Raw genomic sequence first — 66,812 nt, 5'->3', positions numbered from 1 at the left:
AGGGTGGGGTGGGGAGAGAACCTTGCTCTCTTTCTTTTTCTCTTCCTCCACTTCTGAACTCTTTCTCAATTCCATCGTGACAGTACAGACCCACAAAGTTCCAGAGCAAGACAAAAGGTGCTAAGAAGTCATTTGCTCATCTGCAGATTGGAATCATTTTCCAGAAAGGAAAGACAGTTGGTCAGAAGAAACCACCAAATGAAACAGGGAGATTCCCCCACCCCCCGCCTTGGAAAATGGACAGCTCTTAAAAAGTTCGAGTCCAGCCTTTAGGTTCATGATTAGTCAACAATTTGTCTGGCTCTATGTGTTAACTCTTTTTTCAGCCACCAGGTTCCAGATGCTACCATGATGCCAACCGGACTTCCCTGGGCAGATGACCCCACCAATGTGTCCTGGAGCCCCACTTCCCCAGAGCCCTGCCCCACTAGGGAAAGAGAGAGACAGGCTGGGAGTATGGGTCCACCTGCCAACACCCATGTTCAGCGGGGAAGCAATGACAGAAGCCAGACCTTCCACCTTCTGCATCCCACAATGACCCTGGGTCCATGCTCCCGGAGGGATAAAGAATAGGAAAGCTATCAGGGGAGGGGATGGAATACCGAGTTCTGGTGGTGAGAATTGTATGGAGTTGCACCCCTCTTATCCTATGGTTTTGTCAGTGTTTCCTTTTTATAAAAAATTATTATAATAATAATAAATAAAAATAATAAAAAGCCATCATAACAAAAAAAAAAGTTCCACCTAGTACTGGCAGACGCCGTGGGAAAAAGAAACACTGAACAAGCTGCTGAGAGTTCGTGGATTCTCTCCAGTAGATAAATACATCCTTTTGTAAAGTGTAGGTTAGCTGTTTCCCAGTTCTGTATTTGTCAATTTTTTTAATATGAAAGTCTGGTAAATATTATAGAAATTAGATGAAATCATTGTGTCATGTAGATAGCATATAGATCTTTGGGGCCGGGTGGTGGCGCACCTGGTTGAGCGCACATGTCACAATGTGCAAGGACCCTGAGGTTCAAGCCCTTGGTTCTCTACCTGCAGAGGGAAAGTCTTGCAAGTGGTGAAGCAGGGCTGCACGTGTCTCTCTGTCTCTCTCTCTCTTCCTCTTCCTCTCAATTTCTGGCTGTCTCTATCCAATAAATAAATAATAATAATAATAATAATAGTAGTAAATTTTAAAATATATAGATTGCAGTGTATATTTAAAGAGATTCTGGGGGCCAGGCGGTGGTGCACCAGGTTAAGTGCACATAGTGCAAAGCATAAGGATCCCAGTTCGAGCCCCTGGCTCCCCACCAGAGGAGTTGCAGGAGGGTTGCTTCACAAGCAGTGAAACAAGCCATGCAGGTGTCTTTCTCTCCCCCCTCTCTGTCTTCCCCTCCTCTCTCAATATCTCTCTGTCCTAGCCAACAACAACAGTGGCAATAACAACAATAACAGTAACAACAACAATGGAAAAAGATGGCCGCCAGGAGCAGTGGATTCATAGTGCAGGCACCGAGTCCCCGCAATAACCCCGGAGGCAAATAAAATAAAATAAAATAAAATAAAATAAAATAAAATAAAATAAAGAGGTTTGGCCCAGGGCAGGATACAGGTGTGCTTTTTATGGGTAAAGGAGTGGGAGTCGGAGGGTTATATAGGGCTGCTGTCTCTGCTGGGAGCAGGAACAAAGCTCTGTGGTGCATGTGCGTACGGTGAACGGTTGAGGGTGGGTCGAGGGTGCAGCAGAAAATGTAACTACTGGGTCTCCGGACAGGGGGTTCAGCCAGCTCTCGACCAGCAGCGGGAAAGCAGCTTGGTTATTCAGGAGGACTTCATCTTGGATGGTCAACCTCATCAGTAAGATACCACTCCAGCCCCATCGGGATGTTTCCATCAGAAAATAGACAACTCGAGTGTCGGCAAGGATGTGTAGAAATCAGCACTCCTTTGTACTGTTGGCGAGGGAAATAAAGTGTTGTGGTCTCTGTGGGAAGCACCAGAGCACTTAGGCAGAGAGGTGGCACACCTGGTTAAGTGCATGTGCCACCATGTGTGAGGAGGTTCGAGCCCCTGGTCCTCACCTGCAGAGCAGAAGCTTCATTATCAGTGAAGCAGTGCTGCAGATATCTCTGTCTCTCTCTGTCTTCCTCTCTCTCTATTTCTCTCTAGCTCTATGAGAGGGAGAGATGGAGAGAAGAAAAGATAATAAAAGGGAGGGGGAGAGGCTGCTTGGGAGCCAGGAGGTGGTGCACCTGGTTGAATGCACACACCACTATCTGCAAAAGTCTGGGTTCAATCCCCCAGCCCCCATCTGTAGGGGGGAAGCTTCATGAATGGTGAAGGGCTCCAGGTGTCTCTTATTTCCCCCTTTTATTTATTTATTTATTTATTTATTTATTTATTTATTTATTTTTTCTACCAGGGTTACTGCTGGGGCTCAGTGCCTGCACCACGAATCCACTGCTCCTGGAGGTCATTTTTTCCCATTTGTTGCCCTTGTTGTTTATCATCGTTATTATTACTGTTGTTGCTGTCATTATTGTTGGATAGGACAGAGAGAAATCAAGAGAGGAAGGAAAGACAGAGAAGGGGAGAGAAAGACAGATACCTGCAGACCTGCTTCACTGCCTGTGATGCAACCCCTCTGCAGGTGGGGAGACTGGGGCTCGAACCAGGATCCCTGACGCCTTCACTTCGTGCCATGTGTGCTGAAAGAACTGTGCTACCGCCCAAGCCCCTCCCCCTTCTTTTTTTTAATAATTTATTTTGTTCAACAATTTGTTTGGCTTTGTATGTTAACTCTCTTTTCAGCCACCAGGTTCCAGATGCTGGCATGATGCCGACCAGACCTCCCTGGACAGACAACCCAACCAATGTGTCCTGGAGTTCCACTTCCCCAGAGCCCTTCCCCACTAGGGAAAGAGAGGGAGAGGCTGGGAGTATGAATCAACCAGTCAATACCCATGTAGCAGGGAACTAATTACAGAAGCCAGACCTTCCACCTTCTGCAACCCACAATGACCCTGGGTCCATGCTCCCAGAGGGATAGAGAATAGGAAAGCTATCAGGGGAGGGGATGGTATATGGAGTTCTGGTGGTGGGCATTGTGTGGAGTTGTACCCCCTCTTTTTTTTTTTTTTTTTTGGTACAACTCCACACAATTCCCACCGCCCAATCTCCATATCCCACCCCCTCCCATGGTAGCTTTCCCATTCTCTATCCCTCTGGGAGCATGGACCCAGGATCATTGAGGGTTGCAGAAGGTAGAAGGTCTGGCTTCTGTAATTGCTTCCCCGCTGAACATGGGCGTTGACTGGTCGGTCCATACTCCCAGTCTGCCTCTCTCTTTCCCTAGTAGGGCGGGTCTCTGGGGAAGCTGAGCTCCAGGACACATTGGTGGGGTCTTCAGTCCAGGGAAGTCTGGCCGGCATCCTGATGACACCTGGAACCTGGTGACTGAAAAGAGAGTTAACATACAAAGCCAAACAAATTGTTGAGCAATCATGGACCCAAAGCTTGGAAAAGTGGAGAGGAAGTGTTAGGGAGGGTTGTACCCCCTCTTATCCTATGGTTTTGTTAATGTCTCCTTTTTCAAATAAATAAAAAATTAAAGAAAAACAAAAAATTATTTATTTATGCATAAGAAAGAAAGGAGAGAAAGAACCAGACATCACTCTGGTACATGTGCTGCCAGAGATTGAACTCAGGACCTCATGGTTGAGAATCCAATGGTTTATCCACTGCACCACCTCCCGGACCACTTACTTCCCCTTCTCTATCTCCTCGAGAAGATCAGTACTCTAGCTCCCTCCTGGGCATTCGCAGGGACTAACCGGCTCACAGGACATCTGTTGAATGCGTGATTCGGCAAGTTCTTGCGTATATCCTTCTTCCTCTTTTTTTTTTTTTTTTTTTTGCTTTCAGGGTAATTGCTGGTGCTTGGTGCCAGCACTACAAATCCTCTGCTCCTGGTAGCTATTTGTTCCATTTTATTGGACAAGACAGAGAGAAACTGGGGGTGGGGGGGGAGAGACCTGCTTCTCGGCTTGTGAAATGTCCCCCCTGCAGGTGGAGAGCGGGGGCTCGAACCTGAATTGTCAGAGGCAGCAGGTCCTTGAGAGGCAAAGCCCCCTGGGCCTGTGAGCAGAAGGCTGGCAAAGCAGGCTTTCTGTGCACCCCTGACTTTTCTCTTAGGATGATTGGAGAAAGCTGAGAAAATGATAAAGACTTTGGGAAAATGATAAGTGTCTAAGCACATGAACTTTTGCCTCAACTGTATCTTGCTCATGTTTTGAGAAACTGTGCTTTGCTTATGCACCTGGATTATGTTTTGAGAAACCTTATGCAGAGCCAGCCTAATTAACCTTCTTGCTGTGTGTGTTATAAAAGGACTGTGAGAAAATAAATCTGGGTCCTCCCAATCCCATTGCACTGTCTTCTTTCTCTTCTCAATCCTAGCACACTCTCCAGATACTACTGTTCCTGGTCTGCAGGCTCCGACCAAACCGAATCCTTGTACACATCCTTGCACTTAGTAGTATTTGAGCTTAACCAAGTGCACCATTCCTTGGCTCCCTCTTTTTTTCCTTCTATCCATATCTATGATCCAGTTTACAGTCCAGTATCCTTCAAGGACACCGCAGTCAATGACTGATCGCATGCCCAGCCTAAGCCAAGAGACTCTGCCTATAGCCCGAGGTGCTCATGGTTACACTCTGTAATGTTCACACAATGAAACCATCTAGAAGCACATTTTCTCAGGACTAAACCCCATTGTTAGACCGTGCACGGCCATGCCAAAAAGCAGGGCCTGGTGAAACATTAACAACTCAGGACAATGAATGATAAAAGCAGAGCACAATGAAAGTCGGTGGGTGCATTTTTTTGCTCACTCACTCATATTTTTTTATTTATGTATTTATTGTTGGGTAGAGACAGAAATTGAGAGGAGATGGGGAGGCAAAGAGGAAAAGAGACAGACAGACACCTGCAGCCTTGCTTCACTACTCATGAAACATCTCCCCTGCAGATGGGGAGCAGGGGGCTTGAACCTGGGTCCTTACTCACTATAATGCACGCACCTGACCAGGTGTGCCACCGCCTGCCCCTCTCCATCTCTCTCAATGCCAGTTGAGCCATAACTCTGTGGGCTCCCCATAGCAGCTGGAGAACTGTTCCATGGGCTAGAGTCCCTGTTGTGCACAGTGAGAGTGTCACAGGGTTGGGTGACTACACAACTCCCTATGTCAGGTGTTTCATTTTTTTTTTTTTGCCAGACCCCCGATCAACTCTGGCTGACAGTGAAGCTGGGGATTGAACCTGGGATGTCAGAAACTCCATCTTTCTGCATCCTCACTAGGTTATCCCCCAGCCCCTCTATTCTGACATTCTGAATGCATCTACAACCGCTAAAGTACGCACTGAAAAATGGTGCTGATGGTCACTTCCTCTCTCTTCTCTCTCCACAGAGCAAACAGGGAGGGTGCGCAGCGGGTTAAGTGCAGGTGGCACAAAGCACAAGGACCAGTGTAAGGACCTTGTTCGAGCCCCTGACTCCCCACCTGCAGTCACTTCACAGGCGGTGAAGCAGGTCTGCAGGTATCTATCTTTCTCTCCCCCTCTCTGTCTTCCCCTCCTCTCTCCATTTCTCTCTGTCCTATCCAACAATGACGATATCAATAACAACAATAGTGACTACAACAACAATAAAAAGGGGGCAACAAAGGGGAAAAGAAATAAATATAAAAAAATTTAAAACAAGTGAGCCCCAGACCTATGGACATCTAATCTTTGACAAAGGGGCCCAGACTATTACATGGGGAAAGCAGAGTCTCTTCAACAAATGGTGTTGGAAACAATGGGTTGAAACATGCAGAAGAATGAAACTGAATCACTGTATTTCACCAAATACAAAAGTAAATTCCAAGTGGATCAAGGACTTGGATGTTAGACCACAAACTATCAGACACTTAGAGGAAAATATTGGCAGAACTCTTTTCTGCATAAATTTCAAAGACATCTTCAATGAAACGAATCCAATTACAAAGAAGACTAAGGCAAGTATAAGCCTATGGGACTACATCAAATTAAAAAGCTTCTTCACAGCAAAAGAAACCACTACCCAAACCAAGAGACCCCTCACAGAATGGGAGAAGATCTGTACATGCCATACATCAGACAAGAGTTTAATAACCAACATATATAAAGAGCTTGCCAAACTCAACAACAAGACAACAAATAACCCCATCCAAAAAGGGGGAGGACATGGACAGAATATTCACCACAGAAGAGATCCAAAAGGCTGAGAAACACATGAAAAAATGCTCCAAGTCTCTGATTGTCAGAGAAATGCAAATCAAGACAACAATGAGATATCACTTCACTCCTGTGAGACCGTCATACATCAGAAAAGGTAACAGCAGCAAATGCTGGAGAGGGTGTGGGGTCAAAGGAACCCTCCTACACTGCTGGTGGGAATGGCAATTGGTCCACCCTCTGTGGAGAACAGTCTGGAGAACTCTCAGAAGGCTAGAAATGGACCTAACCTATGATCCTGCAATTCCCCTCCTGGGGATATAGCCTAAGGAACTCAACACATCCATCCAAAAAGATCTGTGTACACATATGTTCTTGGCAGCACAATTTGTAATAGCCAAAACCTGGAAGCAACCCAGGTGTCCAACAACAGATGAGTGGCTGAGCAAGTTGTGGTCTATATACACAATGGAATACTACTCAGCTGTTTAAAATGGTTACTTCACCTTTTTCAGCCGATCTTGGATGGACCTTGAAAAAAATCATGTTGAGTGAAATAAGTCAGAAACAGAAGGATGAATATGGGATGATCTCACTCTCAGGCAGAAGTTGAAAAACAAGATCAGAAAAGAAAACACAAGTAGATCCTGAAATGGAATTGGTGTATCTCACCACAGTAAAAGACTCTGGGGGGTGGGGGGCGGAGAATACAGGTCCAAGAAGGATGACAGAGGACCTAGTAGGGGTTGTATTGTTATATGGGAAACTGGGAAATGTTATGCATGTACAATCTATTGTATTTACTGTTGAATGTAAAACATTAATTCCCCAATAAAGAAATTTAAAAAAAATTAAAACAATTACAGAAGCCAGACCTTCCACCTTCTGCATCCCCCAATGACCTTGGGTCCATACTCCCAGAGGGTTAAAGAACAGGGAAGCTGGGAGTCAGGCGGTAGAGCAGCAGGTTAAGCACACGAGATGCAATGCACAAGAACCGGCATAAGGATCCCAGTTCTAGCCCCCAACTCCCCACCTGCAGGGGAGTTGCTTCACAGACGGTGAAGCAGGTTTGCAGGTGTCTATCTTTCTCTCACCCTCTTTGTCTTCCCCATTTCTGTCTGTCCTATCTAACAACGATGACATCAATAACACCAACAATAACTACAACAACAATAAAAAAAATCAAGGGCAACAAAAGGGAAAATAAATATTGTTTTAAATTTTTTTAAAAGAATAAGAAAGCTGGGAGTCGGGCTGTAGCGCAGCGGGTTAAGCGAAGGTGGCGCAAAGCACAAGGACCTGCAGAAGGATCCCGGTTCGAGCCCCGACTCCCCACCTGCAAGGGAGTCGCTTCACAAGCAGTAAAGCAGGTCTGCAGGTGTCTATCTTTCTCTCCCCCTCTCTGTCTTCCCCTCCTCTCTCCATTTCTCTCTGTCCTCTCCAACAATGACAACATCAACAACAACAATAACTACAACAATAAAACAACAAGGGTAACAAAAGGGAATAAGTAAATAAATTTTTTTTAAAGGAGGCTGGGTGGTACCGAAGCAGGTTTAGCGAACGTGTCATGAAGTGCAAGGAACTGCATAAGGATCCCAGTTTGAGCCCCCAGCTCCTCACCTGGAGGGGGCGGGGCGGGGAGGTCACTTCATCGTTGGTCTGTAGGTATCTATCTTTCTCTCCCCCTCTCTGTCTTCCCCTCCTCTCTCCATTTCTCTCTGTCCTATCCAACAATGACAACAACAACAATAATAACAACAACAACAACAATGATAAACAACAAGGGCAACAAAAGGGAGAAAAATGGCCTCCGGGAGCAGTGGATTTGTAGTGCAGGCACTGAGCCCAGCAATAACCCTGGAGGCAAAAAATGGGGGGGGAGGTGGTGTTGCACCTGGTTGATCGCATGTATTACAATACTCAAGGACCAGGGTTCGAGCCCTCAGTCCCCACCTACAGGGGGAAAGCTTTGCAAGTGGTGAAGCAGGGCTGCAGATGTCTTTGTCTCTCTCCCTCTCTATCACCCTCTTGATTTCTGGCTGTCTCTATCCAATAAATAAAGATAATTTTTTTAAAAAGGAAAAAAAGCTTTCCTAATAAAAAAAAAATCAAAAATCAAAAGTCCAAACCACAGGTGTGAATGTCTGCTAGACCAACCCTGGGGCCTCGGGGAGGGAGTAGGGATGCCTTCTAGCATCTTGGCTTGGAGGGTGGCCAGAGCCATAACACAGGCTGTGGGTGAGGTCAGGGGTGGGGCTAGCAAGGAACAGGCCGCCTGTTGGGGTCCTCCACTGTCAAGTCTTCACACAGTAGACCGGGTGTTTATTTTATTTTATTTTGCCATTGCTACTAGGACTTCAGCACTGTGAATCTACTGTTCCTGGTGGTCTTTTTTTTATTCTTCTTATTATTTGATTTTTTTTTTTTTGCCTCCAACGTTATTGATGGGGCTCGGTGCCTGCACTATGAATCCAATGCTCCTAAAGGCTATTTTTTCCCATTTTGTTGCCCTTCTTGTTTATCATCATTCTTGTTATTATTGTTGTCGTTATTGATGTCACTGTTGTTGGACAGGACAGAGAGAAATGGAGAGAGGAGGGGAAGACAGAGAGGGGGAGAGAAAGATAGACACCTGCAGACCTGCCTCACCGCCTGCGAAGCGACTCCCCCTGCAGGTGGGGAGCCGGGGGCTCGAACCGGGATCCTTACACCAGTCCTTGCACTTTGCGTCACGTGCACTTAACCCGTTGTGCTACCGCCCGGCCCCCTATTCTTATTATTTGATAAGACAAAGATAAATTGAGAAAGGAGAAAAAGGAGATATGGAGGGAGAGAAAGGAGCCAGGCAGTGGCACACCCTGTTAAGAGCACACATTACAGTGTGCAAAGACCTGGGTTCAAACCCCTGGTCCTCACCTGCAAGGGGAAAGCTTCATGAGTGGTGAAACTGGGTGGCAAGTGTCTCTCTGTCTCTTTCCCTCTCTAACTCCCCCACCCCTCTCAATTTCTGAGAGGTGTTCTCCATCTCTCTCCTTCTTTAATAAATAAACATACATCCTGGGAGGTTGTACAGTGGATAAAGCCTCAGACCTGTGGGCATGAAGTATTCAGTTCAATCCCCAGCACGGCATGTGCCAGAGTGATGCTCTGCTTCTCCCTCTCCGTCTCCCTCTTCCCTCCGCCCATGAAATCAATAACGAGCCAATAGAAATGTTCCCTGTGGAGGCCAGGCGGTGGTGCACCTGGTTAAGCGCACACATTACAGTGCCCAAGGACCCGGGTTCAAGCCCCTGGTTCAAGCACCTGCAGGGAAGAAGCTTCGAGAGTGATGAAGCAGGGCTGCAGGTGTCTCGCTGTCTCCTGCTCCCTGTCTCAACTTGTCTCTGTCTCTATCAAATAGTCAATTAATTAAAAAGAAAGGAAGAAATGTTCCCTGTGTATCAAAGTTACCAAACCTGCTGTCATCAAGTTGTTCCTGCTAATTTTTTTTTTAATTTCCGGAAGCATTTTATGGTGCAGACTATGATCCATTCTGGCAAACATCCTTCAGGCTCTGGAAAAGAATGTTTGACCAGTTGTTCTGGGTGGTGCTCTGTATAGTCACTGAGTAGGACAGCTGTGGGCGAGGCCTTGGCCGGATCCCAGCATCGAGCTGGCTATGCTGGCTGCCTCCCTGTGGGGAGAGAGCCACTGAGGTCGCTGTGACCGTGGACTTGCCTGTCTTCCCTCCCCTGTGCTTCTGTTTTACTCCGTGTGTTTTGAAACTCTGTGATGAGGAGACCTGAGCATTTAGAATGAAGAAAACCTCTTGACTAACTTTATCCTTATAAAATGAACTTCTTTCTCCCTGGTAACTTAACTGTCTTTGCCCCAAAATCTTATTTTTTTAAAGTAGCTTGAATCTTCTTTTATTATTATTATCTTATTTATATACTTTTTATTTATTTAAAAGATAGAAATGGGGGGCGGGCAGTAGTGCAGCAGGTTAAGTGCACGTGGTACAAAGTTCAAAGACCAGAGTAAGGATCTCAGTTTGAGCCCCCGGCTCCCCACCTACAGGGAAGTCACTCCACAGGCGGTGAAGCAGGTCTGCAGGTATCTATCTTTCTCTCCCCTCTCTATCTTTCCCTCTTCTCTCAATTTCTCTCTTTCCTATCCAACAACAACAACAGCAATAGCAACAACAATAATAATGACAACAACAATAAATAACAAGGGCAACAAAAGGGAAAAAACAGCCTCCAGGAGCAGTGGATTCGTAGTGCAGGCACCAAGCCCCAGCAATAACCCTGGAGGCAAAAAAAAGAAAGAAAGAAAGAAACAGAGAAAAATCAAAAGGGAAGGAGGGGTGAGGCAGGGTCCACCTACTAAGTGCATGCATTGGTGTGGCACACCTGGCTGAGCGCACACATTACAGTGCCCAAGGACCCGGGTTCAAGCCCCTGGTTCAAGCACCTGCAGGGAGGACATTACGTGAGTGGTGAAGCAGGACTGCAGGCATTTCTCTGTCTCTCTCCCTCTCTGCCCCCTCTCCCCTCTCAATTTCTGTCTGTCTGTATCCAATAATAAATAAATAAATAATTTTAAATAATAAAATTAAATTAAAAGGGCCAGGGGTGGCACACCCAGCTTAACACACCCCAGGTCCCCACCTGTAGGGGGAGCATCATGAGCGGAGAAGCAGGGATGTGGGTTTCTCTTTCTCTCTCTCTTTCTCCCTCTCTCTCTCTCTTCCCTCTCAACCTCTCTCTTCCTTCTCAAATTAAAAGAAAGGGGGGAGAGAGAAAAAATGGCTGCTGGGAGCGGTAGAGTCATCATGCAGTCACTTAGCCCCAGCAATGACTGCAATGACAATAAAAACAACAGCAGCAGCAATAATAATATAAAATCAGTGGGATACTTGTTTTCCGCCCATCACAGTGGTGTGTTTATGTGTGTGGAGCTGGGGGGTACATGACCTCACTGCTTTGAGCTGCTTTTCTCATTCAAATAAAGAGACAGAGAGGAGGCGACACCACTGGTGGGAGCTTCCTCCAGTGCCACAGCACCTCCCATAGGGTGCCTGGGCTCTGACCTGGGTTGTGTCCAGGGCAAGTCAATCACACCACCCAGTCACTCACCCGACTCCATCCCCTGACACATATTTTTAAATCTAGAAATAGCAAGTTTGGGGAGTCAGGCAGTAGCACAGCAGGTTAAGCATACGTGATGTGAAGCACAAGGACCGGAGTAAGGATCCCAGTTCAAGCCCCCAGCTTCCCACCTGCATGGGAGTTGCTTCACAAGCAGTGAAGCAGGTCTGCAGGTGTCTGCCTTTCTCTCCTCCTCTGTCTTCCCCTCCTCTCTTCATTTCTCTCTGTCCTATCCAACCACAATGACATCAATAACAACAACAATAATAACTACAACAATAAAACAACAAGGGCAACAAAAGGGAAAATAAATATAAAGGGAATGAATAAATATAAAAAAAGAAATAGCAGGTTTGAAGGGACCAGGTGGCGGCGCACCTGGTTAAACACACACATTACAGCATGCAAGGACACCTGCAGGGGGAAAGCTTCAAAAGTGGTAAAGCAGTGACTGCAAGTGTCTCTCTGTCTCTCTCTCCCTCCCTTCTCAACTTCTCTCTGTATCTATCCAATAATAAACAAACAAACAAACAAACAGCAGGAGAATTCAGAGAACAAGAAGCTCTTGGCCACTGCTGATGGAAGTGCACTTTGTAGCTTCACTGACTAGTGAAGCTGGAGGTTCTGAGGCTGGGGAGACAGCACACTGGTGAAGCAAAAGACCCCCATACCTGAGGCTCTAATGCCCCAGGTTCAATCCCCAGCACTGCCATCCGCCAGGGCTGAGCAGGATTCTGGTTTAAAAAAAAAAAAAAAAAGGAAAAAAGCAGGTGTTTCACAACCTGAGAGTGAACTGAAGTCTGCAGCAGGAGCCCTGCTCCCCTGGGGACGATTCCCTGGAACCAGATTGGCCTTCCTACCAGGTGGACAGATGAGCAGCCGTAGTAGCTCCGGGCCGTGACTCTGTGACTCAGAGACCCCCCCCCCCCCGACTGCGGCTTTCTGCATGGACACACGCCCCTGGCCACGCAGGGGTCATCCCCACTGCCTTTGACTGCTGACGTAGCCTGTCCTCAAGGCCAGAAGGCAAGAAAGGGCAGCCTTCCCCAGAGACAAGGTGAGAACAGGGTCAGGCAGTGGAGCACCTGGTTGAGCACACAATTTGCAAGGACCCAGGTTCAAGTCCCTGGTTCCCACCTGCAGGGGAAAATCTTCACAAATGGTGAAGCAGAGCTGCAGTTGTCTCTCTGCCTCTCTCCCTCCTTATCACCTCCTTCCCTCTGGATTTCTGACTGTCTCTATCCTATAAATAAATAAAGATCATCGAGAGAGAGAGAGAACAGAGAAACCAGCCTGGGAGACAGCACTTCTAGCGTTCTGGACTAGCCAGCATGAGGTCCTGGGTTCAATCCTTGTCACTGCCATGCCAAGGTGACACACTCTCTTCTTCTTTTTTAATTTTACTAGTGATTTAATAATGATTAACACAATTGTAGGATGATTCCCACCACAAAATTCCAGGTCTCATCCCCTCCATTGGAAGCTTCCATATTCTTTATCCCACTGGGATAAAGACCAAAGTTCTTTCGAACCCCGGCTCCCCACCTGCAGGGGAGTCGCTTCACAGGCGGTGAAGCAGGTCTGCAGGTGTCTATCTTTCTCTCCTCCTCTCTGTCTTCCCCTCCTCTCTCCATTTCTCTCTGTCCTATCCAACAATGACAACAATAATAATAACTACAATAATAAAACAACAAGGGCAACAAAAAGGAATAAATAAATAAAATAAATATTAAAAAAAAAATACCAAAGTTCTTCTTGGGGTGCAGAAAGTGGGAGTTCTAGCTTCTGTAATTCTCTCCACTGGACATGGGTGTTGGTGGGAGGATCCAACCCCCCAGCCTGTTTCTATCTTTCCCTAGTGGAACCTCACCTCCAGGACATATTGGTGAAGTTATCTGCCCAGGGAAGTCAGGATGGTGTCAAGGTAGCGTCTGCAACTTGGTGGCTGAAAGGCAGTAAGATATAAAGCAGGACATATTGTTTAGGAACCTAAAGGCAAGAAAGGGCAGCCTACTGGAATTGGCGTATTGCACTAAAGTAAAAGAAAAGACTCTGGGACTTGTGGGGGTGGGGGGGGAGAGTACAGGTCCAAAAAGGATGATAAAGGACCTAGTGGGAGTTGTATTGTTATGTGGAAAACAGAAATGTTATTCAAGTAGAAACTATTGTATTTACTGTCAAATGTAAAACATTAATTCCCCAATAAAGAAATTTTTTTTAAAAAGGCAGCCTAAAGTTAAAAATAGAGCCGATGAAACTAGGGGTCTTCGTGTGGGAAGAAACTAGGAAATCTTTTTTAGGTATATTCCAAGGGGCCCATGACTTTGGTAATTTTTGCCTGAGCCCCACAGCTAACATACACAAGTTTGTTCTCTCTCTCTCTCTCCCCCTCTCCCTCCCTCCCTCCCTCCCTCCCTCCACTCCTCCCCTCTCCTAATCTTCTTTCCCCTCTCTCTCTCTCTCTCCTTAATAGAAGAATTTATATATTTTTTCAAAGAAGCAGGAGGTTAGTCACCTTCTGTAGCTCCATCCTGTGGAAACTCAGGCACCAGAAGACACTAAGACATGGTCACTGGGATCTGTGTATTGTCACCTAACACGGGAGTCACCCAAACATCCATCAGCAAAAGCCCCCAACTCCTCTGGGGCCCAGGGCATGGGAGCGGCCTCCCGAGTCCATTTAACGATCTGTGTTTGTTATGAGAGAGAGGGGAGAAGGAGAGGCAGCACAGCACAGCTCCACCATGGAGCTTCCCACAGTGCCGTCCATGGTGCTCCCATGTGGTGCCAGGGCTCAAACTCAGAGCCTTGTCTGTGGTACAGCATGCACTCTACCGGGTGACCTGGTTCCTGGTATGATTATTAACTCAGTTCATTTACTCCAGAGACACCTCCAGAACTGGGGGCAGGCTGAAAACCCCAGGCTTCTCTGCTTGGTCCTTCTGGCACCCATGACCTCTCACCACCCCTAGGAGCTCACCCTGGAGCTCACCCAAGAGGTGCAGAGGTGCAGCTCTCACAAAGGACGTGTGGGGAATCGGGAAGCCCTGCGGCAGGAACTTAGGTCAATGACCCAATGCAATTATGTCAAACCAGGCTTCTCACTTAGGAATTTATAAGGCCCGAACTCCAGGCACCTGTACCCTTGACCCACACAAAGTCCAGGTGAGCACTGACATGAACCTGGGCACCCCAGGAAGAAAGTGAAAGTCGTGGGGTGCCATCAGCCCTCTCCCTGGCACTCCTCCAGACACACATGCTAGAGGGCAGGAGGGGCCAGGGGACCCCATCTAGTCAGAATGGCATCCCAAACAGTCACGAGGGAGCTTCTCAACCCAGAGGGAAGCCCAGGGGAGGTGGCACGCATATCCCCATTTTAGACACCTGTTACATTAGCCTCTCCTGGTCCCAGAGATTAAGGAGTAAAATTTCAGGAATTTCCATTTGTGGTGGCATGCCTGGTTGAACACACACATTACAGTGCGAAGGACCCAGGTTCAAGCCCCTGGTCCCCACTTGCAGGGGGAAAGCTTCATGAGTGGTGGAGCAGGGCTGCAGGTGTCTCTCTCCCTCTCTAACTCCCTCTCCCCTCTCAATTTCTCTCTGTCTCTACCTAATGATAAATAAATAAATATTTTTTAAATAAAAAGAAAGTTCTACTTGTTTCTCCAACGCATGAAGGCTGCTTACTCAGATCCAGGTTAACCCTGCTGACCTCAAAAACCCAGGAGGACCCAGAGGGCCACACCTTTTCCTGGCAGGCAGGCCCATGGCCACCCCATTCCCAGCTAAGAGGCATGGCGTCACCTCTGCCTCAGCGAAGGGCCTGGCCACACAGTTCTGATGCTCGTGGACATCACACATTGGGCTATGCTGCTGTTCCATGAAGGAACTAAGTACCATGTGTGATTTATGGGATCAATTTAAGATATGTATGTGTTTATATACTAGGTTAGCTGTCATATAAATTGTGTTCTGTGGGTACAGCCAAATAGGCCAGGGAGATGGCATGACGGCAGCCTAGCAGATTGTCCTGCCTGAGGCTCTGAGGCCCCACCATTAGCCAGAGATGAACAGTGCTCTGGTGTGTGTGTGTGTGTGTGTGTGTGTGTGTGTCTTTCTCACTGTATTTCTCTTTCATTTAAAATAAATAAATAAATGGGAGGGGGCAGTGGCTCACCGGGTTAAGCACACATAGTATGAAGCAAAGACCAGTGCAAGGATCCCAGTTCGATCCCCCAGCTCCCCTCCTGCAGGGGGTCGCTTCACAAGCAGTAAAGTAGATCTTCAGGTGTCTCTCTCCATCTCTATCTCCCCTACCCTCTCAATTTCTCTCTGTCCTATCAAGAAAAAAAAAAAAATGACGGTCAGGAGCAGTGGATTCGAAGTGCAGACACCAAGCTCCAGAGATAACCCTGGAGGCAAAAAAAAAAAAAAAAAGAACAAGAACAAGAATAAATAAATAAATAGAAATAAATAGAGAAGGAAGGAGAAACAGCATAAAGGTTCTGCAAAGAGACTCTCATGCCTGAAGCTCTGAGGTCACAGGTTCAATCCCCAGCACCACCATCAATCAGAGCTGAGTAGTGTTCCAATCTCTCTTCCTCTTTCTATGTGTATCTTTCTCTCTGTATTTCTCTTTCATTTAAATATATATATATATATATATATATATATATATATATATATATATATATATATATATGACAGAGGAGACAGCACAGTGGTTATGCAAACAGATTCTCCTACCTGAAGCTCCCTGCACCACCAATCAGTCTGAGCTGAGCAAGGCTCTGATCTCTATCTCATTAAAATAAATGAATTACACAAAATAAATGGAAGGAACTAAGTCACCAGCTAGCCTAGACTTCTCCAGTGTGAGTCACAGGCCTACTTTATAGTTTCTCTCCATTCTCCTATCTATGACATTTAGATTGGCCTCCCCCACCCGTAGCACCTCCCCTCAAAAAGATGGGTAGCACCTGACCCACCACCATGCTGTTTAGCTGTCAGTCACAGGTGGCTCTCAAGGGCAGCCCTGCCCCTCCCACTGCCCCTCCCACTGCGTCCCACTCTGGGTCTCCCTGAGGTCACAGCCAGGTTTATCTCCTGACCGGCCAACGGTCCTCCCCATCTGACCCCGCCAGGAGTGGTTTCAGAAGCTGCTGGGGGCTGGGGAGACAGCATAATGGTTCTGCAGAAAGACTTTTCTGCCAGAGGCACCAAAGGTTCCAAGTTCAGGTTCAATCCTCCATATGATAAGCCAGAGCTGGGACTGCTCTAGAAAAACAATAATAATAGTAGTAAAACAAAAGTAAATAGGAGCTTGGGAGACAGCTCTGCAAAATGTCTCTCATAACTGAGGCATCAAAGGTCTAAGTTTGGATGCTCACCAGCACCACTGTAAGCCAGAGCTGAGCAGCGCTCTGGGGATAAATAAATACCGATTTTAATATGTATTTTATTTATTCATTTTCTGGATAGAGACAGAGGGAAGCTGAGAGGGAAGGGGAAAGATAGAGAGGGAGAAAGAGAGACTTGCAGCCCTGCTTCCGCACCCCTGAGCTTTCTCCCTGCAGGTGGGGATCAGGGGGCTTCAACCCGGATTCTTGTGCATAGTAACGTGTGTACTCTACCAAGTGTGCCACCACCCAGCCTCCTAAACAAATCTTTAATAAAAAAATTTTTAAGTCTTATTTTTCAGGGCCAAGGAGATAGTACAGTGGTTATGCAATCGATTTCATCCCATGCTCTGGTTCTCTCTCCTTTTTCTTTCTCATCAATTAATAAATAACTCTTTTTGTTGTCGTTGCCCTTGTTATTATTAATATTTTTATTGCTGTTGTTGTTAAATAGGACAGAGATAAATCAAGAGCGGAGGGGAAGACACAGAGCACAGAGGAGAGGAGAAAGATAGACACCTGCAGACCTGCTTCACTGCTTGTGAAGCGACCCCCCTGCAAGTGGGGAGCCGGGGGCTCTAACCCGGATCCTTCTGCCAGTCCTTGCACTTCGCGCCATGTGCACTTAACCTGCTGCACTACCGCCCGGCCCCCATAAATAACTCTTTAATAATAATAGTAATAATAATAATAATAAGGTGATGGGTGGCAGGTGGCTTACCCAACCAAGCACACATATTACCATGAGCAAGGACCTAGGTTCAAGCCACTGCCCCCCCCCGCAGGGGGAAGCTTCACAAGTGGTGGAGCAGTGCTGCAAGTTGGCCTGCCTCTCTCTCTCTCTCTCTCCCTCTCTACTTCCCTCTTCCCTCTGTTTCTCTCTGTATCAATAAATAATTTAATTAAAATAAATTTTAAAAGAAAGTGTTTTAATGTCACCAGCACCTTTTAAAAAAGAAAAGAAGGGAGTCGAGCAGTAGCACAACAGTTAAGCGCACGTGGCATGAAGCGCAAGGACCGGCATAAGGATCCTGGTTCGAGCCCCCGGCTCCCCACCTGCAGGGGAGTCGCTTCACAGGCGGTGAAGCAGGTCTGCAGGTGTCTGTCTTTCTCTCCCCCTCTCTGTCTTCCCCTCCTCTCTCCATTTCTCTCTATCCTATCCAACAACAATGGCATCAATAACAACAACAATAATTACAACAACAATAAAAAAGGGCAACAAAAGCGAAAATAAATAAAATACAAAAAAAGAAAGAAAGAAAAGAAAAAAGACATTTTGAAGTGCTCAAAAGTAGCCCAAGAACAAAGGAATCACAGAGCTAGGCCCCTCAGGAGTCAGGACCTGTCCACTTGGAAACTTCCAGAAAAGGACCCATCTGTGTGGCTTCATCCATCTTCACAAGCCAGGGAACAGTAGCAGGTCATGACCACACACACACACACACACACACACAGCCTAGGACCCCACGAAGACTCAAAGAGTCATCTGAAAGGACAGGTGACCCACCACCAACCCCTCCCTGACCAGGGGGTGGGGAGCATGTGGGGGACCCCCAGAAAGATGCTCCCCCTGCCCCCTGTCAGATTCCAACCTAGGCCTCTCCCAGGCCTCCTGCAGAGCCAGACAGCTCCCAGGTTGTGACTCTGAAATTAACCTGCAAACTGGTCCCCCAGGCCACCCCAACAACCCCAGACCACCAGAAGAAGCTCACTCCTGTCCTGGGATGGTGGCCCCAGTCATCACCCCAGGGATCCAAGCAGAATTGGGGGGTTATAAACACAGCTGCAGCCCCCACCCCATGTTGGAGACTGGCTGAAAGATCAGGCTGCTTTGTTCCCACCTCTGACTCTGGCCTCCCATTCAGGGGAGCCCTCTGCCTGTGGGAACTGAGCCCCCAAACCTTCCTCCCCTCTCCCCTGTGCCTCCCTGCCCATCCCACCCCCAAATCTGGAAATTGGCGTAGGACACACGCATAAACCACAGCACCCTCTTCCTCTGCCCCACACGCTCAAACTGCATCAGAAGTCTTACTTCCTCCCTCTCTGCGGGCAGGTCTCCCACCACACCCCCCTGCCACACACCAGTCCGAGAAAAGAAGAAATCAGCAGAGCAGTTACTGGAGGGATCCTCTCTGTCTCTCTCATTCATAAATGAAACAATACATCTCAAAAAGAACAGATTCCAAAACCCAATATCACCATAATCCAGAGTTGACTGATGTTCTGGTCTCTCTGTCACTCATTAAAAAAAAAGGAATTATGGCTAGGGCCCAGAGATGGTGCATCTGATTGAGCGCACCTGTTACAATGCTCAAGGACCCGGGGTCAGTCCCCCTGTCCCCACCTGCAGGGGGGAACTTCACAAGTGGTGAAGCAGGTCTGCAGCTGTCTCTCTGTCTCTCTATCTCCCCCTTCCTCTCAATTTCTGGCTGTCTCTAACCAATCAATAAATAAAGATAATAAAAACTTTTTAAAAGAAGGGTGGGGAGATAGCATAATGGTTAAGCAAAAGAGATTCTCATGCCTGAGGCTCCAAAGTCCCAGGTTCAATCCTCTGCACCACCATAAGCCAGGGCTGAGCAGTGCTCTAGTAAATAAATAAATAAAGTTTTTAAAAGAAAATGAATAGGGAGAGTCAGGCAGTAGTGCAGTGGGTTAAGCGCAGGTGGTGTGAAGTGCAAGGGCTGGCTTAAGGATCCTGGTTCGAGCTCCCGGCTCCCCACCTGCAGGGAAGTAGCTTCACAGGCGGTGAAGCAGGTCTGCAGGTGTCTATCTTTCTCTCCCCCTCTCTCTCTGTCTTTCCCTCCTCTGTCAATTTCTCTCTGTCCTATCCAACAATGACATCAATAACAACAATAACTACAACAATAATAAAAAGGGGGACAACAAAAGAGAAAATTAATTAATTAATTAATTAAAGAAAATGAATAGGGTTGAGGATATAGCATAATGGTTCTGCAAAAGATTTTACACCTAAGGCTTCAAAGTCCCAGGTTCAATCCCCTGCACCACTGTCAGCTAGAGCTGAGCAGTGCTCTGGTGTGTGTGTGTGTGTGTGTGTGTGTGTGTGTGTGTGTGTGTGTGTCTTTCTCTCATTAAAATAAAGCAAATAAAATATATTTAAGTGAATAAATAAAATATTAAAAAATAAAAGAAAGAACAAATTCCTGGATGACTCCCATACCTTCACAGCCTGCCTGCTCCACCTCCCCACAGCCCACCCCCCCACCCCCGTCTGATCCCAAGCAAGCAGGAACAGTCCTTGAACCCGAGTCCTGCTGAAACACCCGACACCTTCTCCCCTGCTTAGACTTAGACCCACTTACTCTATTCCAGTAGAATCCAGGACCTACCTCCTTGGGGGAGCCCACCCCAGTGGGGGCCCTGAGTGAGCCAGCCTGAGGATTCCTGAGAATTGCTCAAGGTGGGCAGAAAGGCCAGGCGCCACCTGGTTAGAGGTCAGACGCCAGGTTAGAAGTCAGATGCCCCCTTGGCACGGCCCATTACAGAGAGTGAGAAGAGCAGGCCTGAGTGACCACCAGGGCTGAGATGCAGCAGGGTGTTTGTGGCAGGGGCCAGGCAGTGGCATCTGGCTGAGCACACATGTGAGAGTGCACAAGGACCTGGGTTCAAGCCCCTGATCCCCAGCTGTAGGAGGGAAGCTTCATGAGTGGTGAAGCAGTGCTGCAGGTGTCCGTCTCTCTCCCCCTTCCCTCTAGATTTTTAATTTTTTTTCATTATCGATTTACTGGCTAGAGACAGCCAGAAATCGAGACGGAAGAAGGTGATAAAGAGGGAGAGAGATAGAGAGACTCCTGTAGCTCTGCTTCACCACTCACAAAGCTTTTCCCATGCTTGAACCTGGGTCCTTGTGCATTGTAACATGTGCGCTCAACCAGGTGCACCACCACCTGGCCCTCATCTAGACTTTTTTCTACATATATATACATATATATATATATATATATCTCATATATATATATATATATATATATGTGAGAGCCCAGGAAGAGTGGAACAGTGAACCCCTCCATCCTGCAGTGAAACACCATCTCCCCATCTCAGGGAACTTGTGGATTTCCTTTAAAACTATCTACTGACCAGAACTGACTGCTAGCTATGTGGCCTCAGAAGAGAACTGAACAGAAATGTCTTGCTCCTTTTTCTTTTTTAAGAAGCTTGTTTATTTATTGGCTATAGACACAGAGAAAACAATAAGGGAAGGGGAGACAGAAAGGGAGAGAAAGACACCTGCAGCCCTCCATCACCACTCTTGAAGCGTTCCCCCTGTAGGTGGGGGGCAGGGTCTAGAAGCACACGGGGACATGGGTCCTCAGCCAGGTGCGTCACTGCCCCGTTCTCAGATGTCTCTTCTTTCTGGCCTCCTCTCCCTGGCACCCGAAGCCAGTTTACTAAAAGCCAGTGTGTGGTAAGAAACACCATCTGGGGCTCAGGGAGACAGCCCGCCTGGACAGTGTGCAATGACCAGGTTGGAGACCTACCTTCACCTCACGGAGGGAAGTCTCAGTGCTGTGGTGTCTTTGTGTGTGTTTGAAAATAAAAACAGCCTGGGGTAGGGTAGATAGCATAATTGTTATATAGAGACTCTCATGACTGAGGCTCCGAAGTCCCAGGTTCAGTCCCCACCCCACCCCCACCGCGCCACCATAAACCAGCGTTGAGCAGTGCTCCGGTTTAAAAAAAAAAAAAAAAAAAAAACAGCCTGGAGAGGTGAAGCCTCAGAGAAAGAAAGAGAGAAAGGAGGGAGAGAGGGAGGGTGAGCCAGGTGGTGGTGCACCTGGTTAAGTGCATACATTACAGTGTGCAAGGACATAGGGTCAAGCCCCTGGTCCCCACCTGCAGGGGGGGGAGCTCCACAAGTGGTGAAGCAGAGCTGCAGGTGTCTCTCTGTCTGTCTCTCTATCTATCTCCCCTTCCCAATTTCTCTCTGTCTCTGTCCAATAAAAAAATGAAAATTGAGAGCCCCCACACCTATGGACATCTAATCTTTGACAAAGGGGCCCAGACTATTACATGGGGAAAGCAGAGTCTCTTCAACAAATGGTGTTGGAAACAATGGGTTGAAACATGCAGAAGAATAAAACTGAACCACTGTATTTCACCAAATACAAAAGTAAATTCCAATTGGATCAAGGACTTGGATGTTAGACCACAAACTATCAGACACTTAGAGGAAAATATTGGCAGAACTCTTTTCTGCATAAATTTCAAAGACATCTTCAATGAAACGAATCCAATTACAAAGAAGACTAAGGCAAGTATAAGCCTATGGGACTACATCAAATTAAAAAGCTTCTTCACAGCAAAAGAAACCACTACCCAAACCAAGAGACCCCTCACAGAATGGGAGAAGATCTGTACATGCCATACATCAGACAAGAGTTTAATAACCAACATATATAAAGAGCTTGCCAAACTCAACAACAAGACAACAAATAACCCCATCCAAAAATGGGGGGGAGGACTTGGACAGAATATTCACCACAGAAGAGATCCAAAAGGCTGAGAAACACATGAAAAAATGCTCCAAGTCTCTGATTGTCAGAGAAATGCAAATCAAGACAACAAGGAGATACCACTTCACTCCTGTGAGAATGTCATACATCAGAAAAGGTAACCGCAGCATATGATGCAGAGGGTGTGGGGTCAAAGGAACCCTCCTACACTGCTGGTGGGAATGTCAATTGGTCCAACCTCTGTGGAGAACAATCTGGAGAACTCTCAGAAGGCTAGGAATGGACCTACCCTATGATCCTGCAATTCCTCTCCTGGGGATATAGCCTAAGGAACCCAACACATCCATCCAAAAAGATCTGTGTACACATATGTTCTTGGCAGCACAATTTGTAATAGCCAAAACCTGGAAGCAACCCAGGTGTCCAACAACAGATGAGTGGCTGAGCAAGTTGTGGTATATATACACAATGGAATACTACTCAGCTGTTAAAAATGGTTACTTCACCGTTTTCAGCCGATCTTGGATGGACCTTGAAAAAATCATGTTGAGTGAAGTAAGTCAGAAACAGAAGGATGAATATGGGATGATCTCACTCTCAGGCAGAAGTTGAAAAACAAGATCAGAAAAGAAAACACAAGTAGATCCTGAAATGGAATTGGCATATCTCACCAAAGTAAAAGACTCTGGGGTGGGTGGGTGGGGAGAATACAGGTCCAAGAAGGATTCAGAGGACCTAGTGGGGGTTGTATTGTTATATGGGAATCTGGGGAATGTTATGCATTGTACTTACTGTTGAATGTAAAACATTAATTCCCCAATAATAAAAAAAATAGTACTAAAAAATGAAAATTGAAAAAAGAAAGAAAGAAGAGGGAAGAGAGGGGAGGGGAAGTGTGGGGAGGGAAGAAGAGAGGGAGAGAGAAAAAGAAGGATGGAAGGAAGGAATCTAGAACCAATCCAGGTTCTATCATTTGGGAGAGGAGGAGTAAGGAGGTGAGGGAATGAGAGAGAGGAGAGAAAGAGAGAGGAGAGAGAGAAAAGGACGGAAAGAAACGATCTAGAACCAACCTAGGTCTTCTAGATTCGTCTTTCCACCCCTCCTTTCATTCCTCTAGAACCTGCAGAATCTGTGACCTGGGAGGTTTTGCAGTGGGCAGAACGCCAGACTTGCAAGCAGAAGCACAAGGTGCTGAGTTTGACCCCTGGCTTTGCATGTGTCCGAGTGATGCTCTGGTTGTCTGCTTACTCTCTCTAGTGAATAGATACATCTCTTTTTATAAAGATGACCTCCCCCCTCCCTTATAATCAGAGACGCCTGGCCCAATAGTCTGCGCTGGCCCGAGTTGGAGCTCTCCCACTTGCAAACCACAAGACGCCCAGTAAATTCTTAGCATTTTATTGTCAGCCTGAAGCATTTTCTGGGGCGGGGGACTGGGGAGGCGCCCCCCCTCCCGCGATGGCGCCCCAGTGACCGGGCTGCAGCCACCCCCAATCCCGGGCTGGCTGCCCCAAGGTGCTGAAGGTCCCGGGGCCTCGCTGCCAGTGCGGGGGCTCCCGAGAGCGGGGCGCGGGAAGTGGCTGGGGGCCCTCCCTGCAGCCCCGGCCCCCGCCGGGCCAGCTCCCCGGGTCCGAGAGACCATCTCTGGCGCCACCTGGCGGCCGGCTGCGGCACAGCCCGGGGCGGGGGCTGTGGGGCGGTGGCCGCGGGACGGCACCGCCCGGTAGGCAGGTGGGTGGGCTCCGGGGCACTCCCTGACGCCCCCTCCGGGAGACCCCCCCATATGCAACGTCCTGACGCCCCCCCACCAGCGGCAGAGCGTGCGCGCACCCGCACTCCTCAGCGCCCCGCAGTCCCGCGCGCGCTCGCCCCCGCGCCGAGCGGGGCCCCCCACCCCGGGGCTGCACACTCGCGGCTCCTTCTGGCTCCCCGCGCCCCTGAAGACCCCCGCCGCGACCCCCGCGACCCCCCCGCCAGCCCCCCCCACCTGCCGGCAGCCGCGGCCAATGAGCAACCGGCCTGGTGACGTCATGCCCACCGGACCCCCGGGGCGCGACCCACCCCCGGGGCTTCCAGAAGTTTCCGCGCCCTGCGGGCCTGAGGGTGTCCCCGCGTCACCCGCACCCTCGACCCTGCACTCCCCACCGGCCCCGCAGGTGTCCCCCCCCCGCGCCGGCGCTCCGAGCTGAGCTGTCACTGTGTCCCCGCGCCCGGCGCGCCGTCATCATGACGCGGCATCTGTCCGACCGTCCGTCTGTTGCGGGCGCGGCGTGTCCGGCCCGGGGTCGCGGTCCGCCGGGGAGGGGCGGGCGGGGGCGGAGACTGGGCGGGCGGGGCGGGCGGGGGCGCCGCCGGGGGGGCGTGTGCGGGGGGCAGCGCCGCTATCACAGTCGCTCAGCTGCGCCCCGGAACCGCGGCCGCCTCCAGCTCCCGCCCGGCCGCAGGTGAGCCCCGCCCGAGCCCCCCGCTTGCAGGGGGTCCCCGCGCGCCCCCCTCCCGGCTCGCCGCCCAGACAGTCCCCCGTCCCCGGCCCGGGTCCCGGTCCGCTGGCCGACGCCCCCGGCTCAGTAGCTGCGCAGGTCCGCGCTGCACCCCGTGCACCCGGTGCACCCGGTGCGCCCCGCTGCACCCCGCATCCCGAGGCGCCCCCACCTCCCCGGGGACATCGCTCAGTGCGTTGGGAAGGGGCGGTCGGCGGCGGAAGCCCCGAGTTATAATTAGCGGCGCTCGGGTTTCCAAGCTCTGCGTGGGGGGGGGGGGGCGCGACCGGCGGGTGCGGGGTGCAGGGCGGGGGGGGGAGGTGCGCCTGGGGAGTTCCGACCCGGGGAATTTTGATCCTTTTGGCTACTGAGGCCGGAACCGCAGCAGCTGCTGCCCCCAAAATAGTGCCCCCGCCCCCGCCGCCGGGGACCTCCAGGGACACAGGCGCCCGGGCTCGCCCTTCAGAACCACCACCACCACCCCAGCACTCTGCTCCCCGCAAGCCCCCCAGAAACCCCCTCCACCCCCAGGTTGCCGGCGCCGGGATTCCGGGCGGGTCCTTTGCGTGGTCTCTGCTGCCCCCTGCCGGCGACAGTGCGCAGCGCAGTGGCGGAAGGATGAGGACAGGACTCCCGGGGGCTCGGTGGAGCTGCCAGGGCGGGGCGGGGCGCGGCCCAAGGGCATCAGGCCGGCAGGGCCTAGGCCCCAGAGCAATGCAGAATGTGGACGCCCCCCGAGGGTGTAGAGCGCCCACACTTTGCATGTCCGCAGCCCTCGCCCCTTGCGTTGGCACGCTCAGCGGCAGCAGGGCCTTTTACTCCCTGAGGGTCCCTGGAGGCTCTTCCCATCGCTGGGCCGCGCCCCTGAAAGTGGACGGCAGCCTTGGGTCCCCTACCCAGCCCGATTGCCCCCCACCCCCGTGCCCCGCTGGGGTGTTTGAGGAGAGTGTCCCTGTCTCTATGGTCTGGTCCCCGTCCTGGTCGCCCTGCTTGTCCCCCTCCTGCCCCCTCATCTGTGCTGCCCTGGCTGGCTCCACCTCCTTCTCTGCGGCAGGGTGATAACCCCCGGGCAGGAGAGTCACTTAATCTGCCGGCGCCCGCGCTGCGCCCTCACCCGCCTGCCTCTCTCTTTCTCTCCTGCAGTGTCTGCCCGCCACCCACCGTGACCCTGCCAGCCATGAGGCCCCCCCTGGGCGCCCTGCTCCTGGCTCTGCTCCTGGGAGCTGGCACAGGGGCCAGGGGCCTGGAGGACCCCGAGCTGCTGGTCACGGTGCGTGGGGGCCAGCTGCGGGGCACCCGCCTCATGACCCCCGGGGGCCCTGTCTCTGCCTTCCTGGGGATCCCCTTCGCTGAGCCGCCAGTGGGCCCCCGGCGCTTCCTGCCCCCGGAGCCCAAGCGGCCCTGGGCGGGGGTGCTGGATGCCACGGCCTTCCAGAAGGTCTGTTACCAGTATGTGGACACCCTGTACCCTGGCTTCGAGGGTGCGGAGATGTGGAACCCCAACCGGGAGCTGAGCGAGGACTGCCTGTACCTCAACGTGTGGACACCACACCCACGGCCCCGGGCCCCCGCGCCAGTGCTGGTGTGGATCTACGGGGGCGGCTTCTATAGCGGGGCCTCCTCCCTGGACGTGTACGACGGCCGCTTCCTGGCGCAGACCCAGGGCGCCGTGCTCGTGTCCATGAACTACCGCGTCGGGGCCTTCGGCTTCCTGGTTCTGCCAGGCAGCCGCGAGGCCCCAGGCAACGTGGGGCTGCTGGACCAGAGGCTGGCCCTGCAGTGGGTGCAGGACAATGTGGTGGCCTTCGGGGGGGACCCCACCTCTGTTACACTGTTCGGGGAGAGCGCCGGTGCCGCCTCGGTGGGCCTGCACCTGCTGTCGGCGCCCAGCCGAGGACTGTTCCGCCGGGCGGTGCTGCAGAGCGGAGCCCCCGGGGCGCCCTGGGCCACAGTGGGTCTGGGGGAGGCCCGGCGCAGGGCCACACTGCTGGCCCGCCTGGTGGGCTGTCCCCCGGGGGGTGCGGGGGCCAACGACACGGAGCTGGCAGCTTGCCTGCGGGCGCGGCCGGCACGGGACCTGGTGGACCACGAGTGGCACGTGCTGCCCCAGGAGAGTGTCTTCCGCTTCTCGTTCGTGCCCGTGGTGGACGGGGACTTCCTCAGCGACACGCCCGAGGCCCTGGTGGAGGCCGGCGACTTCAGAGGCCTGCAGGTGATGGGTGGTCAGCTTAGGGTGGGCCTCTTTCTCTCCTTCCTGCCCCTGCCCAGCCTAGAATCTTCCTCCAGGGTCCCAGACCGCTAACTGTCCATCTCTCGGGTTCTCTGTCTTGTCTGTCCCCCAGGTGCTGGTGGGCGTGGTGAAGGACGAGGGCTCCTACTTCCTGATCTACGGGGCCCCCGGCTTCAGCAAGGACAACGAGTCTCTCATCAGCCGGCCACAGTTCCTGTCCGGGGTGCGGGTAGGGGTGCCCCAGGCAAGTGACCTTGCCGCGGAGGCTGTGGTCCTGCAGTACACAGACTGGCTGCACCCCGAGGACCCCAGGCTCTTGCGGGACGCCATGAGCGAGGTGGTGGGCGACCACAACGTCGTGTGTCCTGTGGCCCAGCTGGCCGGGCGGCTGGCCGCCAGGGGCGCCCAGGTGTACGCCTACCACTTCGAGCACCGTGCGTCCACACTGCCCTGGCCCCAGTGGATGGGGGTGCCCCACGGGTACGAGATCGAGTTCGTCTTCGGGCTGCCCCTGGACCCCAGGCTGAACTACACGCTGGAGGAGAGGGCCTTCACCCAGCGCGTGATGAGATACTGGACCAACTTCGCCCGCACGGGGTCAGCAGGGCCGGGGGGTGACACACAGATGTCGGAGGGGGACAGAAGCAGAGGTGGGAGAAGAGATGGGGGGGGAGAAGGGAAGAGGGAGAGAAGGAAAGAGGGAGGGGGGGAGAGGGAGAGAAGGAGAGGGAGAAAGAGGAGAGAGGGAGAGAAGGAGAGGGAGAGGAGAGAGACAGGGAGAGGAAGAGAGGACTGGCTAAGCCAGAGCTGGCTACCCCCACTCCCCAACCAGTTTATGGGGCCTGTCAGGAGATGTGATGTGTGGGGTGGTTTTGTTTTAGAGACAGCGTGGAGGGCCAGGCAGTGGTGCACCTGGTTGAGCACACATGTTACAGTGCACAAGGACCTGGGTTCAAGCCCCTGGTCCCCACCTGCAGGGGGAAAGTTTCATGAATAGTGAAACAGGGCTACAGGTGTCTCTCTACCCCTTCTCCCTTGATTTCTCTCTGTCTCTGTCTAGTGAATAATCAACTAAATAGTTTTTTAAAAGAGAGAGACAGGGTGAGAGACCACAGCACCGAAGCATCTTCAGTATATCATGTATATATCATGATATATCATGTATATGGCAAAAAGCACACTGTCCAAGTGAGCTGTTCTGCTGGCCCAGTGTGGGTTTGCTACGCTGCATTTGATTTTTATGAGTGAGACAGACAGGTGGACCAGAAGGAGGTTCTCTCTGCTCCAGTGCTGTGGGTGGAGCCTGGGCCTTGGCCCTGTGTGCAAGCCCTCTGGAAACACTGTCTTCCCTGTTTAAAGTGTTTTATTTATTTACCAGATAGAGACAGAAATTGATAAGGAGCACACACACTGCGGGAGAAACACCTGCAACATGGCTTGTGAAGCTTCCCCTCCGCAAATGGGGAACAGGGGCTTGAGCCTAGGACCTCGTGAGCTTTGCCAGGTGTGCCATTGCCCACCCGACCTCTAAATGCTTTTTTTTTCCTTGAGACAGATGTTTTTAACTTTTGTTCTTTTTATTTTCTTTGTATTTGACAAGAGAGAGAGAAATTGAGAAGAGATATATAGAGGAAGAGAGAAAGACACCTGCAGACTTGCTTCAGTTTTTGAAGCAGACCCCCTGCAGGTGGGGAGCCGGGGGCTTGAAGCTGAATCCTTGAGCATTGTACTGTGCGCACTTAACCGAGTGCGCCACCTCCTGGCTCCCAGACTTATTTACTTATTTATTTATTCTAAGATTTATATATTGTAGCCTGGGAAGTGACACGTTGATGAAAGCACTGGACTTGAAACCATGAGGTCCTGAGTTTGTCACACATGACAGAGATCTGGTTCTCTCTCTCTTCTGTAAATTTATTATAGTTTTAAAAATCATCTTATTTATTTATTATTGGACAGAGACAGAAATTGAGAGGAGAGAAGGAGGGGCTGGGAAAACAGCATAATGATTCTGCAAAAAGACATTCATGCCTGAGGCTCTGAGGTCCCAGGCTCAATCCCCAGCACCATCATAAGGCAGAGCTGAACAGGGCCCTGGTTAAAAAACAATAATAATAAGTAAAAGGGGAGGAGAAGGTAGAGAAGGAGAAAGACAAAGAGACACCCACAGCCCTGCAGGTGAGGACCCGAGGCTTGAACCCGAGTCCCTGTGCATTGTGATGTGTGTGATCACAGGTTTGCCACCACCTGGCCCCTCCTGTGTAAATATTAAAACATACATATTGGAGAGAGCGAGACGAGGTACTGCTCAGCTCTAGCTCATGCAGTTTTGGGAATCGAATTTGGGGCCGTGTGCATGCAGGTCCTGTGTGCCACCTCGCCTGCCCAAATGTGATATCTAAAAATTTATTTTTCTGATGAAGGGGCTGACTTGAGACCGCATAATGGTTAGGCAAAAAAAGCTTTCTAGGGAGTCTACCGTGCACAAGGACCTGGGTTCAAGTCCCTGCTTCCCATCTGCAGCTGGGAATCTTCAAAAGTGAGAAAGCAGGGCTGCAGGAATCTCTGTCTGTCTTTCTCCCTCTCTTTCATGCCTCTCAACTTCTTTCTGTATTCTAAATATACACAGAAAATATTAGAGGAATAAAGCTTTCAAAAGAATAAATAAAGGGGGGTCGGGTGGTGACGCAGTGGGTTAAGCTCAAGTGGCGCAAAGTGCAAGAACCCGTGTAAGGATCCCATTTCGAGCCTCTGGCTCTCCACCTGCAGGGGAGTTGCTTCACAAGCAAAGGTGTCTATCTTTCTCTCCCCCTCTCTGTCTCCCCCTCCTCTCTCTATTTCTCTTTGTCCTATCCAACAATGACAACAATAATAACAACAACAATAAAACAAGGGCAACAAAAGGGAATAAATAAATTTAAAAAAAAAAAAAAAGCTTTCCTGCTTGAGGCACCAACGGGCCCAGGTTCAATCCCCAGCACCTCATCAGCCAGAGCCGAACCAGGGACAAAGAGGGAGCAGGATGGCCCAGCAAAGGGAGGGAGGGCAGAGTCGGAGGCTCCCTGTTCTGTCTATCCCCACGCCCCTACCCCGGGCTGCTTCCCTTCCACAGGAACCCCACAAACCCTCCGGACCCCAAGGGCCCGCAGTGGCCACGGTACTCAGCCGAGGCACAGCAGTACGTGAGCCTGAACCTGCAGCCCCTGGAGGTGCGGCGCGGGCTTCACGCCCAGGCCTGCGCCTTCTGGAACCGCTTCCTGCCCAAGCTGCTCAGCGCCACCGGTAGGCTGGGGGGGCGGGGGGACTGGGGGTCTGGGGGCGGGAGCCCGGATGACCGGCTTCTTCCCCCAGCCGGTCCGACCCCCTGCACCTGCTCGGGCCCCGCCCCCGGGCCACGGCCCGGCCTCCCCTCGCACCTCCTCCTCCTCCTCCTCCTCTGCTCCGGGCTCCAGCCGCTGTGACCTGCCCCGGCCTCTGCAGGAGGGTCCGCTCAGAGACCTGCGACCCTCAGACAGCACGGGGTGGGTGGGCGCAGGCTGAACCCCCAGCCGTCTCAGGGACCCCCTCTCGCTAATGCAAATGGAAATCCAGTTTTTATTTTTATAAAACGATTCTTAGCAGCCTGAGCCTGGTGTTGGGGGGCAAGGGGGCGTGGCCCAGGTTCACCGCGAGGCTATAACCCGCTACCGTTTCTGTCTCTTCCCCCCTCGCCCACCCCACGTTCCTGTGTAACCCCCGCCCCCGTGGCCCCCTCCCCCTCCCGCATGGCCTGGCCCCCCGGTGCCCCCGCCCCGCCGCAGACACCCTGGACGAGGCGGAGCGCCAGTGGAAGGCGGAGTTCCACCGCTGGAGCTCCTACATGGTGCACTGGAAGAACCAGTTCGACCATTACAGCAAGCAGGACCGCTGCTCGGACCTGTGAGGCCGCTCCCTCCCTGCCCTGGGGGGCACAGCCGGCCCCGCCCCGGGCTCCGCCATCTGCATGCCTCGGCGAGCCCCTCCCGCGGTGCCTTCGCCCCTCCGGGCTGCCAATAAACTGTTACAGCCAAGCGGTGTGCGCGCCTGGGCCGGGCGGGGGGGCGGGGACAAGGGCGGGGACGGGGTGCACCGGGGCCGGCCCACGAGGCAATAGCCCCACCACTCGGTGGCAGGCCCCGCCCCGGAACCGGCGCCTGCGCGGTAGGCCGTGGCGCCCGGGGCAGGCCGGGAACCCGGAAGCGCCCTGCGGGAGAAGCGCTGGAGCCGCTGCGTGACGTGCACCTGGGCCTGGCTGCGCCGCCTGGGCGCCAGGCCCTGCTCACTGGCCACTACCTCTACTTCCACTACGGCTGCGATGGCCTGGACGACCGCGGCTGGGGCTGCGGCTACCGCACACTGCAGACGCTGTGTTCGTGGCCTGAGGGCCGCGCAGCGGGCGTGCCCGCACCGGATGCGGTGCAGGCGGCTCTGGAGGCCATGGGCGACAAGCCGCGAGGTTTCCGCGGCTCCAGGGGCTGGATCGGCTGCGTGGAGGCCAGCCTCTGCCTCGAGCACTTTGGGGGGCCGCGCGCGCGCCTGTGCCACGTGCTCCCAGGAGGGATGCGCGCGCAGCTGGAGCCGCTGTTCACGCACTTCGAGGGCGGCGGGGGGCCTGTGATGGCAGGCGGTGGCACGGACGGTGCGGCCAAGGCGCTGCTGGGCGTGAGCCTGGGGCCCGGCTCCTGTGCCCACGTGCTGCTGCTGGACCCGCACTGCTGGGGCGCCCCGAGAAGCCCCCGCGAGCTGCAGGACGCCGGCTGGGTGGGCTGGCGGGATGTGAGCTTGGCCTTCGACCCCGACTCCTTCTACAACCTGTGCCTGACCAGCCGCCCAGACCCCGGGCCCCACCCCCCGCTGCAGGCCCGCAACTTGGCGCAATAAAGTGGATGCAGCCCCCTCGGGGCCTCACGAGGGCTGAGGACAATCACTGTGCTTTTATTGGCAGTAGGGCAGAAGGTACAAAAAGTTCTGAGCTGAACGGGCGGGACTAGGCAGTCACAGGAAGGACGGGAGATGGGGTGGCTCTCAGGACTCAGAAGAAGTCCACGTCGTCCGGAGCGTCCAGGTCTCGATACTCCACGATGGCCCGGGGGTCCCCGCGAACCATCCTGTGAATGGGGAAGAGGTCAGCGGGCTGCAGGCGGGGGTGGGTGGGTGTGGGCGTGGGCGCCATGCACTCACCTGTTGCGGGGCTTCCCGGGGTAGCCGCCCTGGCCGCGGAAGGCATCGTAATTGCCACGGCCAGCACCGTAGGGAGCGTGGGGATACGGGGGTCCTCCCGTGGGCACTGCAGGACGCACGGCACCTACACAGAGACCAGTGCGGGGCTGGAAAGAGGCCAGGGCCCAATTCCTCCCTCCAGCCAAGCCGCCTACCCTAGGCTCTCACCTCCATAGCCCAGAATGGGGGGCCGGGGCTGGCCATAAGGCATCAAGCCCTGCGGAGTCTGGTGCGGATAGGGGAGTCCCGGGGTCAGGCCTGGGGGGAGTACAACACGGACAGGAACATGAATTACTGCGGAGAGGGGGGCGTGTGGAAACTAGGGACTGCCAGCAGGGAAGAGAAGCAGAGCTGGGGGAGGGGGGGAACAGACCCTCACGGATCATATCTTACTCTGGGCAGGGCCGGGGGGCTGAGCCGGCTTGATCTCAGGCAGAGCCGGGCGCTTGGCATCCGTAAGGAAGTTGTTGAAAAATGCCACCTCCTTCTTCACTTCCTCAATCTTCTCTGCATGCTTGTTGAAGATATGTTTGCGCACAAACTCGGGGCCCTGGGTGAGGAGAGGATGGTTCTCCAGCTCCCTGACCCCATCCAGGAGGCTTGACCCCACCCCCCAGCCTCTGAACTCGCCACCCCAACCTTGAATTTCTTGCCACTGAGCGGGCACAGCCACTTCTCCTTGCCCAGCTCCTGGGTGTTTGAGGTGACAAACTTTTCCACTTCCTGCTCGGGGTCTTTGCGCCCCATCTTCTGGGCCTCCTCCTCGGACAGGGACTCTCGCACGCTCAGCAGGGGAGTGAGCTTCTCCTCAAAGGTCTTCTGCCACTCCAGCACTGTAGTTGGGAGAGGGGGGCAGGCTCAGCAAAGGCTAGGGGCCTGTGGCTAGGGGCACAGGCTGAGCCCAGGGGCGACGAGCACTCACCTTCCCCGTGGCTGATGCGGTTGGGCGGCATGGGCCCCCGCACGTGGATGATGCCGCAGCGGTTGGGCATCTCGTCCTCGTTGGGGTACTCACAGGTGTTGTAATAGTCCAGGGAGTGCACCACGCGCAGATACAGCAGCAGCTTGTCCAGCACCTATGGGGCAGAGCTGAGCGCCTTCACCCCCGGCTTCCCAGCCCCACCCCGGGGTGTGCCCCAACCACCACGTGCGCACCCACCTTGATCAGCTTCTCATCCCGCTCCACGTTGATCTCGGCTGGGTTCCCCTCCTTGGGAGGCTCCTCAGGGGGGGCGCCCCCACTGCTCCCCAGCAGCTCCTCCTCCTCGGCGCTCACCTCCTCAATCAGGTAGTCCGTGATGTTCTTCAAGATGGGGTTCTGTGAGGGCAGGCTCTGGAAGGGAGGAAGAGCAGGGATGTGAAACCAAGGGCATGCCTGGACAGGTGCCTCTGCCCAACCATTCGTGCCGCCCTAGCCTGCAAGTGACCACTGGTGTATCGGCCAGGCTGGGGTCTGGGTGCTGCCCAGGCCAAACTGCCCAACTCAAGTCTGGAGGCCAGCATGGAGCCCGGGCCCCCACTGTTGTATGCTTTACATTGGTTTGTTCTAGCTCTCCCCCGCCAAGAGAATTGGATCAGTCCTGTTAGTTTCGCGGGCCTATTTGGCCCCGCCCCTAAGAACCCCGACAGAGTTCCAGAGTGGCAGATTTAAGAGTTCTTGGCGCCGCCGTGGGAAAGAGGCAGCAGAGTTCTGTTTGGTGATTAGTTTGGTTTAGTTTATGAATCGTTGTTCCTGAATAAAGAAATACAGCTTCCCTGCCCAGCCGTATGTCTCTGTTACCTGCCCGTGAAGCTAGCCCGGCCAGCAAGAGCCGCCGAAATTTTAACAACACCCCACCCCACCGGGGTTGAGGCATTTTTTTCTCTCCATCTGAAAGTCAGCTCTCATCCCACTACACGCACGAGCCACTCACCGAGGGCTGAGGCGGCGTCCCTGGCTCCGATGCCCAGAGCTGGGTCCTGTCGTCTAGCGTGTGGATCAGCTTGGCCGCCAGCTTAATGTCATTGCGCACGATCTGCTTGTGCTGCGTGATGCCGTTGATGTTGCGCACACGACGCGTCAGGTCTCTGTTCACACCGGGGCTCAGCTCACACTCACGGAGCTGCAGGATACGGGCTCTGAGCTCAGCTCCAGGCCTCAGGGTGGACAGGCACCCCCGCCCTGTGCACCCCCTGGCCCCCAACACTCACACGGATGTTCTGCAGGTTCCAGCAGATCTCCTTGATGTTGACGCTTCGGTCAAAGGTCACCCAGCCTCGACGGAAAAACCTGAAGGAGACTGCGGGTCAGCGTGTCCCGGGTGGGCCCCCAGTCCCCAACCCCTGCCCCGCCGGGCCTCACCTCCTCTCAGGCTGGGGCTCCGACAGCGCCACACGCATGAAGCCAGGGTACCGCTTACAGAGCTGGAAAAGCAGATAACAGACTTGTCATCAGAGTCACTTCTTCCCTGGGCCCCACAGCCCAGAACCCAAACCACCAGCTACAGACAAGAGCCGAGGCCCCGGAGCCAGCAGGTGTGGGAAGCCAAGGCCACAGCCTCCAACTCACAGCTACAATTTCGGCCCTGGAGATGTTGGGTGCAATGTTCCGCATGAAGAGGGAGCAGGTCTTGTGCAGTGGCCGGGGCTTCTCCAGCCCAGGCGTGTCCTTGGGCTTCTCCCGCTCCTCCTCCTGGGGCTTCTCCTTCGGCACTTCTTCTGTTCGTGGGGGAAGGAGGGCAGTCAGAGGTGGTCACCCCTCCCTCAGCACTCGCATCCAACCCGAGGGACAGGCCACCCTGCCCCCACCTGTCTCCTCCTTCTCCTCCTCGGCCTGGCCGCTCTCGGACTCAGACTCCGACTCCGACACGCTGCCCTCGTCAAAGCTGTCATCACCACTGTGCTTCCTGTTCCGCTTCTTGCTCTGTGGAGGTGTCAGGAAGGGGGGTGTCAGTCAGGGGTCCATGCTCCCTCCCCACAGCCCCGAGCGGGCAGCCCACCTTCTTGGCTTCCTTCTCCGAGTCGTCCTTCTTCTCCTCTGCGTCACCATTACCCTCAGCCTTCTTGGTCTTGTCGTCAGCGGCTCTGTTCTCAGCCTGTGGGTGCGGGAGAGGAAGCTGACCCCCCTTCGGCCTTTGTTGGGAACCCCCCATCCCATCCCACCTCCCCCGGCCCCTCTCAGCACCTGCTTGCCCTCCTCCTTCTTGTCCTCCTTCTCCGAGGCCTTGCGCTCCCCATCCCCCAGGCCCAGTCCGGCCCGGCCCTCCTCCTTCTTGCCGGGCTCCCCGGGCTTGGCCTCCTGCTCCTCCTCCTCCTGCTCCAGGATACGCAGATCGTTCTCCGTCCCTCCTTCCATCTTGATCACGGCTGCCAGGGTGCAACAAGAGTAGTGATCCACTTGGACACCCTCCTGTCCCCACCCTGCTTCCCCACCCACCCCGAGCACGCACACACCTGCATCCAGCATCTTGACAATGGCGTCGGCCTTGTCAATGTCCAGAAGCAGGTTATCAAACCAGCCGGTCTCCATGAGGGACAGGAAGACCCGCAGCCGGTTCTGCAGGGCCCCCCGGGCTTCCTGCCTCCGCTTCCCCACCTCATCTGGGTGGTACTTAGACCGAAACCTGGGGGTAGATGGGTGGGCAGAACATTTACGGAGGTCCAGGGTGGGTCATGGGGGGCCTAGAAGTCAGGACATGATCCCATCCTCTCACCCACAAGGTCACAGGGGCCACCAGAACCACCCAACACCCCAAAAGGAACTAGAGTGTGTGCTCCGAAAAGATCCGGGAGAGCCAGGAGGGGAGAGTAGGCGAGAGGTGGGGCTGTGCACTGCGGCCCCCGGGGCTGCAGGAAAAGGCTCAGGATGAGGGCCCGGGCCCCAAACTCTAGCCAACATGGGCCTGCACCCACCAATGCCCTCCATCCCTGGGGGACAGAGGGACACCTGAAGCGCACCAGAGGAAAAGCCAAATGAGGCAGGATACCACTGTCCCCGTGTAAGATAAACGGGTGCCGGCCAGGGAGAGACCCCAGGAGAAACCAAAGTGCCCTCACCACCTCGGGCCACGCCCACAGGAGAGGGAGAGAGAAGGGAGAGGAGGGAGAGAGAAGGGAGAGGAGGGAGGGGAGAAAGGGGAGAGGAACTGGGAGAGGTGGTGGGATGGAACAGACACACAAGACAGGAAATCCAGAGGAGAAAATTTGAGAAAGTCCCAGAAAAAGAGAACGAAGGGCAAGAGGACAGGCCAGACAGACTGGAAATGCAGAGGTGAAGTGTTAGGGAACAAGGGAGAAGAGGCAGGCAGACAGACAAGACAGACAGACAGACAGACGTGGGAGAGGAAGCAGGGCCAGACAGAACCACGAGTTGTAAGAGAAAGGAGAGCCGCAGGCATCACCTCCAGGATCTTTACCTTGGCAGCTTGGTCAAACAGAGCTCAAGACTTAACTAGCCGTGCCCGGGCCCATGCTGGCTGAAGGGCCACCGGCTGGCTCCTGGCTGGGCGCCCGGCCGGACGCCACCCCCGCGGCTGCGCGGAGGAGGCCCTGACTAGCTAGCTGCCTACGTGATCACGTTCAGCTAGGCGCTGCATTGTGCACAGCGAGCCCTGCCTGCCTGCCTGGCCGGGGCGCGCCGCTCAGCCCGGGCTCATGTGAGGGCGGGTATGGTGGGGGTGGAGGTGGGTTTGCTCCGAGCTCCGACGATGAGCGGGTGTAGTTCCCAGTTCTGGCTCTTTTCAAGGAGGAGGAGCAGAAAGAGGATGAGGAGGAGGAGGAGCAGGAAGGGGGGAAAAGATGGTTGATTAAAATCAAAACATCCACAAAAGGAAAAAAGTTAAAATTCTCTTTGTTGTCAAACGACCCTGAGAGCTTGGCTTTCTCATCTGGATTCACTCGCTCTGGGGAGGACACCACAGCCACCGGGTCCTGGCGACTGGGGACGGTGTGGTCCCACACCATCACGGGGCAGGCCGTCCGTCCATCCATCCACTGCGGGGGTGGGGGAGGGTGGGGGGAACAGGTGGCCCTTGCAGGGGCCTGGAGGTGCCCGGCCCGGGACAGCAGGGCCGAGGCAGGAGTGCGTGAGGAGCCTGTTCCCACCCCCACCCTGAGAGAGGCAGAAGCAGGGAGGCGGGAGGGCAACGCTCACCACTCCTCGTCCTTGTGGGCCAGGAAGAAGTCCTGCATCTGCTGTCGCCGGAAGTCCAGCTTGTAGTCATTGTAGCGCTTCACGGCCTCCGTCTCATCAACAGAGTCGTCCAGTGAGAGCAGGAATTCCTTGAAGGTCTTCATCACGGGCGGGGGCACCCCCAAGTCGATCTCCGCAATGCTACCCAGCCTGGCGGAGGGTGGGAGTTGGGGGGGGGGGTTATCGGTCACGGGGAGGCAAGACGGGGCGGCGTTGGCCCAGCCCTCCTGGCACCCGAGTGCAGGCTTACCTGGCCTGGATGGGAAGGACGTGGTGCTGCATGATGTGAACATCGGGGTGGCCCCAGGGCTGGGGGGGCCCGTAAGTGGGACCCCCACCACCCCCAGCGTAGGGCATGTCGTAGCCGCTGTGGTAGGGGTCAGAGCTGTGCTCGTCCCTGGGGGCGGGGGCACAAGTCAGGCACAGCAACAGGGGCTGCCCCCACTGAGTAGGAGGGGCTCTCCCCCCCCCCCCCCAGGCTCTGGCACTTACCAGTCTCTGCGCATACGCTTCTGTGGGGGGCTGAGCTCATGGCGAGGCGGCGAGAAGCGCTCCCGCCGGTTGCGGTCATAATCGCGGTATTCGCCCCGGCTGCGACGCTCGCGGCCCCGGTCCCATTCCCTGCGGACACAGGCCAACTGACTGGGCACCACCCCGGGGGCCACAGCCACCCGATACCACAGCCTTCTCCCCTGCAAACCTGACCCCATCCCTGTGGGAGGCTGAGTGTGAGGCCCCTCGGCACCTTCAGACCCGACCCCACTCCAGGGCCCCACCCACCACCCCTAACCTGTAGCCCAGGAGCCTCGGCCCGGGTTTGCGGAGCCACTGCGCTGCCCCTTGTGCCCTTGTGCCCTTAGCAAGGCTGGAGAGTTAGAGTTCTCTCCTCCATGTGAGATCAGAAAAAAAATGGTTGTTTTTTTAAATTTTATTTACTCCTTTTCGTTGGCCTTCTTTTTTTCTATTGTTTTAGTTATTGTTGTTGTTATTGATGTCGTTGTTGTTGGATAGGACAGAGAGAAATGGAGAGAGATGGGGAAGACAGAGAGGGGGAGAGAAAGACAGACACCCACAGACCTGCTGCACTGCCTGTGAAACGACCCCCTGCGTAGGTGGGGAGCGGGGGCTCCGACCAGGTCCTTAAGCCAGCCCTTGCACTCTGCACCACCTGCGCTTAACCCGCTGAGCTACCGCCCAACTCCGTTATTATTATTATTTTTTTTACTACCAGGTTTTTTGCTTGGGGTTGTAATCTGATTACCACCACTCTAGGCAGACCCTTATTTTTTAATTGAAATATTTTTTAAAAATATTTTGTTTAGGGGGAACTGGGCGGTAGCGCAGCAGGTTAAGTGCACATGGCGTGAAGCACAAGGACTGGCGTAAGGATCCCGGTTCGAATACCCGGCTCCCCACCTGCAGGGGATTTGCTTCACAGGTGGTGAAGCAGGTCTGCAGGTGTCTTTCTCTCCCTCTCTCTATTTCTCTCTGTCCTATCCAACAACGACACCAATAATAACAATAACAACTACAACAATAAAACAACAAGGGCAACAAAAGGGAATAAATTAATTAATTCAAAAAATTTTTTGTTTGTTTAGTGGGTAGAGACAAAAAGAAATTAAGGGGCCAGGTGATGGTGTACCCGGTTGTGCACACATGTTACAGTGCTCAAGGACCCAGGTTCGAGCCCCTGGTCCCTACCTGCAGGAGGAAAAGCTTCACAAGTGGTGAAGCAGGGCTGCAGGTGTCTCTCTCCCTCTCTATCACCCCCTTCCCTCTCAGTTTCTGACTGTCTCTATCCAACAAATAAAGATTAAAAACAAAGGGCGGGGGAGACAGCATAATGGTTCTGCAAAGAGACTCTCGCGCCTGAGGCTATTAAGTCCCAGGTTCAATCCCCTGCACCACCGTAAGTCAGAGCTGAGCAGGGCTCTGGTGTTTCTCTCTGTGCCCCTCTTTCTGCATCTCTCTCAAAAATAAAAGAAATAAAAAATTTTTAAAAAAAGAAGTGGGGTGTTTGCTCAGTATCTAGAATTTGGCAAAGAAAGAATGAAAGAAATGGAAATTAATTAAGTGGAGGGAAGAGAAGAGATGGGGAGAGAGACACCTGCAGCACTGTTTCCCCCCTGCAGGTGGGGATTCAAGGCTTGAACCCAGGTCCTTGAGTATGGTGACACCTGGGCTCTACAGGCCCAGCACGCAATCTTGAGCTTTTTTTCTTCTACTGTTTTAATTGGATACGACAGAACAGAAAGTGAAGGAGGAGATAGGTAGAGAGACACCTATAGCCCTGCTTCACTGCTCCTGAAGCTCCCCCTCCCCAGCAGGTGGGGAGCAGGGGCTTGAACCCTGGTCCCTGTGCATGGTAACGTCTGCGCTTAACTGGGTGTGCCACCACTCCACCCCCAGACTCGGAAGGGAGACACCGATGCACCACTCCCAAAACTCCCCCTGGGTAGTGCGGCCATGCAGGGCCGCAGGCTTGGCCCTGGATTCTCACCTGTGGCAGAGCACAACCCCCAACCCCAACAGCCACTAGAGTTGTGCACCCACACAAAGTAGGTTTTCATGAAAAGTGACTTGAAAAAAGGGAATGAAACTGGGAGGAGAATAATGGCAGGAGTTTTTGGTCTAACTCCAGAACTGAGGCATTTCTGATTTTTTTTTCTAAATAAAAGCTGTAAGGATGCACCCCCACCCCCTTTCTGGAGTCTGACCCTCTGGCTTCACAAGGAGCCAGAGAAGCCCGGGAAGTTCCTCTTCACCCCCACGAAGTGCCCGCACCTGGAGAATGACAGTACAGGAGCGCCCCTCAGGAGAAGTAACCTTACTTTGATGTCTTCTATCCCCCAGGCAATAGAGCCAGAAATTGAGAGGAAGGGGTAGATGGGGGAAAGAAAGGCCTACAGGGCTTGAGTCACTGGTCAAGAGTGCACCCCACCCCCCACCAGGCGGTGGTGCACCTGGTCACCACCTACAGGGGGCAAGCTTCACAAGTGGTGAAGCAGTGCTGCAGATGGCTCACTCCCCTCGACCCAATCTGTCTTTAACCAATAAAAAAATTTTAAATTTAAGAGGTCAGGCGGTAGCACAGTGGGTTAAGGGCACATGACGCCAAGCGCAAGGACCAGCATCAACGGCGTAAGGATCCTGGTTCAAGCCCCCGGCTCCCCACCTGCAGGGGAGTCGCTTCACAAACGGTGAAGCAGGTATCTTTCTCTCCCCCTCCTCTCTTCATTTCTGTCCTATCCAAAAACTACAACAACAATAAAACAACATAGGCAACAAAAGGGGGGGGGGGGAAGCAAATTAAAAACAAATGTTAAAAAAAATATGAAAAGTGGGATTCACCCACTGCAGGTGGGGACCTGGTACTTGAATCTGGGGCCTTGTGGATTGTGAGTGATCAGCCAAGTTTGCCACCGCCCAGCCCCTTAAAAGGCATTTTTACATTTACCGATCTCTCCAAGGTCTGACTCTGAGACCTCTGTAGCCTCCTATTCACTTGGACAGTCAATCAGTAGTGATGTGTGATTTAGTTTACACACACAAACACGTGTGTACACGAATCTATTAAAAGAACATCTGGCTGTGTGCCGACACCTCTCAGTTAACTGCAGATGATCTGCACACAGGCCAGAGTGAGGTTCTGGTCTCCTGGGTGTCTCTCTTGTATAATTAAAAAAAAAAAAAAGATTTTCTTTAAACATTAACTTGATAGGACAATGTCTATGAGAAATTGAGAGGGAAAGTGGACAGAGACAGAGACACCTGTAGCACTCACTGCTTGTGCACCTTCCCCCTGTAGGTGGGGATGGGGGCTTGAACCCAGGCCTCTGTGCATGATAACCTGTGTGCTCAACCAGCCCCGAGCTCGTAAAATACACTTTTTTTTATTTGCTGAATAGAGACAGCCAAAAACCGAGAGGGAAGGGGGTGACTGAGAAGAAGAGACAAAGACACCTGCAACATTGCTTCACTACTTGCAAAGCATTCCCCCTGCAGGTGGGGACTGGGGCTCAAACCTGGGTCCATGTGCACTGTAACATGTGCGCTCAACCAGGTGCACCACCACCCGGCCCCTAAAATACACTTTTTGTTGTCCTTGTTGTTTTATTACTGTAGTCATTATTGTTGTTGTTACTGATGTCGTCGTTGTTGGATAGGACAAAGAGAAATGGAGAGAGATGGGGAAGACAGAGAGGGGCTACCGCCCAACTCCCTTAAAATACACTTTTTAAAGAGAGGATCCAATTTAAAATCAGACGGCCCCAGGGGACATTAAACACAATGTCTTCCTTTCTTCCTCTTTCTCCACAGCACTGCCCAGCTCTGGCTCATGGTGGTACCAGGGACTGTGCTTGGGGCCTTGGAGCCTCAAAGAAAAGCCTCACACCGGGAGTCGGGTGGTAGCGCAGCGGGTTAAGCGAGTGTGGCGCAAAGCGCAAGGACCGGCGTAAGGATCCTGGTTCGAGCCCCCCAGCTCCCCACCTGAAGGGGAGTCACTTCACTAGCAGTGAAGCAGATTTAGAGGCATCTGTCTTTCTCTCTCTCCATCTTCCCCTCCTCTCTCCATTTCTCTGTCCTATCCCCAACAGCAACGATGTCAGTGACAACAAGGGCAACAAAAAGGTATAAGTGAATAAATAAATATAAAAATATCTCTAAAACAAGAAAGTCTCATACCAAAGACAAAAAGGGCGCCTGGATGGAAGCCAGAGTCAGGGGCAGACATGCCCTGCACTTTGCCAGTTACATTCACCTCCTGGTCCCTGTGAGAAGTGTTTCTGCTTGAGGACACATTTAATGGTCTGGGAAGTGGTGTAGGAGAGCTCTGGACCTGCAAGCCCAAGAGCCCAGGAGAAAGCTGTGGCCTCTCTTCTCTCTCCCATTCTCTATCTCATCAAATAAAGGAGGGCTGGGAGACACCATGATGGTTCTCCAAAGACTTTCACGCCTGAGGCTCCAAGGCTGAAGGCCCAGCACCACCCTCAGCCAGAGTGAGCAGGGCTCTGGTGTGTGCGCCTCTCTCTCATTTAAAATGAAAAATAAGCAAAATGAAATTGATCTAGAGGGGTCAGGCCGGCTCAGCTGGTAGAGCATATTCAGAATCATGCACAAGGATCCAAGTTCAAGTCCCTGGCCCTCATCTTCAGGGGAGGTGTCACAAGAGGAAGAGCAGGTGTCTCTCCCTCTCTATTTCTCTCTCTCAAGCTCTAGGGAGGGGGAAGGAGGTAAGAGGAACCACCAGCATGGGGAATGGTGGGTCTACACAGGCACCAAGCCCCAGTGATAACCCTGGTGATAAAAGCAAAATAAAACAAGATCTTGAAGTAGAGAGGAAGGGAGAACCGGAGCATCACCACAGCCTCGGATGGAACTCAGGGCCTCTGGCTTGCAGTCCTACAGCTTCACCCACCAAAGCTGGGGTGGCCCCCATCTATGCTCAGGCAGCTCAGACAGCAGGGACAGGAACATCTGAGGGGCCACCGCCACACACAGCTGTAACACACAAGCACCCCACCACCAGCAGCAGTACCTGGGAACCAGCACTACAAGCAAAACAAACACAGCCCTGAAATGCCTGCTGTGTGTACCCCCTTGCACACAAAGTCTCAACTCCAGGTCTCCTTTCTGTCTCTCGGTCCCCACCACCTCCCCCCACACCTTGAAGGGCAATAACCACATCTTATCCAAGACTCAGAAACACTTGTGATTCACTCCCACCAGAGAAAACCCAACAGCCTCCATCCTAAAGAGAAACAGCAAACGTTCCACTACATTCATCTTCCAAAACAGAGCTGAATGAATGTTTGTGGTGACAGTTCTATTCATTTTATGTTGATGAAAAAAGAGGGAAAGACCAGAGCCCCGGTCAGCTCTGGCTGGTGGTGATGCCGGGCACTGAACCCAGGACCTCACGCAGAGCCTCAGGCAGGAAAGTCTCTTTGCAGAACCGTCAAGCTGCCTCCCCAGCCCTAGGCTGAGGTCAGGAGTTGAATCCCAGATCCCCAGCATCACTGTGCGGAAGGATGCCCTGGTTCCCTCCTCTGTCATAAGTAAGTCAACACAGGTGGTGCAGGAGCTGGCACTGTGGACAGAGTTGGACTCTCAGGCGTGAGGTCCTGAGCTCAGTCCTCCGGGAGGGATGCTCTGGTTCCCCTTTCTCGTCCCACTTAATACAAAGTCTTTTCAAATGTAGTAATAAGTAGGGCTGGAGCCGGGCAGAGGTGCACCCGGCTAAGCGCACACGCGCAAGGATACACGCAAGGACCGGGTTCGAGGCCCCGCTCTCCACCTGCATGGGAGCCGCTTCAAAAGCTGTGAAGCAAGTCTGCAGGTATCTCTACCTCTGTCCCTCTATCCTCCCTCTCAATTTGTCTATCCTAGCAAACGAAAACAAACAAGAAAGGGAAAAAAAAAAAAAGAGGGGGGAGCCAGCATAAGGGTTCTGCTGAGACTGTTCCCGCCTGAGGCTGCGAGGCCGCAGGTCGCACCCCCGCACCATCAGCCGGAGCTGAGCGGGCTCTGGGCCACACACAGACCCTCGACCCCCGGAGCGACTCAGAGGTAGCCTCCGGCTCGGCCACCGCATCGCAGGACGCAGAGAACGCGGACCCGGGGACCGACAATCGCAGGCTTCGCACCAACGTTCTCCGGGAACCTGCTGACCCCGGGGACTCCTCCCGACAAGCCGGAACCCCAACCACGCGCACCTGCTCCGCACACTGCGTGGCCCCAGAACCCTGCGCCCTGCGCCCGCACCCTCGGGCCCTGCACCCGCACTCCGCAGCCTGCACCCCCGCGCGCCCGGGCCCTGCTCCCTCAGATCGCGCACCCCGCAGCCCCAGGCCCTGCACCCTCAGGCCCTAAACCCGCGGGCACGACATCCGCACCCTGCGCCTTACCGGTCGCTCCAGTCGTCCCCGCGGCGCCGCTCGTCGCGCTCCCGGGAGCGGTCGTAGTCGCTGCGCTCCCTCCGGAACTTGTCGCGCCGCCTCCGGTCGTACTCGTCGTCGCTGTCAGCCATGGCGGCGAGGGCCGAGGGGGCCTGCAGTCCGGGGGGCGGAGGGGCTGTGTGAGCGCGCGGCGTGGGAGGGGGAGGGGCGTCTCCCGGGACCCCGCCCCCCGCGGCAAGGGCCCGCCCCCCACCTGCAGCGGCCGTTAGCCTCGCGCTCGCGGGCGGCCTTCCCGGGGCCCAGGACCCGCCCCTGGCGGCGAGCGCGCGCCGGAGGCCTGCGAACTGGAACTCGGGGCGAGGGGCCGGCGGGCAGGCCGGCAGAGCGGAGACCCCCGAGGCCGAGCGGTTGGCGCGTGCAGGCCGCGCCCCGCACTCAGAACTGCGGCCCGGAGAGTGACACACAAGCCGCGCGGGCGCCACCGTAAAGAAGCGACAGGGTGGGGGGCCTGAGGCCTGACGGGAGAGGGCGGGGCCTGCAAGTCTCGCGATCTGTGTTGAAGACACGGCGGGCGGGGGTGGGCTACGGGAGCTGGGCGGGGCCAAGCGCCGACGCGGGCGCGCTAACACGGAAGTGTTACGTCACTTACGTTTGCAAGCTCGGTCCCAGCCCCTGGACTGCGAGCGCCTGGGGCCTTAAAGGGGCTGCTGGGAGGCGTCCCTCAGCTCGCAGGGCCAGGGCTAGCGGGGTGTTCGCGTAGCTGGAGAGCTAGAGCGACCATTTTAAAGCAGCTCTCCTCCCACCATTTTGTGATTTATTGGTGCCTCCCTGCAAAACCTGGTGTTCCTGCTCTGCTCAGGGGCCTTCCAGCACGGCGGTGACACAGACTGTAGGAGCATCTGGCTGCTCCTCCCCATTAAATCCAAGGTGGCCCCCAAAGTGAGATGAGTGATCCCCAGCATCATATGTGCCATGGTGATGCTCTGGTTCTCTTCTCCCCCTCCCTCCCCCCGCTAGTAAATAAATCATTTCATTTCTTTCCATGAAAAGGGACTTAAAACTCATCAGAATTAAAGGAGCTGGGTGGTGGTGGTGGTGGCTGACCGCAAGCTCCCCACTCCCCTGATCCCCACAAGCAGTGAAGCAGAACTGCAGATGTCTTCCCCCGTTCGATTTCTGTATCTCTTCAATAAATAAATGAATTTAAGAAGGCTAGTGGATGTGACAACTGAAATGAAGCAAGGGATTTCTAGATTAGATTATGGGCAGGAAATGCAAAGGAGAAAAAAAAAATTTTTTTTTTTAACCAGAGTACTGTTCAGCTCTGGCTTATGGTGGTGCGGGGGATTAAACCTGGGATTTTGGAGCCTCAGGCAGGAGAGTCTGTTTGCATAACCATTATGCTATCTACCCTCCGCCCAAAAATAAAATTTCTATACTCCAAAGCAAATGTGTGGATTGGCTGTCCAGAAAATGGCACAATGGCTAAGGTGCTAAACTCAAGCACCAGTTCACACACTGCCAGAGTGATGCTCTGGTTCTTTCACAATAATATATGTAAGTCTTTTAAAAGTTTGTTGTTTAAATATGAAAGCAGAGGGTGCCTTCACACCAAACTACATTAAACAGAGTGAAGGGTAGATTTAGATTGTATACCAGGACTCCAGAGCCTGGTCCAGAGTGTGGCTTTGCCACCTGGCAGCCAGCCACTCGCCCCAGGAGAATCCACGGTCTGCAAAGCATGCAAAGGCTCAGCAGCTGGTGATGGGAAGACGACAGCAACAGACGTGCACATGTTCTTGTAAACTCCGGAGGGCTTATTATTTCAGGACCAGAGCAAGCAGAGACAGCATATGGTGACAAAGAGGGAGAAGCCGACGGGGGGGGGGGGGGGGGGGGGATGGTGGCCAAGGAAGGGGGGCGGCCACCAGGAGCTCATGGGAAGACTCAGCAGTCGGTGGTGACCGTGGCCGAGAGCTCCTGGATGCGCCAGGCGCTGCAGGCCTTGCAAAGGATATGCCCATCCAGCGGGTAGCAGCCCTGGCACTCGCCCTCCGAGGAGAGCAGCAGCCCGCACTCCTGGTAGGAAAGAAGCCACAGTCTCCCATCAGGGCCAGCTCCACCCCCACCCCCCACCCCACCCCCACCTCCCATTGCTCTCCTCGCACCCCTATAACCCTGTGCCCAGGCCCCTGACCTCGCACTTGTAGCAGCCAATGTGAAAACTGCGATCCAGAGCCACGATTCGCACAGTCTCCTCCTGGCCTGGCTCGGGCATGATGGCGCCAGCACACACAGAGCAGCGCGGGGCAAACTTTCTGGGGGTGAGAGGCGACAGGAAGGCTGTTATTCCCGGGGCTGCTCACGCCAGATCAGAGAGCTGGGCACAGCCCAGGGCTGAGGCAGGGGACCCGCCTGACCTGTGGAAGTCCTCGATGCAGTGAATCTGGCTGGTGGCGTCCACAGTGAATGGGATGCCGTCCAGGCCGCGGTGGCACACCACGCAGGTGAAGCATCCTGGGTGGTAAGCCTTCCCCATGGCACGCAGGATGCGGTCCAGGATGGGCTGGGAGCACTTGGAGCACTTCTCCAGGGTGGCCTTGGGGGGGGGGGAAGGTCGAGGTGGTGGGAGGTGAGGGGAAAGCAGGGCAGGTTCCCCCCCACACCTGGCTTTGTAGCCCCCGGCCTGGGATTCAGTGACAGCGAACCATGCATGAGCCATTTCTCAGCCCCAAGGCCCCGGCCCTGTTCCTCCTTGGCACATGGGCCTATCATCCCTTCTTTGAGTATTTTGGAGGTCTGTGTTTTGGGTTTTTTTTTTTTGCCTCCAGGGTTATCGCTGGGGGTCAGTGCCTGCACAAATCCACTGCCCCTGGAAACCACTTTTTAAAAAGAAACTATTTATTCCCTTTTGTTGTCCTTGTTTTATAGTTGTTGGATAGGACAGAGAGAAATGGAGAAAGGAGGGGAAGACAGAGAGAGGGGAAGAGAAAGATAGACACCTGCAGTGTCTTCACTTCTCCACTTGTGAAGCGACTCCCCTTCACGTAGGGAGCCAGGGGCTCGAACCGGGATCCTTACACCGGTCCTTGCACTTCACGTCATGTGTGCTTAACCCGCTGCGCTACCACCAACTCCCTGGAAGCCACTTTTTATACTTTGACTTTTTTCCTTTCTCTGTTTTCTTTTCTTTTTGTATTATCTTTATTTATTGGAGAGACAGAAATCGAGAGGGAAGGAGAGATGGAGAGGGAGAGAGACAGACACCCGCAGCCCTGCTTCACCACTTGCAAAGCTTCCCCCCCCCCCGCAGGTAGGAACCGGGGGCTTGAACCTGGGTCCTCGTGCACCGTAACATGCGTGCTCAACCATGTGTGCCCTCTGTTTTCCTTTTCATAGTAGTTTGTTTATTGGCTAGAGGCAGAGAAATCGAGAGAGGAGGGGAAGATAAACGAAGGAGAAGGAGAACCACCCGCAGCCCTGCTTCACCATTTGTGAAGTTTGCTCCCTGCAGGTGGGGACCAGGGCTTGAGCCCTCGGTCCTGGAGCATGACACACATCTGTTCCACCAAATCCACCACTGCCTGGCCCTTATTTGATAGGACAGAGAGAACTAGAGAGGGGAGGTGAAGATAGAAAGAGAGAGGCACCTGCAGATCTGCCTCGCCACTTGTGAAGCTTCCCCCACACTGTCTCCCCCCCCCCCCCCCCCCGCAAGGGGACTGGGAGCTTGAACCCGGATCCTTGCGCATGGTAATCTGTGTGCTATACTGGGTGCAATACCACCCAGCCCCACCTCCACCCTCCCCCACCCCAAGGAGCCCAAGGTCCAGAGCACACTGTGACTTTGCAGTTCCCTATTTTTTCTTTTTCTTTTCATTCTTTTAAAAAAAATTTAAAAAAATTAATTTTTCCCTTTTGTTGTCCTTGTTGTTTTATTGTTGTAGTTATTATTGTCCTCATTGGACAGGAGAGAGAGAAATGGAGAGAGGAGGGGAAGACAGAGGGGGGAGAGAAAGATAGACATCTGCAGAACTGCTTCACAAGTGGTGAAGCAACCCCCCCCCCCCCGCAGGTGGGGAGCTGGGGGCTCGAACCGGGATCCTTCTGCCAGTCCTTGCACTTTGTGCCACCTGCACTACCGCCCAACTCCCTCCCTGGCTTTTTCATTCAGAGAGACAGAGGTGGAGAGTGACCATAGCACCAGAGTGCACCCCACCCCAGGGCTGGGCCCACTCCCCCTTACCACATAGCAGTTCTCGCAATAGGCCTTGCGCTCCACGGCGTAGAAGTGCTGTCCACGCAGCTGTGCCCGGCAAGTGGCACACACAAAACAGCCCACATGGAAGACTCGGTCCAGGGCCACCACGCCAGCCCCGTCCCCAACCACGTCGTCCCCGCAGCCGCCACAGCGGCCTGCCGGCAGGGAGAGACAAAGCAGGGAGAGACAAGTCAGCAGAACCGCAGCCCCCCCCCCACTACACCCCAAGGCCTCTCCCTTACCGAAGTACTCCCCGCTGGGCAGGTGATTCAGGTCATGTACCAGTTTCTCGGTCAGCCGCTCCAGCTCCTCCTCAGGGGGCTGTCTCAGAGGCACCTGGGGGTGGGGTGGATGACACTGGGGTTCGGGGTTCAGGCCTACTTCTAGCAGTCAAGGCTGTCTGCTTCCCACCATTATCTCTGCCAGGGCCTGGGAGGTTAAACCCAGGAGGTCACCCGCTCCCTGTGGTCGCCCCCCCACCCAACAGTGTCCGTCCGTCTGTAAGAATCCCAAGTCTAGTCCCAGGACTCACCTGGGGCCCATACCCGTCTCCTCTTGTTCCTGCTGCCAGGCTGGAGCCCCCAGCCACCCCATCCTGCCCCCCAGGCTCCCGGTGGCTCCTATAACCCGGCCCCCAGGTGTCACCTAGGCCTGGGAGTGGGGGCTGGGGGCCCGGGAGGGGCCCTGAGGCCTTCGAGGCTCCCCGCCTGGGGGGGGCACAGCCTCGGACTGGCTGTGCCACCTTCACCTGCACTGGGAAGGCAGGGCCGGCCGGGGTGCTGGCTGTGGTATAGGAGGCTGGCGTGGGACCCCCGTAGGGGCCCCCATTCAGCTTCAGGGAGCCGGTGCGGTAGGTGGGGGCCTGAGGGGAGTCATAAACCTGGGGAGAAATGCTGAGTGTGAGCAGGGCTCACTGTAGAGCCCCCCACTGGGCACCCCATGTGTATGCCCACCCCCAAGAATGGGGTCTTGACAAGGGCCTGCCCACCCGCGGCTGGCAATCTAAAAACCAGGTCACCAGTGTGTGGGGGATGTGGAGGGGCAGGCAGGGGGCGAGATGGGGGTGTTAGGGCATCACCTGGCGGTCTGGCCTTTGTGGGGTGTGACCCCGGCCCCCCTCCAGCTCAGCCAGCATGCAGGTCAGTGAGTCGATCTCAGCATCCAGGCTCCCAGGGCGTAGCCCCCCCCTGTCCGAGGGGAGCCCCTGGGGACAGAGCAGCAGCCAGGATGGAGGGGAAGCACAGGCTCCCCTTCAAACCCCCTCCCACATTCTCCCATGGTGGTTCTCACCTGTGAGCGCTGGGGGCCCCCGTGGCAGCTCCCCCAGGCCAGCCCCCGATCATCCGGTGCCCCGGGCGTAGAGTAACACTGTTCTGACGGGAGGGGGCAAAAGTTGACCCTGGGGTGGGGGTGGGGTGCTGGGTGAGGGAAGAGAGAGCAGATGTGGAGATGGAGGGCCAGGAAGGGGACATTTCTCTTCTCCCCGCTTCCCCAGTCCTGGGATGGAGGTCAGGCAGGGGCGATGTCTCCTGGCTGGCTGGGGGGCAGGAGGTGGCAGCCAGGCCTGGGTTGAGCAGTGGGCAGGGGTGAGGGCACTGGGCCACACCGGGGAAGCCTTACCTACTCCATGGGCTGGTGGAGGCCGCGAGGCGGCTCGGGGGAGCGCCCTCCCAAGAGGGGCTCTGGCAGGCTCTGGCTGCTTTGGGGGAAGCCAGGTGGGCCCCGACATGGCCTGGAGTAGAGGACCCCGCCCCCCGGCCAGCACCCCAAACCCGTGGGAACTCCCGCTTTTCAGGACTCCAGGAAAGAAACTTTTTTCTGACTTTTTTTCCCCCTTCCTCCCTAATTTTGGGAATAGCCACGCCCCTGTGATGTCACCACATTCCTGGGGGAGGATCACGTGGCCCCCTCGGCCCTAAACCGAGTCGCTCCCCCAGCCGGCCCCTCCTGCGGAGCCCAGGTTTCCCGCCAGAGCCCCCATCTCCAAGACCTCCTTCTCCCCGCCTGCCTGCCCCCCCCCCCCAGCAGTTCTCGGGCAGCCCTGGGGGTGGTTTTGGTCTTTATTATTATTATTCAGGATCAGCAGTTAGAAAAATAAAAACAGAACATGAACAAAAAAACATCAGAACTTGTGGGGGGCAGTCATCGAGTCTACTTGGGGGGCGTCTCGGCGAGGAGGGAGACTGAGGTAGCCTAGGGGCACGGGCAGAGACCCAGCCCCCCCGTGAAGGCACCAGTGAAGGGAAGGATCCCCTGAGCCCCACTTTAGTGCATGGGGGGGGCCCTCCTGGAGACTCAGGAGAGGGAGTGGGCCTGGTCTCCTGACAGCCTGTGGCCCACGTGGGGCAGGGAGGTGGCCATAGTTCCTCCCTCCTCCTCCTCCTCCTCTTCTTTCTCTTCCTCCTTCACTCCCTCCTCCTCTTCCCTCCCACCTCCAGGGGCTCTTGGAGTGTCTGGGCCTCAGATGTCAGTGCAGGTGACAGGAGTGACCCCATGCACAAGCAGCGTGGGCCCCAGATCCCGGGTGAGAGTCTCCAGCAGCCCCAGGTAGCGGGGGTAGCGGGCCGGGTCAGCAGGAGGCCGAGGCAGGTAGAGGAAAGTGAGGGCCGTTGTGGGTCCTGTGGGGGCTTCCCCACGCTCTGGTCCCCCTGGGCTGCCCATCTGGCCTCGCCCCTGCTGGGCCCGGACCAGGGCGTTGGCGCTGCCAGCCAGGGCCTCGGCCTCTGCATCCCCAAGGCTGCTGTTCACAAAGTCCCCTTCCTCCTCCTCCTCCTCCTCCTGGGTGGGCTCCGCGGCGCCCTGGCCCCAAGGCACCTCATGCACTTCGGCCCGGATGCGCAGCTGGCTGAGCAGGGCCCGCAGACGGCCCTCAGCTGCTCCGGGCGCCTCTCGGGGGCCCAGGCACAGGAAGATGCGCAAACGGGCGCTGTGCCAGGCGGGAACCATGCCCAGGATGGTAGCCATCTGCAGCAGGAAGAGGCCACACACGTCCACGTAGCCGGGCCCACCCCGAGGTCGCAGCAGGTTCAGGGGCCACACGTCCATGTGGTGCGGCCTCAGGGAGCCCCCGGCTGCCCGGCTCAGTCTCTCGGGGGGCAACGCCCCACAGCCCCGGGCCAGGACCACGTTCTTGTTCATCTTCAGGGCGTCCACCACCGTGGCCACGTAGTCCTGGGGGCTCAGTGCCCGGGGACTCCCCGGGGCCCGGGGAGGGGGGAACAGGGTGCTGAGGGCGGGGGCTCCGCCTTCTGAGGGGGCATCAGCCTGCTCGCAGAAAGCAGGGTCCGTCAGGAAGTGGTCCTGGGGGGGCGTGTCATCGTAGAAGCCCAGGACCAGTGTGTTGGGCTTCATGCCACCTGGGGAGGAGGGACGAGGAGGACTCAGACCACAGCCACACACCCCCAGGGTCGCCGCGTGTGTCACCCACAGGGGCCACCGGGCCACTGGGCCACCGAGCGAGGTGGCTCAGGTCTGGGCGTTGACGTGATTCACAGACACTTTCACACGCAGCCACCGGTCACAGTGACCAAGCTCAGCTGCAAATGCTGATGATGAACCTGCTTTTCTAGGTCACGGCAGTAGTGTATCCAGTAGAGTGTCACCATACCGGGAGGACCCAGGTTCAAGCCCCCGCTTCCCACCTGCAGGGAATATGCTTCAGGAGCAGTGAAGCAGGTCCGCAGGTGTTTCTCTTTCTCTCTCTTTGATCTCCCCATCCCTCTCAATTTCTCTCTGTCCTGTCAAATAAAAATAAAATGGAAAAAGTGGCCGCCAGGAACAGTGGTGGCGATAAAGAAAAAATGAAAATAAACTAAAGACGTTTCTGACTCCACTGGGCAACCCATAAGGCCTGCAGAGCCCAGCACCTGACCCTGGCCCCCAGACTGTGCCGTCCTTTCTACACCTGCAAAGCCAACCTGTGTGACCATGGTGTGGCCCCCGCAGGTAGAGGGGGGTGGGGCCTTGGCTGCAGCCTGCTGAACTCCTCAGTGCAGCCACAGGTGAGGCAAGGACTGCTTATCTCCCCCTCACTGATAAAAACCTCCCCTCCTCAATGAAGTCATTTGCCCTGAGGCAGACTGACAGGGCAAGGGTGAGGCGAAGACACCCCAATCCTGGGAACCTGGAAACCCCACATAGTATGCACCACAGTGCCCCCAGGGGCCAGCCACTGCTCCTGCTTCATACTTTTTTTTTTTTTAATTCTTTATTATTATTTAACCAGAGCTGATCAGCTCTGGCTGATGGTGGAGCCTGGGGTCTCGGAGCCTCTAACAAGAAAGTCTTTTGCATCACCTCTGTGCTGTCTCCCTGGTCCTGTTTTTTCTTTCTTTTTTTTTTTTTTTTTCCTAGTCTTGTTTTAAACCTTTTAAACAATTGCTGTGGAATCAGATCTTTCCCAGGGAGACTCAGCTTCCTCATCCAACCCCAAATTGATCAAACAAATCCTGGGCGTCTGGAGAATCAACTCAGTAGAGGAAACCCTCCCCCTCGGTGTGACTCACTCCCCCCACAAGATTTGTTTCGGGAAAGTAGGGGCCCACCAGGTAGCTCAGGGGGAACAAGCATGTCCAAAAACGCTCCCCTCCGGGCTCTGCATCCTGGTCCCAGGTTCAATCCCCAGCACCACCTAGTGCCAGCGCTGAGTAATGCTCTGGTTCTCCCTCCCACCCCCTCCCCCTCTTAACAAATACATCTTATGGCCCAGGAGGTAGCTCGTGGATAAAGTATGAGGTCCACCTGGTTATGCACACACATTCCAGGGCACAAGGACCCAGGTTCAAATCCCTGGCCCCAACCTGCAAGGGGAAAGCTTCACAAGTGGCGAAGCAGGGCAGCAGGTGTCTCTCTCTCCCTCTCTACCTCCCCTACCCTCTAAATTCCTCTCTGTCTCTATCCAACAATAAATAGATAAAATTTAAATGCTCTTAAGCATGAGACAGGTCCTGAGTCTGATCTCTGACACTGCATATGCCAGAGTGGCCCTTGGGTTCTCTCTCTCTCTTCCCCTCCCTCCAGTCAGTCAATAAATAAATAGCAGTCCAGAGGCGGTACAGTGGATAGAACACTGGACTCTCAAGCATGAGGTCCTGAGTTTGATTTCCGGTATTATATGTGTCAGAGTGATGGTCTGCTTCTCCCTCCTACTGTCTCTCTCATAAATAAATTTTATGTATGTATGTATGTATGTATGTATGTATGTATTTGACATGACAGAGAGAAAATGAGGGGAAGGGGAGACAGAGAGGGTCCTTACACGCTATAATATGTGCACTCAACCAGGCTGCCATCACCCTGCTCCTATGTCTCTCTCATAAGTAAATAAATCTTTATTTAAAATAAATAAACAGGACCAGTGACATAGCTCCCCTGGATAGCACACTGCTTTGCCATGTACAGGGCGCAGGTTCAAGCCTGGCCCCCACCGCATTGAGAGAAGCTTCAGGACTGCAGTATCTCTCTCTCTCTCTCCATCTCTGTCTCTCTCTGAGACAGACAAAGTTGTTGGGAAAGTTAGGACAAATTTGTACATAAAGAAACAGAGGAAAATACATCCTGACTTTCCAGACAACCAAATAAATAAATCTTTAGTGCCTGAAGACAAAGCCCTCTCTCGAGTGGTGGCCAAACCCTCTTGCCAATGACACCAGCCACCCCCGCTGGACACTGTTCAGGGTTCTGACTGAAAACAGGCTAAGCGTCCATCTCCAGGGAGCTGGAGCCCAGACCCTCTTAATGAATTGGGGGGGGGGGGCAGAGGCACTCAGGGACAGAGAGAGGAGGCCACTGAGCATGGACTGAGGGAAAGGGCCTGGGGCTCTTAGCACCCCACCTGGGAGAGTATGCCCCCCCACAGCCCGTCACTTAGCTGTGATGCCATTTTACCACCAAACCATGGTGGCCACATAGGCCCAGGCCCTCCTCTCTCAGAATCTAGGTCAGGGGAGTCGGGAGGTAGCGGCGGGTTAAGTGTAGTTGGCGCAAAGCGCAAGGACCCGCAATAAGGATCCCAGTTCCAACCCCCGGCACCCCACCTGCAGGGGAGTCTCTTCACAAGCGGTGAAGCAGGTCTGGAGGTGTCTATCTTTCTCTGTCTCTGTCTCTATCTCCCCTTCCTCTCTCCATTTTCTCTGTCCTATCCAGTAACAGCAACAACAACAATAACTACAACAACAAAACAAGGGCAACAAAAGGGAATAAATAAATAAATATTAAAAAAAAATTAGGTCAGACCCCACCTGCCCCTGGCCAGAGAGATCCCCCAACACATTGCCCCAGGCGCCAGCTCCAGGATTAGAAAAATGTGACATCCAGGTGTCACCCCACCTCTGGCCTCCCCGCTGCCCCCACCTAGGCTGTTATCTTCATAGCCTTATCTGCAGGAGACTGCGGCTTTCTCTTTCTCTTGAGGCCTGGAACCTGCAGGTTACTGGGGGGTGTAGGGTGGGGATTGGGTGCTCACCGAGGCCCGAGATCCGCAGCAGGTGCTGAGCCCCCTGGCGCACCGACAGCGACAGCGTGAGGTCCACGAAGGCCTTGACCTGGGCGCGGTCCACCAGGCTCAGCCACGCCCCGTACTGCGGCTGCACGGGGTCCGAAGGCAGGCAGTCTGGGGGGCAGCGGGAGAGGCCATGGGACCGCAGCCAGCCCCGGGGGCCGAGGGACAAGGCGGGGCGGGGACCGGGCGCTAGGGGGCGCGCGAGGGCAGCTCACCGAGGTCCCCCAGGGTGACGTGGCCCAGCACATACAGGCCCCCCTTCTTGAGCTGGTTGGCCAGGCGCAGCAGGGGCAGGGCTCCCCGCGGGTTCCCCACCAGCAGCAGCAGCTGTGGCCGCCAGAACTTCACGTGCTCCTTGCGCACGTCCAGCCGGAGCAGGTACTTCCGCACCTGGGGGGTTGGGGGGGCTGGAGCAGGTACTTCTGTACCTGGGGATTGGGGGGGGTTGGAGCAGGTACTTGCACACCTGTGGGGCTCAGGGGGACTGAAGCAGGTACTTCTGCACCTGGAGGGTCAGGGGGGCTGAGCAGGTACTTCTGCATTTGGGGGGGGGTTCAAGGGGGCTGCAGCAGGTACTTTCACACCTGGGGGGCCAGGGGGGCTGGAGCAGGTACCTCTGTACCCGGGGAGCATGGGGTGGGGTGGGGGGCTGGGGGGCCTCTTGGGAGAGGCAGGAGTGAAGGAGGGACCCCTCAGCCTGCCCACCTGGTGGAAAAGCAGGGCCTGGCTGACGTAGCCCCAGCTGCTGGGCCCACCACGGGCGGTGAGCAGGGCGGAGAGCAGCGCCATGAGCAGTAGGGAGCCACCGGCCGCCCCCGGGCTGATCAGGAACATCATGAGCAGGCAAGAAGCGACGCCCAGCAGGCAGGTGTGCCAGGAGAACAGGCTGAAGGTGGGGCTGGCGACACACGGACAGACAGACAGACAGACAGACAGTGGGCACTCAGGACCAAGGCCAACCCCATCCCCAGCCGGGGGACTCCCCTCTCCCAGCCCAGAGTCCTCTCTCACCGGAAGTTGGGGGCCGAGGCCCACTCCAGGCTCAGGCAGGACAGGTCCACAGCGGCATAGGCCACCAGGTAGAAGACAGTGACCACGGCTGCCAGTGTGTTCAGCTTCCCAGCCAGCAGCACCAGCTGCTCAAGATCCAGGCATCCGAGGGTCACCAGCTGCCACCCCCTAACAGCCTCCCACCCATCCCTTCCACGACCACCCCCTGGAGAACTCACACAAGATCCCCAGGAAGTAGGGGAGGCTCACCTGTACGAGGCCCCAAGAGTACAGCACGGCCCCCCAGGGGTTCCCACCACGGGTCACCACTTTGGCCGGAGCCAGGACCACTCCTGTGAAGACAGAGAGTAGACAGTCTGCCTGGGCCCTGGATGGACAGACGGACAGACATGGGAGGGAGAGGCGGAAGAAGGTGGGCAGCGCACCAAAGAGGTCGTCCTGGGCCAGAGCATGAAGGATGCGAGAGGCTCCGATGAGGGAGCTCATGGAGGCGGAGAGCGAGGTGGCGTAGACACCGATGAGGACCAGTGGGGGCCACAGGCTGATGGAGCGGAAGAAGCTATAGTCCTCCTGCAGCAGCGTCCTGGGGTTCAGATGAAGCAAGGGCATACTTAGCACCCCAAGGATGCTCAGGGGCCCCGAGACAGGGCCTGAAGGCACAGGCTCAGGACAGGTGAACCAGATGGACTCCAGCCCTCAGCTGGCCCAGTGCTGACCTCAGGGCCTGAAGAAGGTCAGGTGCCAGGCCCATCCTGTAGGGTTCACCTGTGAATTTTACTTACTTATTTTATTTTATATTACCAGAGCACTGCTCAGCTCTGGCTTATGGTGGTGTGGGGGACTGAACCTGGGACTTTGGAGCCTCAGGCATGAGAGTCTCTTTGCATAATCATTATGCCATCCACCCCTGCTCTACTTTAACATTTTTATTTATTTATTTATTTATTTATTTATTTATTATTGGATAGAGACAGAGAAACTGAGACGGGAGGGGGAGATTAAGAGGGAGAAAGAGAGACACCTGCAGCCCTGCTTCACATGAAGCTTTCCCCCTGCAAGTGGGGACCAGGGACTCGAACCTGTATGCTTGTGCACTGTAATATGAGCGCTTAGTCAGGTGTGCCACCGCCAGGCCCCCATTTTATTAATTAATTAATTTTTTTAATTTATTTTCCCTTTTGTTGCCATTGTTGTCTTTTTATTGTTGTTGTAGTAGTTGTTGTTGTTGGATAGGACAGAGAGAAATAGAGGAGGGGAAGACAGAGAGGGGGAGAGAGAGACACCTGTAGACCTGCTTCACCACCTGTGAAGCGACCCCCATTTTATTAATTTATTTATTGACTTGATTATAATGTGATAGCACAAAGAAAAATTTAGAGAGGAGGGGAAATAGAGAGGGAGACAGAGAGATACCTGCAGACCTGCCTCACTGCTTGTGAAGCTTCCCCCCTGCAGGTGGGGATCAGGGGGCTTGAACCTGGGTCCTTGCTCATAGTAACATGTATGTTCTACAAGGTTCAGCACTGCCCAGCCCCTTTCACTGTTTTTTTTTTCCAAAATTCTTTATTTACTTATCAACATGAGAAAGAGAGAGAGGAGGAGAAGTAGAGCATCACTTCAGTACATGTGATGCCAGGGATCAAACTCAAGACCTCATGCCTTCAGGTCCAAAACTCTAGCCACTGCGCTACCTCCCAGACGTAGAAGCACACGTCAGTATATTCAAAGGCCTGGGTTCAATCCCCTATCCCCATCTGCAGGGGAGAAGCTTCATGAATGGTTGAGCACTGCTGCAGGTGTCTCTCTTCCTCTGTCTCTTGTCCTCTCTCTCCCTCTATCAAAATATAAAAATAAATGAAACAGAAAGAAAAAGAAGAAAATAGGAAAAGTGGCCTGGGAATGGTGGAGTGCAGTGACAACACTGGTGATAAAAATAAATAAACAAACAAACAGACTAGAAAAAAGAGAAAAGAGGGCCGAGTGGTGGTGCACCTGGTTGAGCGCACATGTTACAATGTGCAAGGACCCAGGTTTGAGCCCCCAGGCCCCAATTGCAGGGGGAAAGCTTCACAAGTGGTGAAGAAGGGCTGCAGGTGTTTGTCTCCCTCCCTCTCTACCTCCTCCTTCCTCTCAATTTCTAGCTTTCTTTATCCAATAAGTAATTGAATAAAGGTAATAAAATTTTAAAGCACCAGTCAATGCCCATGTTCAGCGGGGAAGCAATTACAGAGCCAGACCTTCCACCTTCTGCATCCCACAATGACCTTGAGTCCATACTCCCAGAGGGATAAAGAATAGGAAAGCTATCAGGGAATGGGATGGGATATGGAGATCTGGTGGTGGGAACTGAGTGGAGTTGTACCTCTCTTATCCTATGGTTTTGTTAATGTCTCCTTTTTTAAAATAAAATTTAAAAAAAATTAAAGCAAAAGAAAAAGGTCAAGTGTACCAGAGGACAAAGCTGGCATTCAGGAAGTGTCCGTTCCCAATAGCATATACACAAGAAGCCAATTATTTCTGGAAATGTCAATGGAATTGAAAGCCACCACCCCATCCCATCTTTTTTTTTTTTTTTTAAATCAGAGCACTACTCTCATCTCTGGCTTACCTGGGACCTTGGAGCCTCAGGCATTTTTCAGAACCACTGTGCTGTCTCCCCAGCTGAACACCCTTCCCCACCAGGACAGACAGCCAGCTCTGTCTCTGGCTTCTGTACCCCCAAACCAGAATACCTCGCAGATCCTGTTCCACCTACCCGCCCCACCCCGTACCTGTCGCAGGTGAAGCTGGAGAGAAAGAAGAGCAGGATGTAGATGAAGAAGGTATAGGCCACAGCCACGATGGTGCCCAGGGGGATGGCACGGCTGGGGTCCTTCAGCTCCCCTGTGGGGGAGACCAGGAGAGCCAGGTCATAGCCCCGCCCCCGCAGGAGCCCCACCCCCTCACAGCCCCCCCCACACCAGGAGCCCAGCAGGCCCCACCTGACATGTTGGCACCAGCCATGATGCCTGTGCAGCCATTGAAGAGGACCGCGAAGACGCTAGCGAAGGTCATCAGGGTGCCCGTGGTGTAGTCCTTGGCATAGCCCGCTGCAGTGGGTGGGTCCGGGGAGGACAGAACCTCAGCCACCCCCACCCAGGGAGCCTGGCCCCCCACCAACCAAGCCACCTCCATTTCTCTTTTTATTTCATTTTATTTATTTGTTTTTACCTCCAGGGTTATCGCTGGGGCTTGGTGCCAGCATTACAAATCCACTGCTGCTGGGGGCCATTTTCCTCTCATTTTATTGGACTGGACAGAGAGGAATTGAGAAGAGGGGGAGATAGAGAGGGAAAGAAAATAGACACCTGCTTTGCCTCTTGTGAAGAGTCCCCCCAGCTGGTAGGGAGCCGGGAGCTCAAACCTGGATGCTTACGTGGGCCCTTGCACTTAGTACTATGTGTGCTTAACCAGGTGTGCCACCACCTGGCCACCTGACATAGCCAGAAATCCAGAGGGATGGGAGAGATAGAAAGAGTGACAGGGGGCGTCGGTGGTGCACCTGGTTAAGCACACAGATTACAACGTACAAGGATCCAGGTTCAAGCCCCTGGTCCCCACTTGCAGGAGGAAAGTTTCACAAGTGGTGAAGCAGGGTTACAGGTGTCTCTCTGTCCCTCTCCCTCTCTATCTTCCCCCTCCCCTCTCAATTTCTGTCTCTACCCAATAATAAATAAATAAGTAAAACAAAAAAAAATAAAATAAAATAAAGAGTGACAGACATCTGTAACACTGCTTCAACACTCACAAAACTTTACCCTGCAGGTGGTGGCCGGGGGCTTGAACCTGGGTCCTTGTGCATTGTAACGTGCACTCAACCAGGTGGGCCACTACCCAGCCCCTCCCTACTCCCTCCCCTCCCGCAGACCGTCCCCTCTAGCTCCCCTCAGTACCAGTTTTCAACAGAGCTCTGGCCTCCCTCCTCTGCTCAGCTCTTATCTTCTGCAATCACAAGTGTGATTTAATTGTTTCCTGAATGAGCATCTTATCTCCAAATCAACCAGCTCCTCCCAGGCCAGGCCTGGCCAGCCGTCACATGCTTGGCCTGCAGGGAGGACCAGCAGTGCCTCTCACCCCACACCCAAACTCCGAAAGGTCTCTTCAGTCATTTATCTTTTTTCCAGATTTCTGGCCCTTTCTCTTCAACTCCAGGGAATGCAGTCAAGGCCTCATTTTGTGTGAGAACCACTGAGGGGCCTGCAGGGCCCGACTGTTCTCATTTTAAAAAAGCTTTATGGGGCCGGATGGTGGCACACCTGGTTGAGCGCATATGTTACAGTGCACAAGGACCCGGGTTCAAGCCTCTAGTCCCCACCTGCAGGGGGGAAAGCTTTGAGAGTGGTGAAGCAGGGCTGCAGGTGTCTCTCTACCTCTCTCCTCTCTATCTCCCCTATCCCTCTTGATTTCTTTCTATCCAATAAAGATAATAAAAATATTTAAGCTTGATTTATGTATTAATGAGAGAGACAGGAAGAGAGAGAGAACCAGAACATCATTCTGGCATACTCAAGGTTGGAGTGTCCACTTACCCGCAGCACTGTAACTTCCTTTGATGCAGTGGGGACCGGGCTTGAACCTGGGTCTCAACCATTGCAAAGCAGAATACTACCCAAGTGAGCTATTTAGCTGGGCCCAAACTGCTCAGCTCTGGCTGATGGTGGTGCTGGGGATTGAACCTGGGCCCTCAGAGCCTCAGGCCTGAGAGTCATTTGCAGAGCCCCTGTGCTGTCTCCCCGGCCTGCAACCCTACTTACTTTAATGAGAGAGCACCTGAGCCCTGCTCTGGTATATGCTGTGTTGGGACCTGAACTCTGAAACCCACTCATGCCAGTCCAGTATTCAACCGCTGAGCTGCCTCCCTGGGCACTGCCGGGCCTCCCGTCCCTGAGTCTGTGGGGACCCAAGACCCACCCACACCCCGAGAATCCAGCTCCCCAGGTGTCACTCACCGCCCAAGTTGGCCTTGAGGGTGCTGCTATTGAAGCCAGTGAAGTGGCCGAACTGGAGTGGCAGGGAGGAGCCATTGGGGCCGGGCCGGGGGGTCAGGGGGATGTCCCGGGGCCCCACGGCCACAAAGCTGACCAGCACGGAGGCCAGGGAGCCAGACACCAGCAGGAAGGTGAGGAAGGAGGCGCGGGCATAGAGGCCGGCCCCCAGCGTGCACACGCCGCCCACCAGCCCCAGCAGCAGGGAACCGTAGAGCAGACTCCAGCCGTAGCCTTGGGGCAGCACCCGGAGCCCACTGGCACCCGAGGCATCTGCGGGAGAGAGAGAGGGGCGTCCATAGAGCAGCAGCGACACCCTGGGCCCTCCTCCTAGGCTGCACCACAGCCTCCCGGCCCCCTCTGAGAGGAGCCACCAACACCTGTTATTTTTATGTGTGATTTGAAAAAGTATTTTCTTTCTTTTGTGTAGAAACAGAGAGAAATTGAGAGGGGAGGGGGAGATAAAGAGCAGCACTGCTTCACCATTGGTGAAGCTTCCCCTCTGCAGTGGGGGGGGGGGGGCTTGAACCTGAGTCCTTAAGCATTGTAACAAGTGCACCAATATCTGGCCCACTGATTTTATTTTATTTTATTTACTTTTTTTTTTTTTTTGCCTCCAGGGTTATTGCTGGGGCTCAGTGCCTGCACCATGAATCCACTGCTCCTGGAGGCCATTTTTTCCCTCTTTTGTTGCCCTTGTTGTTGTAACCTTGTTATGGTTATTATTGTTATTGTTGATGTTTTTCATTGTTGGATAGGACAGAGAGAAATGGACAGAGGAGGGGAAGACAGAAAGGGGGAGAGAAAGATAGACACCTGCAGACCTGCTTTACCACCTGTGAAGCGACTCCCCCTGCAGGTGGGGAGCCGGGGGCTGGAGCCGGGATCCTTATGCCGGTCCCTGTGCTTTGTGCTATGTGTGCTTAACGCGCTGTGCTACTGCCTGACCCCCCTTTTTTTTTTGCCTCCAAGGTTATCACTGGAACTCAGTGCTGACTGGTGGCCATTTTTTCCTTTCCTCCTTCCCCCTCCCCATTTTACTTGATAGGACAGAGAGAAATCGAGAGGGGAGAGAGAGAGACACCTGCAGGCCTGCTTCACTGCTTGTGAAGTGTCCTCACGGCAGGTGTGGAGCTGGGTCTGGAACCCAGATCCTTGCACGAATCCTTGTGCTTATTACTATGTGCATTTAACCAGTGCTCCTCTGCCTGGCCCCTTCTGTTTCTCTTCTTTACTTCTGTATTTATTATCAGAACCCTGCTCAGCTCTAGCTTATGGTGGTGTGGGGGATTGAACCTGAGACCTTGAAGCCTCAGGCATGAGAGGCTCTGCATAAGCATTATGCTATCTCCCCCACCCATTTTTATTATTATTATTGCCAAAATGCCAAAGGCGTCTTTTTTTGTGTGTGTGGTTCTTCTTCTATTACTGGGGGTTGGTGTTACACAGTCCACAGTTCCCAACGCCCATTTTTTTCATTCTTTCTATTTTTATTTGATAAGACAGAGAGTAATTGAGAAGGGATGGGGAGATAAAGAAGGAGAAAGACAGAGAGAGACTCCTGTAGCCCCACTTCACTACTTGTCAAGCACCACCACCCTCCCTCCCCCCTGCAGGTGGCGACCCAAAGCTTGAACCTGGGTCCTTGTACATGGTATCAGGGTGTGCTACGGCCGGGGTGTCTCTGGGTCAAGTCTAATGGGCCAGGCACCCGGCGGAGACACCTACCTGCCCCGAAGTCATCGAGCACAGCCTCCACCAGCCCTAGCAGGCACACAGCACAGCCACACACGTTAGCCAGGTAGAACATGAGGCCGATGCTGCCGCCCACCTCAGGACCCAGAGTGCGGCTGATCATGACTGCGGTGGGGAGGGCAGGTCAAGGAAAAGGAGTGCAAATGGGGTGCACTCCCAGTAAGCCCCAGCTGGTCCTGCAGGACCTCAGGACTGGAAACCAGCACCCCGGTCACAGGGTCTCCCTGCATCTTCTATGTTGAGTGCATCACACACGACTGACAGAAGACTGTTCAGAGACTTGGGGGCGCTGCCCTCTACCCACCTGCCCAAGGTGCAGCATGGATAGCACCGGATTCTCAAGCATGAGGTCCCTGATTCGATTCTCCTGCACTGCATGTGCCAGAGTGATGCTCCAGTTCTCTCCCTCTTCCTCCCATCTCTTTCTCTCTCTCTCTCCTTGATAAGCAAATGAAGATCAGTTTAGAATGCTGGCCTCCCTGTTGCCCTGTCCCCTGCCCCCACTCCAGGATGAAGAGAGTCCCCCCCCAGCCTGTGATGCAGAAGGATACAGTAGGCACCGCCCCCCCTCACAGCCCCGTTGGTGGCGATGGCACAGACAGAGAGGACGGTGAGGGCCAGGATGAAGTAGGCCACCAGGAGCATGGCCAGGGCCTGCAGCAGCCCAGCGTGGCCCACCACGAAGCCTGGGAGGAGGTAGAGCAGGTGTGTGTGGGGGGGCTCGTTCCCCAGGTCCCCTCCCCAAGCAGGGCTCCCGCTCAAGACCTCCTTCCACCCCCTTCACCCAGGATGGCCCCACTTTATCCCAGAACCCCCCAGGGTGCCCCTACTTCACCCAAGAGCCATCTCAGGGTGCCCCCACTTCACCCCAGAACTGCCACCTCACTCACCAATTCTCATGAAGACCACAATGCCGAACATGGACAGAACGGTGGGCACCACCACCCCTAGGAAGGTGGAGAGCCTGCGGGCGGGCGACCCCCCAGGTCCCCCAGCCCCATTGGGCGGGAAGGATACCCCCTCCTCCCCCAGGAGCCGGTAGGCCAGCAGGGGAGAGTTCTCGCTGGCCATGGTGGGGTGCAGACTGAGGGTGTGCGGCCTGGGTGCGAGCCCTGCGGGAGAGACGATGCAGGCTGGACCTTCCCCCCACCAAAAAAAAAAAAAAAAAAGTCACCTCTAACCAAGCACCCAGATGCCTCCCCTGCAGAAAACACCCACGGGGGAGGAGGCTTGGGGGTGGGCACACTCCAAAGTCCTTGGTTTGTGGGCTCACCGCTCTGGGGCTCCCCCCTCCTCGCCAGGAACAGCTGCGCTGTTGGGAAGGGGCAAAGATCTCTTCCCTTAACTAGCCGCACAAGAGGAAGCAAATCCCCCGAAAAGGAAGTGAGTTACGGGCCAGGATACCTCCTCCAGTCCTGAGCCGACCCCCCAGGAGCCTCTCCCCCACCCGGGCCCCCGCAGTCACCTTACCCAGAAGCATCAAGAAACTTCCAGCAGCCCCCCACCCCGCCCCCGCAGAGGACCCTTCAGCCCGTCTCAAACCTGGCACCTCTCCCAGCCGCGCCCACCCGCACGAGGCCCCTCAAACTCCACCGGCCCGCGCGCACCCCCAGACTAAATAAAACACGCACTCAGCCCGCCGCACCAGCTGGGGACTCCTCCCCGCGCCCGGGGCGGGTGGGGGGGCCAAACCCCGCTCCCTGCAGACACCCCCCCCGCCGCAACCCTGCGGGGCAGGCCGCTCACTCACGCACCCCGAAGACGCAGCCGCCCGGGGAGGGGGCGCCCCAAGGGCCGGGGGTCCGCTAGGCGAAGAGGGGGCGCGGGTGCCGGAAAAGACAGCGGCAGCTACCGGGATGCCAGGCCTGGAGCCTGCCCCCCCGCCAGCTCTCGAGCACCATTGGTCCCCGAGTCTGGGTCCGCCCCCATGGGCGCGCCCCGGGACGCCCCGCCCCTCGGGCTCCGCAGCGGGGCTGCGGGGCTGGGGGCCTCCACGTGCACCCCGGGAGCGCCGGGGGTCTCCCTGCGTCGCCCCTCACGCGCGCATGGCCGCGGCCGCCACCTGGTGCAGATGCCCCCCAACCCAGTGAAGATGCCCCCCCCATGTGCCCTCCCTTGCAGGCCGGAGCAACCGCCGCCGAATAGGGCCGGTGAGCGGGGCCGCGACACCTGCCCAGGTGCGGGTTACCCGCTGGAGCCAGGCTCCCCCCGCCCTGGATCCTCAAATGTCGGGGTCCCTGCCTCAGCACTGGGGGTACCCTTGCGCAGCACCTGTCCAGCACCGCGTGTGCTCCCCGCGCCGGCCACCAGGGGGCGCGCTTGTCCGCGGATCCGCGCGGACCCCCACGCAACCCGCCAGAGCCGGAGGACCCACCACCTGCGGGAACACCTGCGGGAACCACCGTTCTCTTTCTCTCTCGCTCCATTCCTTCCTTCCTTCCTTATTTATTTATTTATTTATTTATTTATTTGTTTGTTTGTTTATTTATTTATTTATTTATTTTTGCCGCCAGGGTATTGCTGGGGCTTGGTGCCTGCACTACTAATCCACTGCTCCTGGAGGCCACCTTTTTCCTATTGTTGCCCTTGTTGTTTATCATTGTTATTATTATTGTTGTTGCTGTTGGATAGGACAGAGAGAAATCGAGAGAAGAGAAGACAGAGAGGGAGAGAAAGACAAACACCTGCAGACCTGCTTCACTGCTTGTGAAGCGACTCCCCTACAGGTGGGGAGCCCGGGCCTCTAACCAGGATCCTTACGCTGGTTCTTGCGCTTCGCGTCACATGCGCTTAATCTGCGCTACCGCTCGGCCCATCCATCTCTCTCGCTCGCTCTCTCTTGCTCGCTCGCTCGCTCGCTCTCTCTCTCCTTCTTTGCTTCTTTCTTTTTCTTTTCTTTCTTTTTTCTTCTTTCGTTTTTCTTTCCTTCTTTCTCTACCTTCCTTTCTGTTTTCTTCTTTCCTTCCTTTCTTTCCGTTTCTTCCTTTCTCCCTCTCTCTCTCCTTCTCTCTCTCTTTCTCTTTTTTTCCTCTCTTCCTTCCTTTGATTTCCCCCAGAGCACTACTCAGCTCTGGCTGATGGTGGTGTGGGGGACTGAACCTGGGACTTTGAAGCCTCAGGCTCAAAAGTCTCTTTGTATAACCATTATGCTCACTCCCCCACCCTCTTTCTTTTCTGCAGTTTTTTTTTTTCAATTTTTTCTTTTTAATTTTGGATACAGACAAAGAGAAATTGAGAGGAAAGGGACGAGAACCTGCAGACCTGCTTCACCGCTTGTGAAGCTTCCCCTCTGCACGTGAGAACTGGAGGCTTGAATCCCAGTCCTTGTGCACTGTAATGTGTGTGCTCAACCAGGTGCAATTCACACCACCACTTACTTGGTCCCTGTTTGTTTATGTTTTAGTGAAAGAGGATGATACAGAAAGAGACCAGAACCCTGCTCAGCTCTGGCTGAAGGTGGTGCTGGGGATTGAACCTGGGACCTCAGAGCCTCAGATAGGAGAGTCTTTTTGCAGGACACTGTGCTGTCTCCCCAGCTCAAGAGGTCCCCTTTCTCGTGCTCTACAGCCACCCCAACATGTGCACCTGCTGGCAACACCTTCTCACCTGCAGAATGGGGGTAAACTAGAACCTTTCCCCCTGTGATTCCTGTGAGAGTTCCGGAAATGCAGGGGCTCTCCCAAACAATAGCAGGGTGTCAGGAGGGGTGCTTGGGGGCAGAGCCTACTGCCATTTCCACTGGACACGCGGGACGCCCCTCATGGTCTCTTGCTGTTAGGCCTGTCTGGGGCTCCTGTCATCTGAGCCTTAGGAAATGGACCCATTTTTCTTCGTATATATATTTAGTTATTTATTTGAGTTAGAGGTTGAAAATTTGAGAGGGAAGGGGGAGATAGGGGAAGAAGAACTGTGAGAGAAACAGACATCTGGTAGTGTATCCGGCTCCAATGAAACTGCTTTTCCTGAGGAATCAGGGTGATGC

General features: G+C 54.4%; 5 protein-coding genes across 8 annotated transcripts; 2 read left to right on the top strand and 3 right to left on the bottom strand.

Annotated features, from left to right (window-relative positions):
• The first annotated feature begins 24,471 nt into the window (after positions 1 to 24,471).
• Positions 24,472 to 31,019, top strand: ACHE (acetylcholinesterase (Cartwright blood group)). The gene is made up of 5 exons (XM_060173433.1): positions 24,472 to 24,704; positions 25,884 to 26,952; positions 27,083 to 27,567; positions 30,083 to 30,252; positions 30,771 to 31,019. Exons 1-5 carry the CDS (start codon positions 24,487 to 24,489, stop codon positions 30,890 to 30,892), a joined length of 2,064 nt encoding a protein of 687 aa, XP_060029416.1. The 5' UTR covers positions 24,472 to 24,486; the 3' UTR covers positions 30,893 to 31,019.
• UFSP1 (UFM1 specific peptidase 1 (inactive)) lies at positions 30,953 to 31,901 on the top strand. The gene is made up of 2 exons (XM_060172316.1): positions 30,953 to 30,976; positions 31,021 to 31,901. The coding sequence occupies exons 1-2, from the start codon at positions 30,953 to 30,955 to the stop codon at positions 31,867 to 31,869; spliced, it is 873 nt and encodes a 290-aa protein (XP_060028299.1). The 3' UTR covers positions 31,870 to 31,901.
• A 2-nt stretch (positions 31,902 to 31,903) lies between these two features.
• On the bottom strand, positions 31,904 to 44,786 carry SRRT (serrate, RNA effector molecule). Of its 3 annotated transcripts, none has more exons than XM_060173431.1 (20): positions 44,534 to 44,786; positions 44,290 to 44,432; positions 37,871 to 37,999; positions 37,629 to 37,775; positions 37,340 to 37,528; positions 35,641 to 35,810; positions 35,372 to 35,553; positions 35,187 to 35,282; positions 34,996 to 35,110; positions 34,757 to 34,905; positions 34,550 to 34,611; positions 34,399 to 34,477; positions 34,122 to 34,310; positions 33,368 to 33,541; positions 33,131 to 33,284; positions 32,848 to 33,041; positions 32,602 to 32,758; positions 32,377 to 32,478; positions 32,170 to 32,293; positions 31,904 to 32,096 (listed from the first exon to the last, which is right to left on the bottom strand). In XM_060173431.1, the coding sequence occupies exons 2-20, from the start codon at positions 44,409 to 44,411 to the stop codon at positions 32,021 to 32,023; spliced, it is 2,610 nt and encodes an 869-aa protein (XP_060029414.1). In that variant the 5' UTR covers positions 44,412 to 44,432; positions 44,534 to 44,786; the 3' UTR covers positions 31,904 to 32,020. The 3 variants fall into 3 exon arrangements, with proteins under 3 accessions (XP_060029414.1, XP_007534863.1, XP_060029415.1); XM_007534801.3 differs by having other exon boundaries at positions 32,377 to 32,466; XM_060173432.1 differs by having other exon boundaries at positions 34,757 to 34,902; positions 44,534 to 44,785.
• A 1,290-nt stretch (positions 44,787 to 46,076) lies between these two features.
• On the bottom strand, positions 46,077 to 50,388 carry TRIP6 (thyroid hormone receptor interactor 6). The gene is made up of 9 exons (XM_007534802.3): positions 50,162 to 50,388; positions 49,832 to 49,959; positions 49,620 to 49,745; positions 49,074 to 49,421; positions 48,784 to 48,877; positions 48,527 to 48,696; positions 46,701 to 46,879; positions 46,478 to 46,598; positions 46,077 to 46,359 (listed from the first exon to the last, which is right to left on the bottom strand). Exons 1-9 carry the CDS (start codon positions 50,268 to 50,270, stop codon positions 46,228 to 46,230), a joined length of 1,407 nt encoding a protein of 468 aa, XP_007534864.1. The 5' UTR covers positions 50,271 to 50,388; the 3' UTR covers positions 46,077 to 46,227.
• A 195-nt stretch (positions 50,389 to 50,583) lies between these two features.
• SLC12A9 (solute carrier family 12 member 9) lies at positions 50,584 to 64,728 on the bottom strand. Of its 2 annotated transcripts, XM_007534803.3 has the most exons (14): positions 64,585 to 64,728; positions 63,721 to 63,942; positions 63,382 to 63,516; positions 62,804 to 62,935; positions 61,040 to 61,348; positions 59,033 to 59,140; positions 58,823 to 58,934; positions 56,477 to 56,634; positions 56,301 to 56,383; positions 56,052 to 56,176; positions 55,746 to 55,938; positions 55,256 to 55,430; positions 55,005 to 55,151; positions 50,584 to 51,897 (listed from the first exon to the last, which is right to left on the bottom strand). In XM_007534803.3, the coding sequence occupies exons 2-14, from the start codon at positions 63,899 to 63,901 to the stop codon at positions 51,002 to 51,004; spliced, it is 2,754 nt and encodes a 917-aa protein (XP_007534865.2). In that variant the 5' UTR covers positions 63,902 to 63,942; positions 64,585 to 64,728; the 3' UTR covers positions 50,584 to 51,001. The 2 variants fall into 2 exon arrangements, with proteins under 2 accessions (XP_007534865.2, XP_060029413.1); XM_060173430.1 differs by lacking the exon at positions 56,477 to 56,634 and having other exon boundaries at positions 55,256 to 55,468.
• Between the last annotated feature and the right edge of the window lie 2,084 nt (positions 64,729 to 66,812).

Source organism: Erinaceus europaeus, chromosome 15 (genome assembly GCF_950295315.1).
Source record: "Erinaceus europaeus chromosome 15, mEriEur2.1, whole genome shotgun sequence".
Taxonomy (NCBI): domain Eukaryota; kingdom Metazoa; phylum Chordata; class Mammalia; order Eulipotyphla; family Erinaceidae; genus Erinaceus; species Erinaceus europaeus.
This window is presented reverse-complemented; position numbering and strand designations above follow the sequence as displayed.

What these genes read in the sequence shown, in the direction of transcription:
- TRIP6 (XM_007534802.3), bottom strand. Translation starts at nt 50,270, where the DNA reads ATGTCGGGGCCCACCTGGCTTCCCCCAAAGCAGCCAGAGCCTGCCAGA. An exon ending in CACAAAGGCCAGACCGCCAG is followed by an intron (nt 49,422 to 49,619) that starts GTGATGCCCTAA and finishes ATTTCTCCCCAG; the next exon opens with GTTTATGACTCCCCTCAGGC. An exon ending in GAGACGGGTATGGGCCCCAG is followed by an intron (nt 48,878 to 49,073) that starts GTGAGTCCTGGG and finishes CCCCACCCCCAG; the next exon opens with GTGCCTCTGAGACAGCCCCC.
- SRRT (XM_060173431.1), bottom strand. Translation starts at nt 44,411, where the DNA reads ATGGCTGACAGCGACGACGAGTACGACCGGAGGCGGCGCGACAAGTTC. An exon ending in GAGCCCCAGCCTGAGAGGAG is followed by an intron (nt 34,478 to 34,549) that starts GTGAGGCCCGGC and finishes AGTCTCCTTCAG; the next exon opens with GTTTTTCCGTCGAGGCTGGG. An exon ending in GGAACCTGCAGAACATCCGT is followed by an intron (nt 34,311 to 34,398) that starts GTGAGTGTTGGG and finishes CGTATCCTGCAG; the next exon opens with CTCCGTGAGTGTGAGCTGAG.
- SLC12A9 (XM_007534803.3), bottom strand. Translation starts at nt 63,901, where the DNA reads ATGGCCAGCGAGAACTCTCCCCTGCTGGCCTACCGGCTCCTGGGGGAG. An exon ending in AGGCCCTGCTTTTCCACCAG is followed by an intron (nt 55,431 to 55,745) that starts GTGGGCAGGCTG and finishes CCAACCCCCCAG; the next exon opens with GTGCGGAAGTACCTGCTCCG. An exon ending in GCTGCGGATCTCGGGCCTCG is followed by an intron (nt 51,898 to 55,004) that starts GTGAGCACCCAA and finishes CCTCCTCCCCAG; the next exon opens with GTGGCATGAAGCCCAACACA.
- ACHE (XM_060173433.1), top strand. Translation starts at nt 24,487, where the DNA reads ATGACGCGGCATCTGTCCGACCGTCCGTCTGTTGCGGGCGCGGCGTGT. An exon ending in CAGCTCCCGCCCGGCCGCAG is followed by an intron (nt 24,705 to 25,883) that starts GTGAGCCCCGCC and finishes TCTCTCCTGCAG; the next exon opens with TGTCTGCCCGCCACCCACCG. An exon ending in GCGACTTCAGAGGCCTGCAG is followed by an intron (nt 26,953 to 27,082) that starts GTGATGGGTGGT and finishes TCTGTCCCCCAG; the next exon opens with GTGCTGGTGGGCGTGGTGAA.
- UFSP1 (XM_060172316.1), top strand. Translation starts at nt 30,953, where the DNA reads ATGCCTCGGCGAGCCCCTCCCGCG. An exon ending in CTCGGCGAGCCCCTCCCGCG is followed by an intron (nt 30,977 to 31,020) that starts GTGCCTTCGCCC and finishes GTTACAGCCAAG; the next exon opens with CGGTGTGCGCGCCTGGGCCG.